Below are 72,089 nucleotides of genomic sequence, written 5' to 3'. Positions count from 1 at the left end.
CCACTCGACCCATATGCATAAACAAGTAATACATCATCAGAAATATAATAACCACTGGATCAACATGCTTTACCTCTTAATAGAAAACACTAATCATCACATAAAAAAGCATCAAACATGACACTTATTTTTCATGTGGAAACCCAACTAGGAAAAACCACGGTGGGGATGAATACCCACAAGTTGTTCTTTAGGAGCCTAGTCCGGTTAAGGACTTTACAACAGGTTCTGCTAGGGATCACCCGGTTAAGGGATGGCTAAATACCCAGTTAGAGGTTAAAACCCTGTTGTCAGAGGATTTAAAGAGATCAATGATTTTGAGTCACCCTGTTAAAGGATTTACAAAGAGCCCATTAAAGCTACCCGGTAAAGGGATTTTCCAACTACTGAAATGGTTAGAAGTCAACAGGTAATACACTGATCTAATAACAACACTCAATGCCAAGGCAGATCCACTTTAGTTCCTTTACATCTGCAATCACACTTTGCAGATCTCTACTCACTACACCAGTCTGGCAAGAATCAAGTATCTTTTCAATTGGATACACACAACATTTGCCAACAATCTCAAATGAGAATCATCATCGACCTTATAGACAATAATTAGGTCGGTAGCCAAAACCCTAAACCCTAAACATTTAGGTTATCAATACAGTCGGTCCAATCCTGATCGTTCAATCACATTGCATAGGGTAAAAAAATCTTGAACAAATCTCAAAACGCTCTCCATCGTTCGTTCTTTGCCGCTTCTGGAAGCTGATAACCCATCACGCTCTCTCCACCATTTACTAAGACTTCACACATTCCCGAGGTAGATAGAATCAATCTTCTTCATGCAAGATCCTCAACGAAATCCTTCACGCGCACAAGGCTGACGTGGCAACATGATCTGATCTTCGTTTTAATGCTAACTCATCACAGGATGTCATCGATAGAATCACACAGACTTGAAATGAATCAACAAGAAACCCTAAAGCTGAGACTACCAACCAGTAGTCATATCAAATGAAACCTCGATACAAACTTTGTGTATACCAGTTCACATTCCAACATACCGGTTCACCTTTTCGCATATACCTATTCACATCATCATACCGATTCACTTCACATCATCATACCGGTTCAGTTCATACCATCATACCGGTTCTCTTGCCAGTTTTCTTTCTTCAATATACCGGTTCATACTTCAACATATTAACATCAATGACAACATACAATATCATCATGTCATCAAACTCTGCACCTATGCGAACAATCTCCCCCTTTGGCATTGATGGCAATACACAAAGATATCTCTACATCTTCTTCCCAATCTCTTCCATATTATGTCTTCAAAACTCCAAATATCTTCTCTTCTTCACATCTTCTCCCCCTTTAACAATAATGCCAAAGTGGAGGCACAAACATCCATGTTCCATTATGTTGCTTCCCCTGAGGAGTAGCATCCTTCAACACACCAATCCTGAAAAGATTTGACAATGCAATACCTGACTGATGTGGAGCACATACCTTTAGTTCACCTCTTGAAGGGGCAACACCCCTAATTCACCTCTTAAATAAATAAATGTAGCCTTAGGTAGAGGCTTGGTGAATATATCTGCTAACTACTCTTTATTGAAAACATGTTCCAATACAACCTCTTTGTTCTGAACTTTCTCCCTCAAGAAATGATACTTGAGCTCAAAGTGCTTGGTTCTAGCATGCAAAACTGGACTCTTGGAAATATTAATTGCACTTGTGTTGTCACAAAATATACTCACCGGTTCAGATACAGGGACTTTGAAACCATTTAATACATGCTTCATCGAAATCGTCTGAGTGCAGTTCATAAATGCTGTTACATATTCTGCTTCTGCTGTAGACTGAGAGATACAACTCTGCTTCTTACTCATCCATGAGACTAGTCTACCACCAAGAAAGAATGCACCACTAATTGTGCTCTTCTGGTCATCCACATTTCCAGCCCAATTGGCATTTGTAAACACTTTGAGATTGAAATCATTACTGTATGGATACCACAATCCATAATCTATAGTTCCCTTTAGATATCTAAGAATCCGCTTGACTGCTACCAAGTGGGATTCTCTTGGACTTTTCTAAAAACGTGCAACAATGCCCACTGCATGTGCAATGTCCGGTCTACTATGTACTACATAGTGCAACTTACCAATCATTGATCAGTATTCCTTCTCATTCACCAATGCTGAGTCATTTTCTTTTGACAATTTACAATTGGTCATCATCGATGTACCAACTAGTTTGCTGTCTTCCATGCCAAAGGTCTTCAACACCTCTTTGACATACTTGGACTAAGTGATAAAGATACCATCTTTCATTTGCTGAATCCGTAGTCAAATGAAGAACTTAATCTCTCCAATTAGTGACATCTCAAATTCCTTCTTCATCTCATCTGCAAATGCATGGCTCATCTTGTCATCTCCACCAAAAATTATGTCATCAACAAACACTTCAGATAGATATTGCTATCTTCACTTGTCCTTTATAATTCAATCTTTACAAGATTGGAGTGTAAACGTTCATACCATTCTCTAGGTGCTTGTTTCAATCCATACAAGGCTTTATGTAGTCTACACACCACATCACTGTCTCCTGATAGGGCAAACCCATCTGGTTGCTCTATATACACTTCCTCTTCAAGTATTCCATCCAGAATTGCAGATTTCACATCCATCTGATACACTTTGAATCCCTTTAAGGCTGCATATGCAAGAAGCATTCAAACTCCTTCCAATCTAGCTACTGGAGCAAAGGTTTCTCCATAGTCTTCTCCTTCTTCTTGAGCATATCCCTTACATACCAATCTTGCTTTGTTTCTTACCACTATGCCATCTTCATTCAGCTTGTTTCTAAAAACCCATTTGGTGCCAATAACAATTTTATGATCAGGTCTAGGTACCAAAGACCATGTACCATTCTTTTCTATCTAGTCAAGTTCCTCTTCCATAGCCTTAATCCAGTCTTCATCTTTATGTGCCTCTTTAAATGTTTTGGGCTCAAATTATGAGATCATGCAAGAATTTTCTCTGACCTTTCTTCTTGTAAGAATTCCTGCATCCTTATCTCCTATGATCTGCTTTGGATCATGATGTAGCTTTACATACTGAGGAATGATCTTAACTGATTCCTCTTTCTTTTCTTCTTCATCCTCATCTTCATCTACATCAGCATCTACCAGTGTAGGAGCACTATTATTCGTACTTGGTTGTTTTGCAACCGGTTCCCAGAAGGTTACAACTGGTTCATGTACCGCTCACTCACTATCGGTTTCCTTAGGTTTCTTAGAGGTTTCATCAACTCTAACATTGATACTTTCAACAATTATCTGAGTCCTATTGTTAAAACACTTAAGAGCTTTGCTTTTGGTGGAATACCCTAGGAATATTCCCTCATCACATTTTGCATCAAACTTGCTCTGGTGTTCACTCCTCTTGATATAACATTTTCTACCAAACACTCTAAAGTAGCTTACTACAGGAGTCTTACCGGTCCAATACTCATAAGGAGTTTTATCCTTACCTTTCTTGATGAGTACCTGGTTCATAGTGTAGACTGCAGTTCTCACCGCTTCTCTCCAAAAAGTGTGAGCAACCTTCCCTTGAATCAACATTGTTCTGGTTGCTTCAACTACAGTCCGGTTGTTCCTTTTTGCTAGGCCATTCTGCTGTGGAGTCCCGGGGGCAGACAGTTGCCTCTTAATGCCATTTTCTTAATAGTACTTATTGAATTCTCCAGAGGTGAACTCACCTCCTTGATTGGTTCTAAGGCATTTGATCCTCTTACCGCTTTCCTTTTCAACTAGTGCTCTAAAGGCTTTGAAATTTCCAAAATCTTTAGACTTGTCTTTCAAGAATGTGACCCACATAATTCTTGAGCAATCATCAGTAAGAATCATAAAGTACCTATCTCCCTGAACACTCCTAGTTTTCATAGGACCACACAAATTAGTATGCACAAGATCAAGTAAATTATCTACTATGAAAGATTTACCTTTGAAGGTTGAGGAAGACATTTTCCCCAGTTGAAATTCTCTGAACAAAGGATTCTCTGGTTTGTTAAGCACAGGCAATCCTCTAACTGCCTTGATCTTACTAGCCTTCACAATATTATCAAAATTTACATGGCAGAGTCTCCTATGCCATATCCAACTATCATTAAACTTAGCCATTAGACATTGACTGATATTTGTATTTAACTAAAATAAGTTACCTTTCTACATACCGGTGGCCATCAGTTCACCACTCTTTCCCTTTATTTTGCATACTCCATCTTTGAATTCTAGAGTGAGTCCTTTATCATTCAGCTGAGCAACACTCAAAAGGTTATGCCTAAGACCTTCTACCCAATACACATTATCAACACTGCTTTTTCCATTTAAAGAGATGGACCCTTTTCCTTTTACCATACATGGTACATCATTACCAAATCAGACTACACCTCCATCATACTCTTCCAGAGACAAAAACTTTCTCCGGTCACCAATCATGTGATGAGAACAACCACTATCAATAATCCACTCATTAGAATTATCAAAGCGGGAGACAAGAGCCTTCTTGTCTGACACATCTTCCTTGATGACTACAAACATTATGCCTTCGATTTCTTCATCTTCTGATTCATCATCAGTGACACCTTCATCAACTGCAACAAGATGATTTCTCCTATTTCCTCCTTTGAATTTTTTGAACCTCTCTAGTTTTTCCTTATTATCACTATTAGGATAGTTGACAACAATGTGCCCTATCCTATTCCAAGAAAATCATTTCAAAGGAAGCTTACCTCTGTATTTTCTAGTTCTCTTAGGAAGTCTCTTGGCTAGAAGAGATTCAAATTCCATCAGGATCTCCTCATCATCCATATCTCTGCTTTGTCTAGGTTCACAGCTGGTACTAGCTTCTTTACCCTTTCTAGATAGTGCAACAGATGCTCTAAAGGCTGAATCAGTCTTCTGAACACTGCCATCATAATTGTTTAGCTCATATGCGGTCAACTTAGCAATGAAGGAATCAAGGGACACCTTTGTCTTGTCAATAGATTTCAACTCCTAAATAGCAGCAACCCTTATAGCATAGACCGGTAATAAGGATATCAAGACTTTGCTAACAATGGTGGAATCATCCATTGTACCTCCTGCACTCTTGATGTCTCCAACAACAGTTTTAATCCTTATCCCATATTGTTGAATGGTCTCTCCTTCAACCATCCACATGTCTTCAAACTTTCCTCTAAGGATTTCTTCCTTAGCTTGCTTCACATGATCATCATTGCCATAGATAGACTCCAAAGTATCCCATACATCTTTGGGATTGTCTTTTTCTTGAACATCTATAAACTCAACATTAGATAGACTGCTGATAAGAGCTTCCATGACTTGCCCATTCTCCTGAATTTCTCTTCTTTGATCATCAGTGAGAGTACCAGTAGGGACAACATAAGTATTCTCAACACAGTTCCAGTGTTGAGCACCCATGCTTTTAATGTATATCTTCATTCTATCCTTCCATATCTTAAAGTTATCTTTGTTGAACTTAGGACCTTCCCTCTTCATCATTAGAATAGGATCTTTTCCTCAAGCAGTTAAGCTTACAACATAGAGGACCTGGAGGACGCTCTAATACCAATTGATGAATAATGATGAATAATAAATACTCAACAGATACTGAGAGAGGGGGGGGGGGGTGAATCAGTATAGACTAAAACTTCCTTAAGCAACTTAAACTGCAAATAGTGCACTAACTGGTAAATAGTATCACTGATCTAAATCAGGGCACTACCGGTAAAACACAGCGAGACTGTGAAATACATAAATCGATAACACTTAGATCTTCACTAAACCTAATATCTCATTTCCACTCCACCCATATGCATAAACAAGTAATACATCATCAGAAATATAATAACCACTGGATCAACATGCTTTACCGCTTAACAAAAAACACTAATCATCACATGAAAAAGCATCACACATGACACGCTTATTTTTCATGTGGAAACCCAACTGGGAAAAACCACGGTGGGGATGAATACCCACAAGTTGTTCTTTAGGAGCTTAGTCCGGTTAAGGAATTTACAACAGGTTCTGCTAGGAACTGATCCTACTAGGGATCACCCGGTTAAGGGATGGCTAAATACCCGGTTAGAGGTTAAAACCCTGTTGTCAGAGGATTTAAAGAACTCATTGATTTTGAGTCATCCTGTTAAAGGTACCCGGTAAAGGGATTTTCCAACTACTGAAATGGTTAGAAGTAAATAGGTAATACATTGATCTGATAACAACACTCAATGCCAAGGCATATCCACTTTAGTTCCTTTACATCTGCAATCATACTTTGCAGATCTCTACTCACTGCACCGGTCTGGCAAGAATCAAGTATCTCTTCACTTGGATACACACATAACATTTGCCAATAATCTCAAATGAGAATCATCATCGACCTTATAGACAACAATTAGGTCAGTAGCCAAAACCCTAAACCCTAAACATTTAGGTTATCAATATAGTCGGTCCAATCCTGACCGTTCAATCACATTGCATAGGGTAAAACAATCTTGAACAAATCTCAAGACACTCTCCATCATTCATTCTTTGCTGCTTCTGGAAGTTGATAACCCATCATGCGCTCTCCACTATTTACTGAGACTTCACATATTCCTGAGGTAGATAGAATCAATCTTCTTCATGCAAAATCCTCAATGAAATCCTTCACGCGCACAAGGCTGACATGGCAAGATGATCTGATCTTGATTTCAATGCTAACTCATCATAGGATGTCGTCGGTCGAATCACAAAGACTTGAAATGCATCAATTGGAAACCATGAAGCTGAGACTACCAACCGGTAGTCATATCAAATGAAACCACGATACAAACTTTGCATATACCGATTCACATTCCAACATACCGGTTCACCTTTTCGCATATACCTGTTCACATCATCATACTGGTTCACTTTACATCATCATATTGGTTCACTTCATACCATCATATCAGTTGTCTTGCCAGTTTGCTTTCTTCAATATACCGGTTCATACTTCAGCATATTGACATCAATGACAACATACGATATCATCATGTCATCAAACTCTGCACCTATGCCAACATGATCTTTTATGGTTTGTCTAGCCATATGAATTCATCATGTACTCTGCTCATAATATATCTAACCCATTCAGGTTCATTGAAAACTGGAAAGTGCACAAACTGAATGAAACCCTTATCTTACAAACATTTTGAAATCAGGTTTGAGGTTACCCATACTGTCAATCATGTGCTTGGTGTAAAGTGACAATATTTTGACATTTCCAAGCTCCTCAATATTGCAGTGAATGTATGCCCTAATATCCTTGACATGTAATACGTCATACAGGAATAGTTGAGAATGCACCATTCAGATCGTCTTCCATTGATTTGTATGGGTGTTTCTTGAATTGAGGCCTTGCACTATCAGTTATCTCGACAACAAGTGGATTCACCACACCAGAACTAGAAGTTGCCAATAATGCAATCTAGGTTATAAACAGATAGCTTCTAACTTAGAAAATATCTTTTTAACTTCAACCGGACACTAGAAATCTCACTGAATCACAAGCTTTGTTTTCACTGCACAAATTTCTTTGTCAGATTCTCCTTCTCTTTCACTTCACTCTCAATGTGAAAAATGAATGTTAAAATACCCTTTTAACTTTCAAATACCTAACTTTAAGGTGCAATAAATGCTCAACCCTAAAATTCCTTCCAGATACCCTGCAACTCATGAACATTCTATCGGAGTATCAAATCAACATCAAATCTTTTGGATATCTCTCAAGATAATTTGCACAACCATCTATAGACATATGCAACCATAAGAAACCGGTTATAGATCTCAAAAAGGGGGTTTTTAAGAATCTGCATGAAGAGCTTCCCCCTAAGGCCAAATGCCTTAGTTACTAGATCAAGATCTAACACTGGAATCAGGTGTGGACCCATTAGCTGCATTTGAATCTTCCTTCTTAACCCACATCTTCTTTTGCTACTTTCTGATCTTTTCAACCTTTTCTTTTCCCTTATTATCTGCTTTGTTATTGTCTGCCAAAGCATTCTTGCTCACATTCTTGCTTCTACAATGTTTTTCTATATGATTGGATTTATTGCAAGCATAGAAAATAATATTGTTTCTTTGATTAGGCCTAAAATTTCCTTGATTTTCTTTTGATTTGCATTGGTTAGAAATACGTCCAGATATTCCACAAGCATAACATCTTATATTTCTCCTATTTACCATACTTCTGCATTCAACTGACCTATGACTATATTTATTGCAATTGAAACATTGACCATAGAATGATGTAGTTTTTTGATTAGCTCTATTTCTGCATTGACTTGCCATATGACCAAATTTATTGCAAACAAAACATTTACCATTGAATTTATAAGCATTAGGCTGTCTTATCAGAGGTCTCTTATTCTTCTAATGATTTCTTCAACTAGATCTAGAGCTTTCTCCTTTCTCAAATCGAAGTCCTCCCATATCACCTTTGTTGTTCTAACTTTTTAGCATCTCATCTAGCTTAGCCGAGCTAGCATTGAATTTATCTTTGTACTCATTAGTAGTGGTAAGTTCATCTCTCAAAATTATGATTTGTCTTTCAAGTTCTTGCTTAGTATTTTGGGACTATATTAGTTCAAGCTTCAGCAGGTCATTCTCATGATTAAATCTGCAACATTCATCAACTCTATCCTTCAATGATTGAGTCAGGCTTTCTTCATTCTTTTTCCTATCTTCAATCTCCTTTTTCATCTTCATCACAATGGATTTCATCTCATTCTTTAGAAATACATTATCTCTAGCAAGTTTCTCACATTCATCTATTTTGTCTTTCAGAACTTGATCATCAATGCATTTCTCTTCTTTCTCTTTAAGTTTGTCCATTGACTCCTTTCTCTTCTCTCTGGATGTGTTCACTTGTTCTTTCAATGACTCAATTAAAATTTCAGCATCACTCAAATTTCTTCTCATATCACTTGCTTCTTTCCTTGCTGCATCTAGGTCTTCAAGTGCCACAATGAGTTGTCTCTACAAACTAGAGTCCATTGATTCAATCTTCTGGATCTTCCTCAAGCTGTTAGTCTTACTAAGAGAAACTAGGCTCTGATACCAATTGATGGAATCAACGAATGATGAGAGGGGGGCGAATCAATGTTCTACAATTAAGAAATTTCTTAACCCGATTCTTAAACCACCAGATGCAAATGATAAAAAGTAAAGTACATAAACTTAAAGCAAACAAGCATAAAACCATAACACCAAAATTTTTACGTGGAAAGTGGAAAAGGGAAAAACCATGGTGGGATTGGAACCCACAATATTAGAATAGTGTGATTAAGAGTATAATAATATTACAAGAGGGGAATGCACATGCATTTAGGCACACTACCTAGAGCTCACTGATCAATTATAAAAGAGAGATACAACCCTAAGGAAGGCTCATCGCCTTACAAAGATTGCAAATGATTACAAGAGTGACTGAATTGAATAATAGCATCTACTAATGCCAAATAATAGTTCCGGTTAAGCTCAATTAGTCTTCTGCCACTATTTTGTCTCCCTACTATGTCATGTTGCTCTATCATATACTAGAGCACTACAACCTCCAATCACACTCCAAAACTTTGCACAATCACTCATACAATCTTTGCAAACTCATACCATAGCCAAAAATTCTCAAATGAATTGGTCTTATATATCCTCATCAACAAAATAAATTGATTTACATGTCGGCTTCCAAAAACTGCATAACACGCAACATGTAACCATAGGTTGGCTCAATCCGATTACCAATCCATATGCATACCTAAAAAAATTGATAATAAGCTTCCTAGATGTCGACTTAATCACCTCTAACACAAAGCAAATCACCAAAATCATCCCAAAGATTTTGCACCACACGTTACACCAAAATAACTCTGTTCTTCTCGAATTACCAGTTACTGAAACTTCTATCTTGCACGAGAATCAACACCAAAGACTAGAATTGTAAAATGAGATTCCTCAAACGTCCAAACAACTAATTATTTCACCACAACCAAAACTAAGTAACTAAAATGAAGATCTACACAATGTACTCATTCTTTGTCGGATACTATATTCAACCTTCCAGACTTAAGCATAAATGAATATCAAAACATCCCAAACTTCTAGCAGATCACTTTTGTAGCGTCATAAATTGTACACCTTTGCTAGGTTGGTACAATTTCACACTTAGTTTAGCACTCACCTTAGTGTGTTTGCATCTTGCATTATTATTTCCCTTTAAGAATTTAATTAATTTAATTAAATATAAAGTCATATTTTATCACTCCTCACATTATGAAATTGGGCCCTTTACTCTAAGTGTGCCCCTTTTTATTTTATTCCTCGAGTAAATCATTTAATCATAAACCCTAATTATGTCCTATTTTGACCTTTAAGGCTCGATTTCGCTTATCAAAACACCTCTAAATCAGTTGTGACTTTGGGATTCACTCTAATGTCATCATATCTAACGGCCCTAAAAATTTGGTGAAAAGTTGGTCGAACCATGGCGGGAGTGCACATGGTCCTCGATTTTTTTCTCAAAATTATGGGAGCATAATTATATGGTATTATAATTATTAACCCCAGAAGATTGGAAGGAAATTAAATTCCTAGGTTATCCTAAAGATGGAATTAAGTCGAAATTAAGATCTAGGGTTTCATACATAAGCGCTTTCTTTGTTCATTTGGAGGCATCTAAGATCTATCTAATCTAAGGGAGTTTTCAACAAAGCATGTATAAGGAGCCTTCTATGTAGTGAAAGAGAAGCATATGTGGAGTCTTCAACAACATTCAACAACATTCAACAAAATTTCATCAAGCATTCATTATCAATTAGGCGCCTTGAAGATATTAAAGAGTAATAGGAGATCTAGTGACAATATCTCTCCCTTGGGGAATGGTATGATTTCATGTTATTTTCACGTCTTTGTATGAGCTTATTTACATCAAATTGCATATTTATATTCATGATTTTGATCACTTTGCATCATTGTTTTAGAGCATTTACTTTGTCAATTACAAGCATTTAGGGTTTACTCTTTAGGGTTGCTCTAGATTGTTTACTTTCATCCCAGGGTCTGGCACACACACAAGACTCCTGCACACACTATTTTACTATACAAATCAGCTATTTGTGGAGGTGGAAATCACCAACACTGGGGTTTGACTAAGGCAAAACCCTATGTAGCCACCCAAACCCTATCTTTTCAGTTGCAGGTGCAGAAACAGGTACCCTAGAGGACTTTCAGCTCAGGAAAAGACACATGCACTACCCATAAACTTCATATTTTCCCTAATCTGCCTAGGAAAGGGGTGTGACCCCCTATTCCTACCCATGATAGTGGAGTGGCACCATGGTCCCCCTCAAAATTAGTGATTTTTGACAGGGTGCAGACTCAGGGTATCAAAATTGCATCCTCCCAGTTACAAATCTCAGTTAGATTCTCGGGATAGTGGCATGACACCCCAGTCTTGGTTAGTTTGGTTAAGTTTGTAGCATCAGGTACACATCCAAAATCCTCTTCATTTCATGCTTTCAATATCTCAGTTTTAGATATGCAAGTTTGTGTAATTTCAAGCTCATTTATGCTTCATTCTTCATCTCCTAGTCTAGTTGATCAATCAAACCCTAGTTTTTCTCATCATTTGAAACAAGAGGAATAGAAACCCTAAGAGATAGTCCTTGGCTCTCTCTTTCTCACAAGAAGTAGCTAAAGTGATCTATCTCCCTAGGCTCTTTCATATTCCCAATGTGTTGGCAAAAGTAGGATTAGGTCCTAGTCACTCGATCTCACTTTTCCCAACACCATATTTTGGTGAACCCGACGTGAATCCAATCTTCTTTAATTCTGATTTATGTGTCTTAGATCTGAGAATTTATTCTATTTAAAATTCAAATTTACATTTACAAGTTTCAATATCTTGCAAATTTAAAAAAATTTAGAGGTTAATTTTGTTAAAACCCTAATTTTCAATTCAAAATTGAACTTGTGGATTGCTTAATTTGGATCATTAATTTCAGATCTGATTTAAGAACTCATTTCATTCATAAATTTTATTTTTTGAAATCATCATTTAGAGTGCTTACATTGGTTAAAATTGAACATTTCCTTCTATTTTGTATATGTTACCATTTGAAAGAGGAAAATTGTTGTCATGATGCATTCATTTCATAGATGTGATAATGGGTTAGCTTCCCTTGTTTCAATTTTTCCTTCTCTTAGAGAAAATCCTCCTATTTATGAAAACATTTTAGTGCCTAAAATATTTGTTACCAACCCCTTCAAAACTCTCTTATGCTCTAAGGATGAAGATTTGAAGGGTGATCTTGACAATTCTCCTAAAATGTGCCCTTCTCATCTAGCCATCTTAGAGGAAGATAATGATATCATAAAGAACTTTCTTAATGTTACTTTACCTTCCTTACATTATTCCTCTCTAAGTGAAAATGTATTGATGGATATTGACTTATCTTCTCCTAAATTTGGTCTTAGCAATGGTGGCATGTTAGTGCAACAAGAGGTTATGAGCATTTATTTAAAAGATCTCCTTCATAAGCATGAATTTTTGGAGAAAGATGGTCATCTACCTCCTAAGGAGTACTCCCCTCATGAGGATCATTTTGTGCAAGACGATGGTATTTTCCCTACTTTTCCTAGTGATGACATTTCCTCTTTTGATTCCAAAAAAATTCCTACTAGAGATGATGCATTAATGAGAAATGCTTTCCCTTCTTCTAAAGTTTGTCTTACCCCTAAAGATGCCTTAGAGAAAGAATATTAAATCATAATAAATTTCCTTAATTCTCTCTCCCCTAAAGATCCCATTGAAGACATTTTGAGGCAAGAGGATGATTTAGACACATGTAATGATTCCCTCCCTCCTAAGGATGAAGAATTAATGAACAATGTTACCCCTTTTCCCAAAATTGGCAATAACAATAAGGAAATATTTGTGCAAGATATTTCTAATACTTTTCCTAATGACCTCATTAATTGGGATGAACCATTAGAAGAAGGTGTTGATTATTATCTACCCCATGAGAAAACCCTATCCTAAGGGGATGGAATCACGATTGATAACTCCCTTGATAGCATCACACCTTCCATGAATCTCAATCATTCTCCCTCTAAAAATAAAGTATCTCCCTCTCCTCAACTTGATTCAATTCACAAGGATACCCTAGTTCAAGAAGAGTTTGTTGACATCTCTTTCAAAGATCTCCCTCCCAAAGGTGAGACTTTAGAGAGTAATTTTGATCCTTTCCCTAGAGAGTCTATTCCTCATGTAGATAATTTGATTATAGAGGAGGATATGACCTTTCCTATTAATATTCTCCCTTCTAAAAAATTGATGCCTACTTCTAGTCTATCTCCTAAAATTGATCCTATCTGTGATAATATTTTAGTGCAAGAAGAGACTATCAACAATTCTTCCAACAATCTTGTTCATTCTTCTTCTAAGGACACCTTTGATATTCCTAAACCATCTTCAATTAATTTGATACATGTGAATGAAATACCTAATAAATCCCTCTTCACAGTTCAAGGTGCTTGTCCTTCACAAAATTCCCAACATAAGCCTATCTTAGTGGTTCAAGGTGGTTATGCCGATGATTCTTTTTGTGCTCCTAAGAAACCTGTTATTACTGTGCAAGGAGGTTATCCTACTAAGATCCCTTATAAGTATGCTAAGAAAATTACTGGAGAGAGTTATAATACGGTTGCTCATACCTACAACATAAGAAACAATAGGCAACCTAGTCCTCCTCCGGTTATCCCAACTTCACTTCCTCTCAACCTATTCTTCCACAAGAACCTCATATATCACAAAATCTTACCAAGGATTATGATCTCATTGAACAACTTAAAGCTACTCCTGCCAAGATTTCTATTTGGGATTTGGTTCAAACTTCACCCGCTTATCATGGGATGTTACAAGATGCTTTGAAAAACTTAAAAGTCCCACCTGTAGTGACACCTAATAACATGACTTCTTTGATTGATACTACAAACAAACCTAAAGATCAAATTGTATTCACGCAAGATGAGTTACCTTCTCGTGAAATTCAACATCAATATGATCCTGTTATGATTGTGGTTATTATCCACGATAGTGCTATAAAACCAACCCTTTTGGACAATGGATCTGGCCTTAATGTTTGTGGTGTATACTTATTGGCTAAGATTAATGTGGATCATTCTCTCATCGAACCTACATCTCTTACTATTCGAGGCTTTGATAATGTTGCTAAACAATGTCTAGGTATCATAACCTTTCCTATTAAGGTAGGTCCTGTTATTTTACCTACACCTATTCATGTTATGCCTGGTAATTTGACATATAACCTTCTATTAGGGAGACCTTGGATTCATAGCATGAAAGCTGTCCCCTCAACTTTGCATAGGCAGGTCAAATTCATTTATAACAATAAGACCTACACCTTGTTAGGTGATACCAAACTTCAAGAGCTATTAAAATCTGGATCTTCTTGTTGAACTACTTCCCATTCTTCTCTGAATCCTCCTACTTCTTCAAATACATCTACTTCCTTTAATGATCTTGTTCCGTCTAATACTCTTGATTCTTCTACTCAATCCGAATCTACTCCTAAGGATATCTTTTCTCCTGAAGGAGTGCTCTCAGATGATGATTGGGGATCTCTAGACTTTAACCCTAATTTTGTAGGAGAGTATAGAGTATCCTGGAAAGGATCTAAGTTTGAGAAGGAGAAATTTAAGGAGGAGCCTAAAGAGAAACCTACTTTCTCTAAACAACTAAGTAACCACTTTGTGGCTGCTTCTAACCCAAATGATTCTTCAAATCCTTCCTCTAATTCATATAGCACTGGGACCTATGAGGCACAAGCATCTCTTTTTGATTTGGCATCCCTTTATGGTCCTTATTTTCACATTTTAGCTAAGAGTGGCTATGATGGAAATGGTTGTGGCACAAATGAACAAGGAATTAAAGTTCCTAGCTTCATTTGGACTTGGATATAATCCTTCTAAGCCTATCAAAGCATCTAAAAGACCATCTCTCAATGTGAATGCTATATTTAGTAGTGATGATAACCTCACCTCAATTAAATCATATTTTACTTCTTTCAACACTCATCCCCCTCATAAGGAAATCTTGGAGATGAACAAATATCTTTATGAATCTCCTCAAGAGATTTCTAATCCCACTTATGAGACTTTATCTTATACTCATTCTAAAATCCCTCTTTCTATGAATAAGGCTCTAATGAATTACACTTATCCCTCTCCTAAGATTTCTTGTGTGCAAGAAAAGTATGACTTAGTGGCATATTCTTATTCTATAAACCTCTCTCTTTCTAAAGACTTTTTAACATTCATCATCTTATACATGTCTTTAATCTCACTTATAGTAGAGCATTTAACATGTCATATTCAAATACCTCATTCAATCTATCATGTCTTTAAATAACATTAATGGCTATTATGTTGCTCATCATTATGTGACATTGGTAGCTCACTTACTAGGGGCTCATTGTCATTCATGATGGTACAATTTCACATGCAATCATACTTTTTGAAGAAACATAATAGCCTATTTCTATCTCATCTCTTTTCCCTATATATATAGGGGGCAAGAGTGATTTCAAAAATCTCTCCTTCTTAAGATTAAAATTTCCCCTTTGTGAAGTAGTGTCTTCTATAAGGATTTCTTATTGATTATAGAGGTGTATTCATATTTGAATTCCTTCTCTCATATTGGAACAAGCATCCCTAATGGGGATCTTAAGTACATATCCTTAATTGGGACCTCCTCCTTGGTGTTGGAACTCTTTGATCATTCATCAATTTATTTTCTTCATTGAGTAGTATCTTTTATAATAAACCCTTCTATTTTGTGCATGTACATATCTCTAATGAGGATCTCTTTCCTTCTTTTAGAAGAGTGTTGCTATAAATAATCTCTCTTTTATGTCATCTCAATCCTCTACTCTTTTCAAAACTCTTGCATTCATTCATTCTAGAAGATGTCTAAAACAACTCCTCTTGAAGGTAGATGTCTTTTGAACAAAGATCTCTTCTCCTCCAAGGATCTCCTTTACACTTATATAGCAAGATATCTCCTTTCAATTATCTTATCCTTACTTGAAGAGTATTCCCTCTCTTGCTTAGATTTATGACATTGTTGCATGATGGATATCTTCTTGGTGTCGAAGGTAGGTATCCTTGTTCTGCTTTCCTTAAGATATCAACATTAAACTATGTTGACATCTTAAGGGGGGGGGACCCACACTGCTCCTTTTGTACTATATTTCTCTTATTCACTGTAACTCTTGAATAATGGGTCATTCTTGGAACCAGAGCACATAATCTTAGAGCAAGGTGATGTCACTTATGCAAGGTGATTATTCTTGAAACTTGAGCACAAACTCTTAGAGAGAGATGTCATGCCTTTCTTATACATCTTATACAGGTTGTAGCGTACTCAGGCATAGACTCCTATGAGGTAATTTGAACCTCACTTGCTCACACATGCACGAGGTTGAGTGGAACTAACGGTGTTCTCATTCTCCTCCCTTACATGGATCACCCAATTAGGCTCTGGGGCTAGTTTTCCATGTCCTTCTCTCCATGGATCACCTAGTTTTAGGGGCGAGACGTCCATGGTTCCTTTTACCTTCTCATGGATCACGGAAATGTGTATTCATTCTTTCTATCTCTTATTCCTTCTCTTTGCATTTGTTTCCATTTAAATCTTTAATCTTGTGTTAGAGGAACTCTCAAATCGTCACGTTCTTTTCTGTGTTGTAATTGAGGCTTAGCTCTCTTTCTTACCAAATGATTCTCCATTAGTTTTTGATCTTGTATCAAATCTTCTTGTGAGCATTTGTCATCAATCTTCTTTCACAATTCGATGTGGTAAACATGATACCCTGTTTCAACTAACTAAAATCAGAAAGCCGAAACAAGGGGGGGAATATAGCTACCCTCGAATTTTCATCACCTTCCTTAGCAAGAATTTAGGTGATTTTGCAATTTTATCTAACATGTGTTTTTGTAGGGTGTGGATCCTAACTGTGTACTGCAGATATCGCTGGGGGCTTTATCCGACAACTTGTGGATATATCCTTTTTCATGAATGTTTACTTTTCTTTACTTTAGCTTTCATATGCTCATAGTGTCATATGACCGCTAACATGGGGGCTAATTGTAGTGTCATAAATTGTACACCCTTGCTAGGGTGGTACAATTTCACACTTAGTTTAGCACCTGCCTTAGTGTGTTTGCATATTGCATTATTATTTCCTTTTGAGCATTTGGATGCTTTACCGACACCCTTCTGGTCCTGGTAGGTTGAGTGGTTTCTAGTTGGATCTGACATGATCTGGTAGGCTCCGGTATAGTTTGGTTATGGAATTGGCTTGTTCATGATACTCATGTTCATATTCAGTAAGTTGGTTTTGGTCTAATGATCAGATGCTATCCTGTTTGCTTAGAAGCTTGGTTTCTAGTTCCAATGAGGGTTTCACCGACAAAGCTTTTGATGAAGATCTTTGATGAATTTCATAAGTGGTGTTGGTGCAGCTTCTAGTGGAGTTTCAGGATGCTCTTGATGATCATGTTCGATATTTGGCAGATGGAGATCATTGCTGTAGCGTGTGGACCTATACTGGGTCCCGATTGATCTAGGTTATGGACCGACTTTAATGTAATGTGTGGATTGGACCTCTCAATGTGTTTCAAGGATGTTTTATGTGTTGGATTTTATTTGTTTGGTCTAAGACCGCCATGTTTTGTAATTATATAATTGGTTTATTATCTGGTGGTTGATCTAATTGTTTATGGTCGAGGGTTTGTATATATAGATGTAAGATCTCATTCTAAATCATATGGTAGAGATCGTAGGAACGGGAAATGGATATGTAATGTGAGAATAATGTAATATCATTCAGGCAGAGGATTTGGTTGATCATTGGAGGTCAAATTGGGTTTATGTAAGAGGATTTAGTCCTCTGACATTGAGCTTAATCGGAATTGTACTCAGGCATAAGAGATGCTATCTTTTGCAGTTCAAAACTTCTCTAGATTGTAGTTTGGATTTCTAGGTAGTCAGCGAGGCTCCTTTTGTGATGAGTAGTGTGCTCTAGGCTATTGGCCTTCCTACAAGTGTAGGCCCCTCAATTGTAATTCACATACTTACTATAGAAGTATTATGTGACTATGGGTAGGCTTCCCACCATGGTCTTTCCCTTTACTAGGTTTTCCACATATAAATCTTGGTGTCATGTGGATGGTATTTATTCTGTGATTATTGTTTATGTTTAATTGTTTTAACTTCTATTCCAATATTAATGTTTTGGGTTCCGGTATTAAAGTTTTAATTGCTAATGGTTCCAGTAATCTGTGACAACTCATTCATTCCCCCCTCTCAATTGTCTTTTGGTTATTTGAACTGTCTAACAATTGATATTAGAGCTTTGGTCCTCTCTGCAAGAAGCTTAATTTCTTGAGGAAGATCCTATGGCGACTAACAGTTCAAGTTCATCCAGTTCATCTAGAGCTATCTTTTGGAGGGATATTCTGAGGCTTGATGGAACAAATTACACAGTATGGAAGATTTAGATGGAAACTCATCTGAGATGTATTGGCAAGGAGATTTGGGAGATCACACAGAATGGTGTCACACTTCATAATTTGGCATCTAACAATCCTCCTCTGGCAAACCTGGATAAGGAGCTTGAGAATGATTGTAGAAAAAGAGAAGCCCTCTTGTGTGCACTTTCTGATAAAAAAATAATGGGATTAACTGACAAATCATCTGGAAAGGCTATATGGGATAAGTTGGAGACTCTTAATGAAGGTGAACCTACAGTGAATATTTCTAAAATTGATGGTTACCGGGTAAGATATGATAATCTAAAGATAGAAGAAGATGAAAGGAATATTGCATTTATGAAAAGGGTAAATGATATTGTTATGGGAATTCAATGTTGTGGTGGAACTCTGAGCGAAGATGAAATTATTTCTACAGTTCTGAGAGCCCTACCACTGGCTTACAAAATGAAGACTACTACTATTAATGAGTTGAGAAAAATAGCTAATACATCTGTCAACAAAGATACTTTAGTTAGGAAACTATCTGCTTTTGAGCTTGAAGAATTTGGACCTTCTGGAGTTGTGAAGTCTCAACCTGCTTTTCATGCATCTACATCGACAACTAGTAAGCAAGATTGGAAAACTTTATATGCAAAGGAATTGGAAGATATGAAGAGAGAAGATGATGAGTTTGAGCAACATGAAGCACTATTTGCTAGAAGAGTACCTAAAGGACCCATAGGAAGTAAGTATGAAGGAAAAGCACCTTTTAAATGTTTTGCATGTAATAAGATTGGTCATTTTGCATCTAGATGTCCTATAAGGAATTCAAGATTTGAAGAAAGAGTTAAAAGATCATTTAAGCCTAACCCTAGATATCAGAATAAGTATAAATACAAGAAAAAAAAGACAAATCATGCTACATAGCAGATGAGGAAGGAATTATTGATTGTGATGATGAACCAACAAAAGACTTTGCTAGTAGTTCCAACAATGGGTGTTCCTGGCTATCAAGGAAGATGTTCCGGAATTGGAATAGAATGTACCTAAAGAGAAGGCACTTGCTACTAAAATTGAAGACAAGGATAAATGGGTAATTGACAGTGGTTGTTCACATCATATGAATGGAGATAAAAGGAAGTTTCTATCTTTGCAAGAATTTGATGGCGGTCTAGTTAGATTTGGAGATGACAAAGCATGTATGATTAAAGGAAAATGAACTATATCATTGGATGGTAAGAACAATACTAACAATGTTTATTATGTTGAAGGTTTAAGGCATAATCTTTTCAGTGTAGGACAATTAGTGGATAAAGGATTTCAATTACAGTTCAAGGATGGAAAATGCAAAATCATTAACAGATCTGGTTTGGAGATTGCAACCGGTACACAAATCGAAGGTAACATATTTCATTTGAATTCTAGTGAGAAAACTTGTTTGATTACAAAGCTTGATGAGAGTTGGCTACCATAAAAGGTTGTGTCATTTGAATTTTGATTGTATTGGAAAGATCAGTTCAACTAAGGAAGTTAGGGATATACCTAAGATTATGAAGCCCTATAATCCGGTATGTAAAGAATGTCAAATGGGTAAATAGGTTAGAACCTCTTTTAGGAGTATACAAGATAAATCAAATAATGTTTTTGATCTTATTCATACTGATTTGTGTGGCCCTGCTAGAGTTAAAAGTTTTCAAGGTGATAGATATCTCTTGTTAAGCATTGATGATTATTCTAGAATGATGTGGATTACTTTTCTAAAGGAAAAATCTGAAGCATTTGAAAAGTTTAAAATCTTTAAGGCTAAAGTGGAAACTGAGACATGATTAAAGATTAAATGTTTGAAGTCAGATCATGGTGGAGAATTCACATCCGGTGAGTTTAATAACTTTTGTGAGAAGCATGGTATAAGAAGACAATTTTATGCTCCTCAGACACCTTAGCAGAATGGAGTTGTGGAAAGGAAGAACATAACTATCTTGGATGCTGCTAGAACAATGATGATGGAATCTAGTCTACCTAATACCTACTGGAGAGAAGTTGTGAGCAAAATGGTTTATAAATTCAACAAAGTATATATCAAAGGAGAAACTAGTAAGAAACCTTATGAATTATGGTTTGGAAATACACCTACAGTTAAATATTTCAGAAGTTTTGGTAGTAAATGTTATATTAGGAGAGATGATATCATTGGAAAATTTGATCCTAGATGTGATGATTGCATATTTCTTGGTCATTCTAATGAAAGCAAAGCATATAGATGTTATAACAAGATATTGCAGAGAATTGTGGAGAGTGCTAATGTCAAAGTAGATGAGCTAAACATAAGTCAAATAAGAGTTTATGAGAAGGAACCGACAGTGGAAATGATTATATCTGAACTAGTAGCACCTTTACCAGAACATAGTGTTGAACCAGTTACTCCAACAGTATCAGAAAATTGCATAGTGACTGAAGAATAGGGAAGAGGAACGGAGAGTCAGAGGACTCCTAGGTATGTGAGATTGAATCATTCAGAAGATCAGATCATTGGGGATAAGAACAATGGAGTAATGACAAGAAGAAGAATGGAAACTAATGAGGTATGTTTAATTTCACAAGTTGAACCGGTATCAGTAATTGAGGTATGTAAAGATGAATATTGGTTGAAAGCTATGGAAGAGGAATTAGATCAGATTGAGAAAAATAATACATGGACTTTGGTTCCCCGACCTAAAAATAAAAATGTTATTGGAAATAAATGGGTTTTTAGAAATAAATTGAATGAGGATGGACAAGTTATAAGGAATAAGGATAAATTGGTTTGTAAAGGATATTCTCAAAAGGAAGGAATTGATTATGGAGAGACTTTTGCACCTGTATCTAGGATTGAAGTTCAAAGATTATTTCTTGCATATGCTACTTATAAAAACTACAAGGTTTATCAGATGGATGTTAAATGTGCATTTTTGAATGGGGATCTTGATGAAGTTTATATTAAGAAACCTGATGGTTTTACACTATCAGATGATACAAACATGGTTTTCAGATTAAGGAAAGCTTTATATGGATTGAAACAAGCACGTAGAGCTTGGTATGCAAGGTTGGATAAATATCTTTTGAAGCTTGGTTTTACAAAGGGTAGTGCTGACAGTAATTTATATTATAAGATTACTGATGATGATATACTGATTATTGAAGTATTTATTGATGACATTATTTTTGGAGGTGAAGATAAGTTATGCATAGATTTTTCTAAGAATATGGAGAAAGAATTTGAGATGTCTATGATTGGTGAGATGAAATTTTTCTTAGGTTTGCAAATTACTCAGACTGACAAAGGTATTTTCATCTATCAAACTAAGTATGCTAAGGAACTGTTGAAGAAATTTGGTATGGGAGATTATAAACTGGTAAGTACTGCTATGGTTAAAAGTGAGAAATTGACAAGAAAAGATGATTCTACATCGGTAAATCCTACACGATACAAATCTATGATTGGAGGTCTGCTTTATTTGACTCAAACTAGGCCTAACATTATGAATGTTGTTTGTATTGTTTCAAGATTTCAGAGTGATCCTATAGAAAATCATGAGAGTGCAGTGAAAAGGATTTTTAGATACTTGCAAGGTACATCAGAATATGGTTTGTGGTACCCTAAGGATGATAACTTTACTTTATGTGCATATATAGATGCTGATTGGGCTGTAAATGTTGATGACCAAAAAGTACTTCTGGTGGAGCTTTCTTTCTTGGAAAGAAGTTGGTTTCATGGATCAATAAGAAACAATCACGTACTTCTTTATCTACTGTTGAAGCTGAGTATGTTGCTGCTACTACTAACTGTACACAAGTTTTATGGATGAAGCAAATGTTGAAGGATATAAAAGTAGATTGTGATACACCGGTAGTTATTCACTGTGATAACTCTTCTATTACTACTTATCAAGTTGCCATTAGTTTTATTTTCAAAGTTATTCTATATACTCTAGTCGGTTACTACTACCGAGATATTCAGTCGGTATGCACAGTCTAGTCGGTTACAGAAGAAAGTAGTCTCAAAACGTAGTATACACCGAGTTGTCTATCGAGTATCATTCCATGTCTACCGAGTAGAAAAGATGACACACGGAGTTGATATACACTGAGTGAAACGTGTTCTAGATTCATTGAGCCTAGACATACATATGAAAACGTGTTACAAGATTGATGAACATTTAACCATTATCACATTGGAAATTGCACTTAAAGATTGTGTATGATTTTGAGATCATTTATCCAATGAAATATCTTGCATGGTTATTCATTCAATAAATCATATTTGTAAGATCGAAGCAATGAATGGATCACCGACATACGAGATCTATTTATACAGCATAAGTTAAGAATTAAAAAGGTGTGTGCATGAGTGCAAGAAGACTGTTACAGAGACACAAAGGTCACAGATAAGGTTTTCAAAGAACAGTCAAAGAACAGAGTAAACATAAGGGTTTACTAAGTTACTATATGGGTTACCGAGGTAGGCTATAAGCAAGGTAATCTATTCTGAGCACATAGAATCTGCTATAACATTCCAGATGTAAAGTTGTAGATATTTGTAATGATTTTATTGTAATATTTTGAAGTTGTAAGAGAAACCTTTAACAGGGTAAAAGACTCTAATCAAGTCTATAAATTGTAAAGCCTCTAACCAAGTGCAACATTTAGATTAAGTGTTGTAAAATCCTTTAGCAAGGTAGATCTAACAGATCTTGTTACTCCTAACAAGGTAAGCTATCAAAAATAGCTAAACATGTAGCTCTAACCGAGCACTCTTTCTTATTGCAGTAGTGAAGTTGTGGGTGCCATCCCCACCATAGTTTTTCTCTCTAACCAAGAGTTTCTGCGTAACCAAAATATATGTGTTATGGAGTGAATCATGTATGATTGTTATCTATTTGTTTTAGCTTTATATTATATTACTGCACTATTCAATTTATGGATAATAGTAAAGTTCTTATTGAAGAAAAGTTTTGAAGTACTGATTCACCCCTCCCCTCTCAGTACATTAGCTTTCCATATTGGGCCTAACATTTGCTACTATTGATATATCAAAGAATCTGGTATTTCATTCTAAGACAAAGCACATATCTATCAAGTACAACTTTTTGAAGGAAAAGGTGGAAGCAAATGAAGTCAGATTGGTTGATGTGAACACTAAAGAGAAGATTGCAGATATTTTTGATATTTTCACTAAACCTTTGCCAAAGGAATCGTTTGAGTACCAGATAGACAGATTGTGAGTTTGTGCTGCTCTGGTAGAGACTTGATTGATGTGGTTTGGCATCAGTCTGGTATGCATTATTAGAGATACTATTCATTCCAACATTGATGTGGGGATGTTGCTGCTCAAGGGGAGTAGTGAGCTTTGTGATTCAGTGGTTTATGTTTATGTTTTGATATTTTTGTCAGATTTTTGGCATTGATGTCAAAGGGGGAGTGATATTGATGTGAAAAAGGAAGTGAAAAAGAAAAAGAAATGGGGAGAGATATTAATAAGAAAAAGGGAGAGATTCAGAGCATTATAGAGATATTATTCATAGGGAGAGTTTGGTCTTTGTTTCAGAATTTCATTGCTATATCTTTGAGCGTGAGATTGCTGGTTGTCATCCATTGGGGGAGACTTATTTGGCATTTCTTGGTACTTAGATGTTTTTCACATCTAGTGCTGCAATCAATGTCAAAGGGGGAGATTATTGTCCATTTGGTGGAATTGATTATGTGTTGCATTGATGTTTTGTCATTGATGCCAACACTAGTTGTTTGGATGCTTTACCGACACCCTTTTGGTCCCGGTAGGTTGAGTGGTTTCTGCTTGGATTCGACATGATCTGGTAGGTTCTGGTATAGTTTAGTTATGGAATTGGCTTGTTCATGATAATCATGTTCATATTCAGTAAGTTGGTTTTGGTCTGATGATCGGATGCTCTTTTGTTTGCTTAGAATCTTGGTTTCTGGTTCCGATGAGGGTTTCACCAGTAGAGCTTTTGATGAAGATCTTTGATGAATTTCATAAGTGGTGTTGGTGCAGCTTCTCTTGGAGTTTTGGGATGCTATTGATGATCATGTTCGGGACTTGGTGGATGGAGATCATTGTTGTAGCGCGTGGACCTATACTGGATCTTGGTTGATCTAGGTTATGGACCAACTTTAATGTAACGTGTGGATTGGACCTCTTGATGTGTTTTCTGGATGTCTTATGTGTTGGATATTATTTGTTTGATCTAAGGCCGACATGGTTTGTAATTATGTAATTGGTTTATTATCTAGTGGTCGACCTAATTGTTTATGGTCAAGGGTTTCTATATATAGATGTAAGATCTCATTGTAGATCATACGGTAGAGATCGTAGGAATGGTAAATGGATATGTAATGTGCGAATAATGTAATATTATTCAGGTAGAGGATTTGGTCGATCATTGGAGATCGAATTGGGTTTATGTAAGAGGCTTTAGTCCTCCAAAATTGAGCTTAACTAGAACTATACTTAGGCATAGGAGATGCTATCTTTTGTAGTTCAACACTTCTCCGGATTATAGTCTGGATTTCTATGTAGTCAGTGAGGCTTCTTTTGTGATGAGTAGTGCGCTGTAGGCTATTGGCCTTCCTACAAGTGCAGGCCCCTCAATTGTAATTCACACACTTACTGTAAAAGTATTATTTGACTATGGGTAGGCTTCCCACCATGGTTTTTCCCTTTACTGGGTTTTCCACGTATAAATCTTGGTGTCATGTGAATGGTATTTATTCTGTGATTATTATTTATGCTTAATTGGTTTAAGTACTATTCTGGTATTAATTTTTTGTTCTGGTATTAAATTTTTAATTGCTAATGATTCTGGTAATCTGTGACAACTGATTCACACCCCCTCTCAGTTGTCTTCCGGTTATTTGAATTGTCTAACATTTTTAGCAAAGCGAGCATACAGAGCCTTCTATGTAGTGAAAGAGAAGCCTATGTGGAGTCTTCAACAACATTCAACAACATTCAACAATATTTCATCAAGCATTCATCATCAATTAGGAGCCTTAAATACATTGAAGAGTAATAGGAGATCTAGTGGCAATATCTCTCCCTTGGGGATTGGTATGATTTCATGTTATTTTCATGTCTTTGTATGAGCTTCTTTACATCAACTTGCATATTTACTTTCATGATTTTGATCACTTTGAATCATTATTTTAGAGCATTTAATTTGTCAATTACAAGAATTTAGGGTTTACTCTTTAGGGTTACTCTAGATTGTTTACTTTCATCCTAGGGTCTTGCACATGCACAAGATTCCCACTCACACTATTTTACTATACAAATAGGCTATTTGTGGAGGTGGAAATAACAAACATAGGAGTTTGACTAAGGAAAAATCCTATATAGCCTCCAAACCCTATATTTTTAGTTGCAGGTGCAAAAACAGGTACCCTAGAGGACTTTCAGCTCAGGAAAAGACATAGGCACTGCCCAAAAACTTTAGATTTTCCCTAATCTATCTGGGTCAGGGGCGTGGCACCTTGGTCCTTCCCAGGACAGTGGTGTGGCACCATAGCCCCCCTCAAAACTAGTAATTTTTGATAGGGTGCAGACTCAAAGTCTCAGAATTGTCATTTCCCAAATAAATTCTAGATCTAATGTAAGTGCCCTATTATCTCACTTCCCTTAAATTTTAGGCCTATTTTGTTAGCACTACGACAATCACTGCATAGTGTTTGACACTTTTTGGTTGAAATTTTGGGAGCATAATGTATTGGCCTTGACATTTCTAGATCTATCCTTGAAGCTTGGATATGACCATTTTAAGTCAACCACCTTAAGAACCCTATATAAGACATCACCCTAATTCATTTCATCATCTCATTCTTAAAATTCAAGAGCTATCATTCTAATTCAAGAGAAAACTTGAGTATAAGGAGAAACAAGCTACAACAAGGCATCTTCAATTATGTTTTATGATGGATTTTGTGATGATTTATCATGTTATTACATCAACACATGGATGAATTTTCCTAAGAGATATGCACCATCATATCATTAATTTTGAGGTAATATCAATTCAGTTTAGTATTTTACTTCAGATTTCTATTTCTTTCCTAATCATCATTGCTATAGAGTTAATTGCAACTCGGGGTTTGATTGAGGAAAACCCCTATATGACCCAACACTATTTTCATCTCCTTTTGTACATTTGTAGGCTCAAAACAAATTTCAAGTTTAGAATGAGGGTACAAGAACATAGTGTAGATAGAGACAGAAGCAACCAAGAAAATTTCATCAAAAAAAGGAGAACTAGGATGCCTAGTGCCATAGTCCAAGTATTTGGACCTAGAAGTTGACTAGAGGTTATTTTTGGTGCTCTTGAGTTCAGTTGGATTCTTGTTTTGCACCTAGAGAGTTGTTTGGACTATGGTGCCTAGCCTTAATGCCCACCCAATTTTAATCTTAGATAGTTATCATAGGTCCCTCTCTACATTCCCTTCCTATTTTTGTGTATCTTAGTTCATTTCCAGATATGGATTTGTCTATTTATGTTGTTTATTGTCATTTTTGCACTATTTAGGCTAGTTATTTGCACCTATCTTATCCAATCAATCAAAAACAAAAGAGAACAATAAATCCACAAGTTCCCAACTTTCCCAAGGGTTTGTATTTGAGCATGTTGGTTGTTCCCCAATGCGATTGATGGGATTGTGCTTGATTCCTAGTTTGCATATTTAGACTAATGAACCCTATTTTACTACATTACAACTATCTATGACAATATGGATTTTTAGACCTTTTGAAGTCAACATCAGGGTCCATTTGGGTTGAAAGTGCTGCAATAAATTTTTTTTCACTAGATTTGAGCTTCAATCCAGAATTTGTTATCATGTCATATGATGGCCAAATTGAGTGAAACAAAAGTCGGATCTAACTTTCTCAAGCTTTCTAGATATGACATAATAATAAAAAATGCTACTATGTAGCCAGAATATCTACAATCACAAGATCTCACCAAAAATGGGCATGCAAATATATGATCAAGAGATCATCGCAATTCTTTTTCAATTCTCTGGTTTGTAAAATAATGCAAGAGAAGAGTATATGAAAATTTACAAGATAATACAAAAAATTCAATCTCTTAATTAGGAATCGATATACTCAAAACTCTCAAAAACAAATATCCGATATCATGTTAGAAATATGAAACAAATGGAAAGCCAAGATATTTCTATGAGAGAAATAAGCTATAAAACTACAAATAAAAAACAAAATTACATGCTTATGATTTCAAGAGATGTGCAAATGCTAAGTTGACAAGATTACATTAAGAGATTAAAGAAAAGTAGTAGAAGAATGAGTGCATACATTAATACACATGAATTCCAACCTATGCAAGAGCTTCAAAATGTATGCCAAAAAGTGAATTAATGCAAGTGTATGTAAATTACAAGCTAGGTAGTGAGTTTATAAAGAACTAGAGAGGGGATGAAGGTCGAAAATCCAGGTAATAGGGAGTAACCACCAAGTAGTATAAAAATAGGTTCATCTCTTTTAGGATGGTGACACCTCAACACTATATCACCTAGTTATTAATTATCTAAACTCACTTTATAAATCTAATCAAGCTTAATAATTTTTGTGTAGGAAAAACCTATGAGTAAGGAAAAATAAATATCCCACTATAAAAATAAAAATCTTACACTAACACAAGTCTTTTTTTTTTTTTTTGATTGGTAATTGGGCGAAGCCTAAATAGCTTTTGACTGGAGCTATGAACCAGTGGGGACACAGTAGGGGGCCCCATCCCCATTACATATCTTTGAATTATTATTATTATTATCATTATGTTTTGATTAGATTGACCCCTAGACCTTCCCCATCCTATGGAAGGCCAAGAGTCACAACTTAGAATTCTACTTCAGATGTCCCTATTGGTAATTGAAATTGGGTCTCCACAGTGAGAACCCAATGTTTTAACCAGTTAAGCTCAACCCCTTGGACTACACTAACACAAGTCTTATTAGGTACTTATATATAGAATTTAATTGGATCCCAAGGTAAAATAAAATAAAATAATAGTGTATCACCAATCAAAAAATAAATAAAATAATAGTGTACCCCCTAAGAGAGGAGAAAATAAGTAAAATCCCATCTCAAGGATGAAAGCAAAATGATTAGGTAGGCTCTCAAAAGTGATAGTATGTCACACCCCTATAAGAGCTCAAATATTAATGTATGTACTCTCTAGAAAGGGTTTGGTTAAAATATTTACAACTACTCTAATGTAGGATAGTATATTCAAAATCAATTATACATTCCTATATAAGATCTCTTAAGTGATACATATTGATCTTGATATGTTTTATTTGTTGATTATGAAAATGATTTCTTGATATTATAATAACACTTTGATTGTCATAGTAAATGATGTACATGGCAGTTAATAGGTGATGCCAAACTCTTTTAGGGTGTGATGAAGTTGAATCACCTTTGTAGTAGCATTCAAAACCTTCATATATTATGCCTCTATAGATGAGAGATAAATAATATGTTTTTTTTTTCTTGACCAACTTATAGGACTAGATCTAAGGTGAAAGTCAACGCTAGACATGGACTTACAATCCTCAAAATTAGTAGCCGAGTCAAAATCTATGTATCCTACTAGGTTTTTATCTTGACATATTGCATATTGTATCCCAATGGGTGTGTACCTTGTACATAATGTAGTATGCTCTTATTAGTTTTCCAATAAAGCCCATGATATTTTTACATAAAGTGAGATATTATGAAAATAGAATAAGAAATATCATGACAAGTATGTGTGAGGTATATAAGACTCTTCATAAGTTATCAATACAAGGTAGCACCAATGGTTCAGCTCCAAAAAAAATCCCCAAAAAGGAGAATGACGAGCGAAGGTGGCGAATTCGACAGAGGTAGCGGTAGTGGTAGGCTTCCAATCGACGAGCAGATTGAAGTGGTTTCTGATGAATACTAAGAGGGGGGGGGGGTGAATTAGTATACCAATAAATACTGAACTTTAACACTTAAACAGTTTAGTAGTAAACCGGTATAACATTTTTACTAATAAACCGGTTAACACAAATGCAAACCAAACAACAAATAAGGCATTCACCCATAGAAGCACAATCACCATAACACGAGATTTTAACATGGAAACCCAAATGGGAAAAACCACGGTGAGATGAAACTCACAAGTAACTATCTACAGATTAGTAACTAGACCGGTTAAGGTCAGACCGATTAATGTCATACAATGTTCTTCACCAGAACTAATCCTGTTAGGAATCTCAATCTCTGTTAGGAGATAAGTCTGATTAAAGCCTACCTTGTGAGAGGATTTCAGATCTACAGTTGTGAACCACCTTGTTAGAGGATTTACAAAGGCTTTGCCAGGCCTACCCGATTAAGGGTTACAAACTTGTCGAAGATGTAAGTAATCAACAAGTGAGTGATCTAAATACTAGCACAATATGCTTGGTTAGATCCTTGATAGCTCATTGTTAATGCATTCCAACATTACTTCAGTCTTCAATCTCTTCACACTCTTTTTATTCACATAGACCTAATTTTCTTCTGTGATCGTACATGCAAAAAATTCATCAACCACACAAAAAATCCTAACACCTAAAACCCTAGACATGATGTCCTTATAAAGGAATCTGATTTCATGTCGGTCCAATAGGATTACATTGCAAGTTCCTAGGTTCATTGCATCTAGACACATTTGGTAACACGACACAAAATCACCGTCAAAGTGTCGGTGGATGGTAACTCATCACAAAAATAATACCGGTTGGTAACTCATCACATAGTATTACCGGTTCATACAATTTTACCGATTACTGGTTGGTAACTCATCACAGAGTAATATTGGTTCAGATATTAAACCGATTACCGGTTGTCAAAATGAAGACTGGAAAAATGATAACTGTCGCTTTAGTTCCTTCGTTCCGCTTGAGATCCTCGAACCGCTTGAGGTCTTCATACTGCTTGGCTTTTCATTCCTCTTGAGATCGGTAAACACTTTCTGCTAAACACTGATAGTCTAAAGACAAAGCAAGTGTGTGTCCATCAATGACAATCACAACATAATCATAAACAATGCCAACAATCTGCCCCTTTGGCATTGATGGCAACACTTAGGAAAATTTTTGACATCTAAGTGTTTTACAACAAAAATATGCCGTAATCAAAATTACTCCCCCTAAGCATATACACTATCCCTTTTGTAGAAAATACAATGTATACTACTCCCTTATAGAGATAAACATGAAAGTATGCATAGCATGCATCAAAATTTTAAATATAGAATACTACTCCCCCTTTGCCAACAATGACAAAGTATAGCTGAATAACCCCTGTTTCCATTATCATTAAAATCATAAGAGTTTATGACAATAAAGAGGGAAACTTGTCAAAAACCAATTTAAAGTCCTGCATAAATGTCTTCATGGATAAAGACCATGATTAAAGCAATGAGGTAGCAACCTCACTTTCCGTTTGCATCTAGGATACCTGTTCTTCCATGGCATCCAAGGTACTCATCTCTTGAGTGACCATTAAGGCATCTAGATTGAGATAGCACTTCTAAAGTATTTGCAGTCTTGGTAGTAGAACTAATTGAAGTTCCTGCAAATCTCAGGTGTGGTTGCTAATCTCTAACTCTATTCTTGCAGTCTGAAGTTGAAACTGGTGAACGGTTTGCCCATATGCAGTGAAGAAATCGTAGGGTGTCTTGAAGGTGCTTATGTATGCCTGCAAGTCATATTGCAGTTTGTCTTTCTGAGAAAGCACATCATCATAGAATAGATGGGGTTGGCATATCTTACTTAGCAGTAGATTCCCCTCACCCAGAGCATCTTTTATGTTCTTTTGTGCTTTCTGTAGTTCGGACCGAAGCTCATTTAACTTCTTCACCAAGGCAGTGTTCAGAGCCTTTTGATACTTCTTTTGAGCATTGTCTTCAACAACATCTTCCAGGCATTGCACCTGGTCCTCTACAACTATGCATAAGAGTTTTAGTTGAGCTAGAGAGGAATCGGTACTTGGGAGGTTGGTACTGGGAATCAAACTGGTAAAAGTTTCTACCGTAGTTTGAATAACATCTTGTTCCTTCTTCCTCCTCAGTGCTTCCAATCACTCTTGGGCAAGCTTAATGCTTTGCAGCAGCTCCATTTCATTTGCAGATTGGAGGTCAATGGGACTGGTAATATCAGCCAATTTAGCTTGACTACTGGTTGCCTTTGGGGTCTCCACCTATGCGCTCTTTGCCGCTTCCTCCTTATCCTTGGCTTTTTGCTTTTCTTCTTCTGCCTTCTTTTGCTCCTCTGCTTCTTTCTTTCTTTTCTCTTCTCCCTCTTTCCTTTCTTCTTCTTTCCGCTTCTCTTCTTCTTTCTTCTCCTCTTCCTTCTTCTTCTTCTCCTCTTTCTCTTTCTTCTTCTCCTCTTCGTGCTTCCTCTTCTCCTCCTCTTTTCTGTTCTCCTCTTCCTCTTCCTATTTATTTTCTTCTTCTTTTCCGTTCTCCTCTTCCTCTTTTCTCTTTTTCTCCTCTTCTGTTTATTTCCTCTTCTCTTCCTATTTTCTCTTTTCCTCCTCTTGTTTCTTTTTCTCATTCTCTGCTTGCTCTTTGTCAGCCTTATCTTTGTTCTGTTTCTCCTTGTCCATTTTCTCTTTGTCAGCTTTTTCCTTTGGTGCATCAGGAGTGACATTTTCACTATCCAAGGCATCAACATCAATAGGGTCCATTTGATCAGTGACTTGTTCTCCTTCACTGTTATACACCTCATCCGGTTGTCTAATTTCCAGTTCTTTCTCAGCCTTCTTGTTGGCTTCGGACACTTGGTGCAACCTCAAAGTGGCTTTGGCATGAGAATGGGTATCTTTTACCACTTCAAGGATTTTTCCTTCTAGCAGCAAGAGTCTCCTTCATCTCATGAAGAAGAGGCCTTTATATTTTTCCATAACTTCATAGAGTTTTGAATTAGATACATCAGGAAAATATTGTGCAAATATTTTCTCTCTTATCTCCTGTTCCTTTTCTATGGCAATGCACCATTTGTTGTCTAAAGAATTGTATAAAGAATCCGGTGTCACAAATTTAATTTCTGATGGCGATTGGTCATTAATAAATAAATATTGAATGACTTCCTGTTCTACTTCCTCCTTCTCATTGTCATTGAAATCATCAAAATAATCTACTAAATTAGTCAACACTTTTCTTCTAATGTTCTTAATAGTTCTTTGACAATGTGTCAAAGGTTTGTAAGAGGAAATATCAATATTTACCGGTCCTGATGATGCCAGTTCATTGCTAGTTGTCTTTGTCTTCTTCCTTGTTTGCCTAGTCTTCTTAGGCTATTCTTCAGATTCTGTATCCTCTGAGTCCGGTGTGTTGCCTTTAGTCTTCTGCTTCCTCTTAAATACCTTGGTGGGTGCAACTTCTGGTTTCTTCTTTGCTGGTGACTGCTTGGTTACTTTAGGACTTGCTGAAGTAACTAGTGCTGATACAGATGGCACTACCTTTCCCTTCTTCACTGAGGGCTCTTCAACCAGTGTAACCCTTTCCAGATAGGTGTCAGTTCTCTTCTTCTTAGGATCAAGTGGTGAGGCAAGTAGGGTAGAAGCATACCCGTCTTGCATATCATACATTACCTCATATCCCATAGGTTCCACCACTTCTTTTCTAGGCTCAACCGCCTCCATTATGCACTCATCTACTCTGATGGTGAAGCAAATGTCCTCTTCATACTTCTTGACAATATCACCAGATGTTCTCACCCTTTGGCTCATCTTGCATTTGAACTCATTAAAGTATTTGTTCAAAACTTCAGGATAACCGGTTCCAACCGCTTGAAGACTTTCTCTAATTTGCTTGGTAACCGGTTGGTCAGTAGACCACTGAATATCCCTAACTCCTAGGAAATAGCCTTGGAAGTAGAAGAACAACCCGACCAATAGTTGTCCAAATTTAAATTTCAAGGCATTGTCATGTTTAATTGACTTCAGGTTCACCAAAAGTTGCCTTTGCATACAGGTGCATAAATCAAACGAGGCATCTTCCATGATCATCCTATAGGCGGCATTTACTACTGCAGCAGAGACAGTGTTAATTATGCTAGCATAGAATGTCTAGTAACCTATCACCATGCAGGCATATTTGACCAAGTCATCCTTAATGGTATTGACTGTCATTCCTCGCTGGTCACTCACAGAACCGGTGAGCTTGGTCATTTCGGTCTTGATGACCTTCTTCAGGGCTGGTACTTCTCCAACATTACAGAAACTGGTGACGACATGAATCACTTTCGGTGTGATGTCATGTGTCCGCTCTAAATACATTTTGTCACCGTGCACTCTGCTTAAAATGATGCAAATGTGATCATCTATAAATTCTTCAATGAAATAGACCGCATCGTGAAGCTTCTTATTTTCCAAGATGCTATATTCCGGTTTGATCTTCTTGTCCTTCCCACAAAATAAGCTTAACTAAGAATGGATCACTAGAGATCCTAGGTCTTCAATTTTACAGTCAATATAAACTAAAACACCTTCCTCAACTATAACACCAGCGTGTATTTGGGATAGGGCATTATATTTTGCCTTCCGTTGAATGAAATCTACTAAATAGATGGGTGCACTAGAACTAGAGTGCGATGCATAAGCCATGATAAACAGAGAGACTCAAAAAATACCTTCGCAAGTCGAGAATTAGGGCTTGCTAAATCTACTTCACCACACACTACTTCAGTTGTTGGATTACCGCTTTGAGTTCTCCACTTGACCGATTGATATTATCTTCAGATTCTTCTTCAAGGTTTTGAAATCTCTCCGAATCGCAAGACAAATTGCCTTTTGTCGCTTTGCACTTGAAAACTTCTTCGCTCGCAAATTGATAAGTGAAAATGACTTGAAAATTCCTTTTAAATAAATTCTTCACCTACCATAATAAATGCTCCACCATTAGGGCGTAAACCCTAATTTGCCTTTTACCATTTTTGGTCTTCTGCCAATTGACAGGTATCACATACCGGTTAAGGTCTTTTACCGGTGTAAACCAGGGGTTCGAAACATTTCACCAATTTGCTTCCCCCTAAGCTTTTCTGAAGCTTAGTTTGCCGGTTCAGCAACTTCCACACTAGGTGCAGAAATTGGTTCTTCTTGAGTTACTTCTTCAGGTTTCTTCTTCCATGTTGTCTTCATATCTATTTTAATAGTTTCAACATCAATATTTCCTTCCAGAGTGACCGGTATATCATCCGATATATTCTTTCTCATTCTGCATAATCTTGCTGTGTGACCCGATTTGTTGCAATGATAGCAAACCATTCCAGGTGCTCTCGAAGGTCCATTATTCATGTTTCCATTCTTCCTTTTGCATGTTGTAGTAGTGTGACCATTACCTTGATAGATCAAATAGGTTGCTCTCCATCCGGTTGCCGCTTGATAGCCACCGCTACCTTACTGACGATTATAGGTATTAAACCGGGTTGGATTCCGGTTCCTAGAGGGTTCAGGAAAAACTCCTTGACTCCTTTGAGGATACCTTCCGGTGTTGTGCATGACAGACCTACATTCAAATTCTCTATGCCCAAACTTGTTGCATGCATAACAATTTCCATTGAATCTATTGGATCTAGGCTTATTGTTTAGAAAGTAAGAAAAGTTATGTAAGCCTTATTTCTACATACATTAGCAGTATGTCCTTCCTTGAGACAATTAAAGCAAACAGGTTTGAACTTTTTCTTACCTTTATCCTTTGATGTTAGTTGCTTCTTTGATGCTACATCTTTTGTTCCAAAGGTCTCACCTTCCTCATAACTAGAGAAACCAAGTCCAGTGGTATTTTTCACCGGTTTTGCTTATTCAAGCTTTTGTTCTAGCTTAATAGTGTTCTTATTGAATTTGGAAAGTATTTCCTTTGACTCAGTGAGTTCTTTGGAAATAGCAACATTAGACTCCTTCAAGGTTGCATTTTCAGGAATAGCCAAGTTTAGTTCACCTTGCATTTCTTCTTTTTCCACTTTACTCTCTTGGAGATGAGCGGTAAGTCCACTCATTTCTTTCTTTATCTTGGAGATCTCATCATCTTTGTCTTTTACTAGATCTTCAGCTTTTCTTTGGTTCTCAAGATCTTGACACATCATGATAGTTAGTCTTCCAATTCCATTCTTAGGTTGGCATTAGACTCATTCAGTTTTTCAACTTCTTCAACTAGGGCTTCCATGTCCGCTTCTTCAGAGGAACTGTTTTTAGTAAGCTCCATTAGTTTCTCAGCATGCTCTCTTCTTTTTGCTAGAGAGGCCTTATACTTGACTTTGAGTTCATCATAGGCTTTCTCAGTTTGAGTGAGCTGATGAGTAAGGTACCTCAGAGTGTATTCCCCCATATCTCTTTCCAAGTGGTTAAACTTATAGAAAGGTTGGTTTTGATACCAATTGATGAATACTAAGAGGGGGGGTGAATTAGTATACCAATAAATACTAAACTTAAACACTTAAACAGTTTAGGAGTAAATCGGTATACCAGTTTTACTAACAAACCAGTTAACACAAATGCAAACCAAACATCAAATAAGACATTCACCCACAGAAGCACAATCACCATAACACAAGAGATTTTGACGTGGAAACCCAAATGGGAAAAATCATGGTGAGATGAAACTCACAAGTAACTATCTGTAGAATAGTAACTAGATTGGTTAAGGTCAGATCAGTTAAGGTCATACAATGTTCTTCACCAGAACTGATCCTGTTAGGAATCTCAATCTCTGTTAGGAGATAAGTTTGATTAAAGACTACCTTGTGAGAGGATTTCAGATCCATAGTTGTGAACCACCTTGTTAGAGGATTTACAAAGGCTTTGCCAGGCCTACCCGGTTAAGGGTTATAGACTTGTCAAAGATGTAAGTAATCAACAAGTGAGTGATCTAAATACTAGAATAGTATGCTTGGTTAGATCTTTGATAGCTCATTGTTAATGCATTTCAGCATTACTTCAGTCTTCAAACTCTTCACACTCTTTTTCTTCACACAGACCTAATCTTCTTCTGTGATCGCACATGCAAAAACTTCATCAACCACACAAAAAATTCTTAATAGCTAAAACCCTAGACATGATGTCCTTATAAAGGAATATGATTTCATGTCGGTCCAATAGGATTACATTGCAAGTTCCTAGGTTCATTGCATCTAGAAACATTTGGTAACATGGCACAAAATCACCATCAAAGTGTCGGTGGATGGTAACTCATCACAAAAATAATACCGGTTGGTAACTCATCACAGAGTATTACCGGTTCATACAATTTTACCAATTACTGGTTGGTAACTCATCATAGAGTAATACCAGTTCAAATATTAAACCGATTACTGGTTGTCAAAATGAAGTTTGGAAAAATGATAACTGCCACTTTAGTTCCTTCATTCCGCTTGAAATCCTGAAATTGCTTGAGGTCTTCATACTGCTTGGCTTTTCATTCCTCTTGAGATCGGTAAACACTTTATGCGAAACATCGATAGTCTAAAGACTAAAATACATAATACCGGTTTGGAACAAATACCGGTTAAGCATAACTCATTCATACAAAAAGTAATCTCAAAGAAAGTGTGTGTCGATCAATGACAATCACAACATAATCATAAAAAATTCCAACAGTTTGGGTCAATGGCAAGGGAGGTCAGGGGAAGATTAGATCATGGAGTGATGAAGTTGATGAAGATTTTCCAATTGAAGCAATAAGGAACCATACTACTAGCAAGTGACCAACTTTTAAATCGTCAGCATGGAATGCTCAAACCCCAGGCTGACCGTGGAAGGTGGATGCACCTAATCCTATGTGGAGAGGAAGGAGGGATCTTAGAACACAAGAAATTAGATGCTAGTCACCCCTACACAAATAGTAATCTCAGGCCAATAAATTCACAAGCATGGAAGAAGAATGACTTTTCTTGGAGCAATGATCATTGGTTTTAATCTGCAAAGCTTCCTACTTCTGATTTGGTGCATAATTGGAAGTCAATCTTAAAATCTAATCCCTTTGTATTGGAGACATGAACATCTAACATCCCTAATGGTCATAAGCAAGATTTCAACCATCCTCTGAGTTATGGCCCTAATAAGTTTCAGAATGGGTGGTTTAGGCAAGACAAAGCCTCATGAGCCAATCGGGTAGAGGCCTGACACTCCACTGCCCCAACTAGATATCAACAATCTAATCTAGATCGAGTTGGGAAAAATGAACTCAAGTGAAGATACCAATCAGTGGTTTATCCAGACATCCACAAACCGGTAAGGAAAATCTTGATACCCACTGTTATTTTGGATGATAACAAGATCAATTTGGCTAGGTCAAATCTTCAAGATTTCTTTTTTTTTACTAAATGGGGTTGAGGCAAATGGTTAAGGGGTAATTTTGAGAAATGGTGTAGATCACAATGAGGCAAGAGTATTAACATTAATGTCCTTTCGAATGATTATTATCTGATTGAGTTTATGAAAAATGAGGACATGTTTAAAGCTAAAAATAAAGGTCCATATACTTTGGACGGGAGTGGGGTGCACATCATTGATTGGGAACCAAATTTTGATCCCCGGTTCCATTCCTTACTGGAAAACATAGTCTGGTTAAGGTTATACAACTTCCCCTCAGACTATTGGCACATTGAGATTATTAAAGATATCTGCAAAGAGCTTGGCACCTTTGTATCTGTGGATGTTATTTTGGAGGATAGGGTTTGGGGTAGCTTTATCAGGATTTGCATTAACACCGGCCAAATTTCCAGTATCCCAGAGGAAGTCAAAATTTTTGGTGCTGGTAAGGTTTGGATTCAAAGGATTGACAGAGAAGATTAGTTGCTCCTTTGCCCCAAATTCTACTCAAGGGAGCACATAGGTCTTGATTGCAAAGTTTTGGCCTCCATCCTTAAAAGTTATGCTTGTGTGCAAACTAAGTCGACTGACATGAAGTTATATAAGGAAAATATAGAAAAATGGGAAAAAATGTTGTAGAACAATCCTCAGTTGCCAGTATGAAGGTGGGGGAAAAGAATAACCCTATTGTTAATTCTCCTCTTGTTGTGACTAGTCATCAACAAATCCTTACTGACAATAGTGAGAGTACTCAAACTCTTCTAAATCTCTTGGATGATGCTAAATCCCTTCAAAATGATATTGCAACAGAGCTTGCAACTTCTCTTTCCTCAGTACCCAATAAGGCTGATGATTTTAGTGTGATGGAGGATAAGATTATTTCCCCTTTGCCATCTGATCCAATCACCTTTGGTGATTTGGGCAAGAAAGGCCCCACCATTGACTTGGAAGAAGGAGAAATTGATTCAACCTCGGAATGGGAAGAAGATCTTGAACTGGTTGCCAACCTAATATTGGATAATACAACAAAAGGTTTTGGTAAGTTTGCATCACATATTAATTCTCCAAACTTCAATCCAAAGGGAATAAGGGGGCGGAAATCAAGGAAAATAATGCTGAAAATCGCAGGCGTAGCTAGTGGGCAGTCCAAACTTAATTTAGGGAAGGGGAACCCCCTTCCCCAGGATCCATGAGACTAATATCCTGGAATGTTAGGGGCCTTGATGCCCCTGACAAATGGCCCTTAATTAAGCACCAGATTGATGAGACTAAGGGAGATATTTGAGTATTTTTGGAGACTAAATGGAGTCAGTTTGAGATTATAATAAAAATGAAAGCATGAAAACAATGGAAAGGTCTATTGAGGCAATCTGAGGGGGCCTCAGGTGGCATGGGAATAATCTGGTCCCTCTAAATGTTCATGTCACTCTCCTTGGCAAAGATAAATATTGGTAGCATTGTTTGGTCACTAGTTTGTGCAAAAATGAGAGTTTCAACCTATTTAATGTCTACAAACCTTCTACTGCTAATGACAAATGTGAACTTTGGGCACTCCTATCAGACAGATTCCAAAATATTTCGTTGGGCACCTATGTGTTTGCAGGCGACTTTAATGCTATCTTGGCAGGTAATAAAAAGAAGGGTGGTATTCAAAGGATTGGTATGGATCCGAAAGATTTCTAGGAATTTGTTGATAAGAATCAGTAATTGGATATTATCCCAAAGAATGGGATCTTTACATGGACAAATAGGCGTACTGGTGTCACTGAAATTGTAGAACATCTAGACCGGTTTCTGGTTGCCGTTGATTGGCTAGCACAAAATCTTATTCTTGAACCATCTATTCTACCCCTTGTAGGGTTAAATCATTTCCCTATTTGCCTAAATGTGTCTTTAGGACAATCTGAGGGTGGCAGTCCTTTCTAGTTTGGGTTGATGCGGCTCAAAGTGCCAGACCTACATGATTTGATAGTAGCATGGGGGAATGAGCTGGCTCTCGAAAACATCTCGAGGCTATTCAAGCTAAATAAGAAGCTCAAGTATATTAAGATCAAAATCAAAGAGTGGAATTTGATTCAGCTCCAAAACATCCATAAGGAGAAACTTAGGATTATGACAGAGCTGGAGGTTTTAACCAATTCTGTTATAAATTTAGGCATGGATGATGAACTTTTCAAAAGGGAGAACTCTCTCAAGTCTGAACTAAATGAAATTCTTCGACATGAGGAAATTCACTGGAGGCAGAAATCTAGGGAACTTTGGCTTAAGGATGGCGATAGAAATACCAAGTTTTTTCACAGATCAGCTATTATCAACCGTAGCAGGACCAAAATTTTGGAGGTTGTGAGACCGGATGACAATATTGCCAGAGTTTATGAGGATATTGCCCAGGAAGCAATAAGACATTTTGAATCTTTGATGAATGGCAATTGCCAGAGTGTTTAGGAAGCAAGAAACAAAACTCTAGACTCAATCCCCTCTTTAATCACTGAAAGACACAATAAAGAGCTCTTTAAACCTATTAACTTAGAAGAAGTAAGGAAAGTTACCTTCTAGTTGAATCCTTATAAGACTCCAGGCCTTGATGGTTTTCCTATGGCCTTCTTTCAGCATTTTTGGGACATTATTACCCAGGATTTGCACCTAGCGGTAGAAGAATCCAGGAAAAAAATGACTATGCTGGGAGCCATCAATTACACCTTTCTAGCTTTAGTACCAAAAAAGAAGAACCCTCAGCAAATGGGTGATTTCAGACCAATTTCTTTATGCAATTGAGTATACAAAATAGTAACAAAGATCATTGCTCATAGACTAAAACCTCTTCTAAAATATATTATTTCAGATGAGCATAGTGGCATTGCCCTTGGTTGTTGTATTGTTGAAGGCATCATTACTACTCAAGAAACCCTCCACATTGCAAGGAAAACTAAAGCTTCTTGTATCATATTAAAGCTAGATATCATGAAAGACTATGATATGGTGGACAGGGAATTTCTTGTAGAAGTATTGAGGAAATTTGGCTTCTGCAATGAATGGATAACTTGGGTCAGAAATTGTATATCAACCCCCAAATTCTCAGTTTTGATTAATGGTTCATCTCATGGTTTCTTCCCTTCAACAAGAGGTATTAATCAAGGGAGTCCTATGTCACCATTTTTATTTATAATTATGGCTAAAGCCTTAGGTTGACTGATTAAATCTCTTCACCATGATGGTCGCTGGCTGGGAGTCAATGTGGCTACAGGAGGTGAACACTCAACCCACTTGCAATTTGTTGATGATACTATTATTTTTGGAGCCTCTAGTAGAAGGGAGGCAAGGACCATAAATACATGCCTGGAAGACTATTGCAAGGCATTAGGGCAAAAAATAATCGGGAACAAGTCGAAAGTTTTCTTTATCAATACGTTGCCAAATATGCAAGGTGCCCTTTCAAGGATTCTCAATTTAAGAGTGACAAACATTCCATGTAAATTCCTTGGGACTCCTCTTTTCAATGGTTGTAATAAGATTTGCTATTGGTCACATCTTATTGAGAAATGTAAAGATAGGCTCAAAAATTAGAAAGGGAAGTGGTTATCATCTATCGATAAACTTACTATGATAAAATCAATCCTCTCTGCCATACTGGTTTTCTCCATTGCTTGCATGAAGTTATCGGTTGCTATAGAAGATGACTTAATTAATTTAATGAGAAATTTCCTTTGGAATGGATCAGATGACAAAGGGAAGTTTCCCTTGATTGCATGGAAAAAAATAAGTCAACCAAAAAGTGTAGGGGGTACTAGTATTTGACAGATTTCTATTATGAATCTGGCTATGGTAGCTAAATTGGTGTGGGAAATTTGTAGAGGAGGTAATCAGAAGTGGGCAAGAATCCTAGAACACAAATATCTAGACTCACTTGAGCCCAAAAGGATTCTCACAGTTATCAACCCTCCTAGGGGCTTGACTATTTGGAATTTTATTCTAGAATGCAGAGATATCATAAGCGACTAGGTCACTTGGGATGTAAGAAATGGGAGGAATGCATCCTTCTGGCTGGATTCTTGGAGTGGCAAAGAATCCTTGTGTCATAACCTAACCCTCCAATATATAATGAGAGAAACGTGTCAGCTTTGGGGACACAAGGTCTGTGATTATGGTCATTCAATTAAGGAAGATGGTATTGATAAATGGGTGTGGAATTCTCTGGACCCCTTTGGCTTAACCCAAAATCAAAAAGATCTTTTTTTCGGTATTCTGAAGGATCGAATCATTCACCCATCCCCAGATGAGGACATCATTAGATGGTGTGGCTCCTTTGATGGTAAGTATAAGGTATGTTTTGGCTATAAATTGAAAGAAGTTACAGTAAATAAGAAGGATTGGCTGGTTAGTTTGTTCTAGCACAAACATCTTCTTCTTAAAGCAGGTTCCTTTGCTTGGATGGCTTTTCAGAAGAAAACCTTAACCAGTGAAAGACTCCTTCAACTGGGTATTAATGAACCTAGTAGAAGTGTATTATGTCAGAATCAAGAGGAAACAATTGACCACCTTTTGCTTCACTGCAAATTCTCCAACAACTGTTGGTGGCATTTTATGGGGAAGCTAAATCTGGTATGCCCTTTTCCAAAAGGTTTGAATGTTTGGTTTCTACTATGGCCTAAATCAAAATACAAGGCATTATTTGGGGTCTTATTTTTTATCCTACCCTCATTGATGATTTGGGAAATTTGGAAAGAAAGGAACCGAAGAATTTTCCAGGATAAAGAAATGGGCCAATTAGCCCTTTGTGGGAAAATTGAGAACCACCTGGTTGAGCTCCTGAATGAATCGACCAAGTCCAAATCGTTGAAAAAGAATCTATATACTGATTGGGATTGGAAGCTAAAGCTAGTATTCCCAAATTTGACCATCCCCTCGCTTTTTGGAAATGGAAATCTTGAACTACCGGCTAATCCAAGGTTGGATGTTAAATGGGTAGTCCCAGAACCAAGGTGCAATAAGATTAAATTTGATGGTGCCTCTGTAGGGAATCCAGGGCGGAGTGGTATTGGCTGTATTGTTAGAGATTCTGAAGGCATCTATATTAAGGAAATTTTTGAAGTCATTGGTTTGGCCACTAACAATGAGGCTGAATTCCAAGCAACATTAAGAGGTTTGCATTTAGGGTCTGAGTTGGGGATTAAAAGAATCCATTTGGAGGGGGATTCATTAAATATTGTCAATGTTGTTCGTAGTAACCATACCCCCAGTTGAGATCTCAACCTATGGCTTTGACATATAGTGGGGTTGCTTGAGACCTTGGAAGGTATTCAGATTAACCATATCTATAGAGAAGGCAATATAGAAGTAGACAAACTATCTAAGATGACAATTGTAGATGGAGGCCTTGATCCGGGTATTCGGCTAGGGCATAGATAAATTTGATTACAACGATTATTAGGGTTAAATGTTGCATCTTTTGGTAGATGAATAAACTGCTTTGGTCCCTCGATGTCTTGGCTCCTACCGATCGGTCATTTTTACCGGGAGCTGAACTCTTATAGGTTATGGGTCTCTCTTGATTGTGGTATTCGGGCCTGTACCGGTAAGAGTATCCATCCCGACTGCTCGACCTCTTCTGGTTGGTGATACTGTCACTCACATAAGTCTATTGTACCTGTCCCCAACCAATACTTAATACATTCTGGAACAAGATCTCATCGAGGTTACTACAGTCCTGTTGCAGATGCTTCCAGAACGATAATCTAGCAAATCTCTGACAAGCGACAACAATCATTTCTTTCCTCAGATACCCTGTTTGGATTGAGGCACATCTTTAATTTGTTTATGGTGTTTTATAAGGCTTAAGTGATGTAACTGATCCTATTCTAAGAATGAAATATTTGTTTCCTCGATGTATTGGCCCCTACGGGTGGTAGTACTTACCGGGAGACGTATTCTTATTGGGTCTCTTGCTTAGACTCCTACCGGTATTATTTATGGTTTCGGTAATTTGATCTTATCAGGGCCACTAACTCCAGCTCTGGTTGAGTTTCTATTAGAAGATAATCTAATTTTCATCATTACTGTTAGATATCATAAAGTCGGACTGCGGCTGACATCAAAGAGGCAATTAATAGCAATTAAAGGTGGCATGCTTGATATGTGCCTTAATTGTGCAAAATAATTTGGCTCGATTAGCTAAGTCTTCGAGCTCCTCAACCTTTATGAGATTGCCGATATAAATAAAGAATGACCAGTGTATTTTTAACATATCAAGCCCTCCCTCTTTCTTGCTCTGTTGTCCTTACAATGGAAACACCGATATTGCTAGAAGCAACCTACCGTCAGATAGCATTCCTAGGAAAAATCTCTGATAAGCGTCTGCAATCGGTTCTTTCATCAAGCTACCCTGATTCTATACTGTGTTAAAAGAATTTTGGGGGAGGAATTCCTTAATGCATACCACAGATACAGAGCCAATGTAGACATCCCGACCTTCTTCTTGGCTATGCTGCTCTATATGAGGATTAGCAAACAAAGGGTGAAGCTTATCACCCAAATGGTATTCAAGCACCATTTTCTTGGGGAAATTGACATAGTGTTGGACAATGTTGATGACAATCTCCAATTTCCCTTCCCCCATAATTATTATATGAACTTGGGAAATGGTGTGGAGGTGCAGAAAAAGGTGATTGTAAACTCTCCTGACTTCAATGCCCTAGAGGCCTCCTGGCCTGTTATTAACAAAAATAGTGAGTTCCTCTGCAAGATTGCCGGTATACTGCCAGGCTTCACGGCTGTCGGGAGGAGCACCTTTATCCACGAGGAATGTCTTTCAGGTAGAGAAGACATTGGCATTATGGCCAACATTGACATAGTTGAAGGCAACTCTTGGGGCCTTGGCCGCGACGAAGAATGGATTCCGGATGATGTCCTCCACCCCTGGGAAAAAGCATAATCATTGGTTCATGCTACTTGTGGGAGTGATTGCCCAGTTATTTTGGATGTAGCCGCTGCTCCTGCCCCCGGTGACGAGGACCCAGACTCAAACTATGAAGGATCTTGAACGCATCGTCCTCCTTGGCCCTGTGCTATGGCCCTCATTGGTTTTCCACATCTCATTTTCTTGCACTGTTTAGATAATTGTAGGTTTTTGGTTTCAACTGACATTTGTTCTCCTCTGGTTGTTTTTTCTAGCCTTTTAGGATCTTTGCCAGCTTGGCTGGCCCTTTTACTGTTGGAGCAATGGTGGGGGGTTTTCTTCCTGGTTCTTTCCCCCCACAACTCTTTCTGAACCAGGTATGTATTTTTCAATTTTGATTAATACAAGGGTGTTGCCCCTCTACAACTATTAATCTATTAAAAAAAAAAAAATACAAGGCAGCACCAACAAGTGAAGTCAAATAATGAGCCTCTAGTTTGGTGCCTGATGGAAAGAGAGTTAGGGTGGGCTTACAAGAAAGTGTCTAGGATTATGAATTAGATCAAGATTACAATTGGGTTGACACATAATTATCCTTGTATTATTCTAAGTGATCTCAATCCCAATGAAATAATGTAACAGTCTCACATTTGTTGCTTAGAAACTATCACGTAGAGTAGAATATGTGGAGTTAATAATGGATGAACCCTTGGTGAGGATAAATTTATTAGCATACAACATAAGAGGATCTTATCATGCTACCATAGATTGCAAAAATTAGGGCTAGAGTGACATCTAATGGAACCAAGAGAAATAAAGAAGGAAACTATTTTGGCATACCAAGCCCTAGTGGATAATTTGAGGCCATAGAGGAACTTTGAAGTTTACATACCAAGGAAGAATCATGAATGAATCCATACATTTGTGTTATATATATTTCATTTTATATATTTCGATGAAGAAATGCACTCTTAACATCCATCTAATATATGAACCAATGATAAGACACAAAAATAGTTGGAGTATAGTGAATGGAATTTATTTTGGAAACAAGTGCAAAGGTCTTAGTATAAACTATGTGAGCTATTTGTTTTGGAGAGAATTAATTAAATAAAAGTTATTTAATTAATGGATCCTTAACTCTTCTACTTATAAATAAATTGAATAATTTATTTATATAGTTCATTTTTCTAAAATTCTTCCCATCATAAATTATTTTCTCCGTTTGCCTAATTAAATGAGCAAATTTAATTAATTTATCTTATTTAATTATCCTCTCCCACTCAATTTGAATTTTTAAATTTAAAATTTCCTCCTAACCTAAACTACCCTCCTAACCCTCCAACCTACCATCTAACCTTGGGTTGAACCAACCTTATCCCTTCAAACTACCCATATCCTAACCTCCTATGGAGCTATCTCTCCTCTCACAAGGATACATAGCCTCCTTGCCACATGTTATCCCCCTCCATTCCACTTGCCCTCTTGTAGGACATATGTGGCATTTGTTGGAGATTCCCTTGTCACTTTTCCTTCCAAGAATTTTCATATCTCCTTAATCTTGCATTCTGAAACTTTGCATACGTGTAGAGCATAGCATCATCCATAGTTTTTACATTGAGCATAGTGTTTATTTGATTATAGCATAGCCACTATGTTAGTCTAGAATCATGATCAATCATCTCATTTTCATTTAGATCATAGGATTATAGTATATCATACTCATTCTTCAAGTTGTCATCTAAAGGTCAATGTTGTTGAGAGTCAATCAATAGACCGACAAGGTTCTTGGAGATAGAGGACAATGAGATGCCATTGGGGAGTGCTCTTTTACTTTATTTGTTGATTAATTCCTTAATATAATGTTTCATTGGTGTGTTAGGTGTTTTACTTGATTATTTCACATTCCTAACATACATTTTTTGGTGCCCACCATGGGGTAATGCCTCACTTTTAATATCTTTTTTCAAGTTTATTGACAGTTTAGCTCAGAGAAGCAGTTCAACACCTTTGCTACAAATATTGACGTATCGGTCTTAAATATTAGCACATAAGAGTTCTGTTTTGGCGCATCTAGTGCCTAGATTAGCACATCCACCTAACATTTCTGCGCATCCACAAGATTTGATCGCATTTTCCATTTTTCATATTTTTAGCGCATATAATTGATAGAGTAGTGCATAGGAAGTTTCTTTTAATGCATTGCCTACTTTTATTAGCGCATATAATAAATTTTTTATTGCATATAGTCTCTGTTTTAGTGCACCTGCTTCTATTTGCACATTTTTAAATTTTTGAGTCTGAACTGTATCTTTCTGTTTTGCAGGCACATCATACACTATCAAAGAACAAAATTTGAAAGTACTAACAATGTTGGCAGGGGTTGGAGCTATTTCTATTTGTTAGATGATACCTTCATTGAGTGATCAAAAAACCAGACTCATCACTTTTTTATTTGTAGTAGTGCAATCCCTTTAGAAGGTTTGCTCTCCTGAGAAGCCCATAAGACTAGGTGAGAGGGGAATGACCCAAGTGGGAATGGCTAAATCCAAGTTCTTCCAACCCACTATAAAATAAATGTACTTTCGATGAAAATTGAGATCAATGAAAGTGCTCGGGAATAGCTCTCCTCCATACCTTCAGGTATATAAAACCTTGGTTCTCAAGGCTAGGAGACCTCTTCATGGAGTTTATATCTTGATGCTCTGAATGGATGCTTGTACTAAAGCTGTTAGAGTAGAAGCCACCCTGTTAGCCTTGGTGCGATAATTATCAATGCAAGGGGATATAAGGTTTTTTCCCCAAGACACTCACCATCAAGCTCCTTGGAGGAAAGGCAAAAATCCTTGGCTTTGTATAGGCTATTTGTAGCCTTCCGGAGAGAGGGTGATTGGGTCATCCTTCTAGTCCTAGAGGCCACCTCTCGATAAGGACAATAGTGTTTACCCCATCTTAGGGTGCTTATACTTGTGTCATGGAGTTTCCAAGCTGTGGGCTAAGTTATTGCATTGCATTTAATCCTTTAGGCTAGAACTATTTGAATTGTCTTCTATGTGTTATACCCATGGAAATTTTGGCTTTCTTTGAGCCTCGAGCATACACTTAATGTTTAGATCATAGGGTAAAGAAACTGTTTCACTACTTGCTTCTATGTTTGCAATCATTATTTAGAAAATCATCCATTGAAACACGTAGAACTTTTAATTTGAAACAAGATCAAACTATCAAAACATCAAACACTTGAGCTATTTAGTGCATACAAACTACTAGTGCATCCAAGTTACAGATTAGCGCATAGACCAAATAGAGTAGCACATAGATCAATCAGTTTAGCACATACACAATCTGATTTAGTGCATATATTCATATATAATACAAAGAGCAAAATCCAAAATTTGATTAAAAAAAGTCAGATTCGAATACCCTCTTCAGAGTTGAGGTCATTTTCATCATCACCAGATCAATTTTAAAATTAGGAAATTTTGGTTTTACAAGTGAAACCTTTTTAATGCATCTTAGATCAAAATTTTATAAGTGCATAGTCATCATTTTTTATCTCTGATTTTTTAGCACAGTTTCAATATCAAGATCTATCATCCTTAATCATGAAACAAGGGATTTAAATTAAATCAACTTAGTCTAATCAATAGGATATTTCCTATTTGACTTGGTTAAAAAACATCAAATTAGCACTTGAAACAAAGATCAAAGCTTAAAAACCTTAGCCACTTGTATGCCAGTTTTGACTAGAAATTAGAAGAGAAGACTAAAACAACAAAAACAAAAACAAAAATCTACAATGGAAGAAGAAAATCGTTTCCTTCATCAAAATAGACCACATGATCATAATGATGACGAGGAGGAAATATTTGAGGAAACAATCAAAGAAGAATAACAAGATCATAGGTTTGGAAAATTCATGGAAAAAGGTGTCAAAAAATTACAAAGAGAAATACTTTCTAATGTTGGCAAACTTGGGTGTCAAAGTACCTCATGACTTTGATGTCACACAATTGAGACAAATCGAAGGGACAAGGGAAGCTTGAAAAAATACCCATCTAACTCATACTCATGATGATGGGATCAAGGACGAGAGAAACAAGACATAATATAGATAATCCCCTCTTAGCACTCACATAATAAATACAAACACTTCAACAACAAATCCAAGATATGCAAAGGGGAACAACACAAAGATACTCATTGAAGATATTTGCCCATATCCATTCGACAAAAGTTTAAACATGATACCTTTTCCACCAAATTGTGAAATTCCTAAATATAATAAATACAATGGTAAAATGGATCCACAAGATCATGTGAGAGAATTTTTCATAATGAGTATAGAATTTGTACATAATGAGACCTATCTAATGAGATTATTTCTAAGGAGCTTGGGTGGACAAGCCATGGAATGGTTTTTGAAACTTCCACCAGGTTTCAAATCATTTGAAGAACTGGTAGATAAATTTGTCTCTTAGTATTCATATAACATTGAACATGAAATAACCATGCTTGATCTATGTAACATGAAACAGAAAAATGGAGAATCTTTCACTGCATTCTTGTAAAGATGGAGGCGATTGTCTACTAGGTATCCTTGTGTTATACCCAAGAAGGAAAAGATGGACATTATCATTGATAATCTAAATAGTGAAATGCATTATAGACTCAAATTACAATATCCACCAAGTTGTGAAAAGCTAATAAAAAATGGAATCAAGATTGAAGAAGCTTTGGTTAAAAGAGGAGTATTGAAATTCAATAAAGAGGGAGATAATTATTCCAACAATAATAATGTAGTGTCATAAAATTTTTACCCTAGCAATTTTCGACCGCATTAGGGTCCTCACGCACGCGAGATCGAATCCTCTAGCCTGATCGGAGATCAGAGACTGCTCAACCCTTTGAATTTGCTTCTCCCTTGGCCTCTGCACCACCCTGTCTACACTCTGCCCTAGAGAAAGGGGTACACCCCTGTCCTTGCCTTATTTTGGGGCAGGTCCTTTCCTAAGAATGCATTGTAGGTTTTGTTGTGAGCGGGAAAACTACCCCGATGTCAGCCTGTGATGAAAATCAAATTCATTGACATGTATTTAAGGGGCATTTGTCTATTGACAATTTGGAGGAATGGATTATGTGTTGCATTGATGTTTTATCATTGATGCCAATAGTAGCTATTTGGATGCTTTACCGACACCCTTCTGGTCCTGGTAGGTTGAGTAGTTTCTGGTTGATTTGGATCTGACATGATCCGGTAGGCTCTGATGTAGTTTGGTTATGGAATTGGCTTATTCATGATACTCATGCTCATATTCAGTGAGTTGGTTTTGGTCTGGTGATTAGATGCTATCCTATTTTCTTAGAAGCTTGGCTACTGGTTCCGACGAGGGTTTCACCGATAGAGCTTTTGATGAAGATATTTTATGAATTGCATAAGTGGTATTGGTGCAACTTCTGGTGGAGTTTCAGGACCAACATGCACTACATCGACATCGACATCGACAGATAGAAGGATTTCTTTGGTTACTGGCAATGCAGGCCAACATGGTTTAGAATATGATTATCGGTATTGGAGGCCGACATCTCTTGGATCCAGCATCGACAATTATTTTTGATATTCATGTATTTATGTTATCTAGCCGACATATAATTTGATATTGTAATAATCTTTGTAAGCCAACATAAGCCATGATAAGTTGTATAGGGTATATAGGTCAGTTGGATTAGATCATTTTGATATAGATATGTTGATGCAAGTATGGATGTAATATGATGTGAAATATATCAGAGAGATTATGTATGTGATGATATTTATGTAAGGGTTATTCCGGTAAAGGGTTTAGGGTTTAAGATCGGAACAAACATAGCTTAAATCGAAATTGTATTCTAGCATAGAAGATGCTATCTTAGCAGTTCAAAACTTCTTCAGAGTGTAGTTGGGATTTATATGTAGTCAATGAGGCTCCTTTTGTGATTGAGCAGTGTGCTCTAGGCTGCAAGCTTTCTTGCAAGTGTAGGCCCCTTATATTTTGTAATATCTCTTCATATGGGAAATGGATTGATTTTGTGGGTCACAAATCCCATTGTGGTTTTTCCTCCTTGAGGTTTTCCATGTATAATTCTATGTGTTATGGTTTTCATTTATGTGATTGGCTTATTGGTTGCTTTACTTCTTTCAATTCTATATGTACTGGTATACCGGTTGGTGTATGCATGTTTTAATAAGGTTAAAATTGGACTTCCCGATATAGCATTGATTCACCCCCCTCTCAGTGTTATTAGATTACAACAATTGGTATCAGATCTTTGTACCTCAGAGGAAGTTTGACAGCTTGAGGGAGATCTTGAATTCAAAATCCATGAACATGGGTTTGGAGAAGCAACTTGAGAAGACACTTTAAGATTATGATGCTGAAAGGTTGAAAAACTTAAAGCTACAAGATGAATTTAATTCTGCTAAGGAATTCATTCTTGTCCTACAAGAGAGGCTATCATCTGTTCAAGCTAGGAGGAAGGAACTTTTGCAAACTTAGGATGATGAAGAGAAAGATGCACTTAAGGAACAATGTCAAAAGATGAGTCAGGAGAATATGGTCATGAGAAATGAAATTCAAGCTATAACTATAAGAATGTCTAAAGAGATTGAGGACCTGAAGAAAAAAGAAGAAAATCTTGTTGTATCATTGAAGAGGAAATTTGAAGAATGTGGTAGGTTGTCTCATGAGAATGATATGTTGAGAACTGATTTAGTACAATCCCATAGTAATGAACAAGATCTTGAGAGACAAATGATAATTCTGAAAAATGATCTAACTACCGCAAGTGAGTACAAAGATAAATTCAAGATTAGATCAACACAACTAGATGAATTATTGAAGAGACAAAGGCAGATTGGAGATTCTAGTGGACTTGGATTTGAGAAAGGACAGAGTTCTTGTACTGCTAATGAATATCAAAACCATAAGGCATCGATAAGGTAGTTTAATGCTTATAAATTTAATGGTAGATGTTTTTTTTGTAATAGATTTGGTCACATGGCTAGGCAATGTAGAAACAGAGCAAATCAGAACCCTAATTCTGCTCCCGATAAATGTTGTAAATGCAATAAGTATGGTCATAAGATAGAATACTGCATAATGAATGTTAAATGCTATGCGTGTGGAAAATTCGGACATATGGCTAATTAGTGCAGGTCAAGAAATTATACCGGTTTTAGCAAAGTAATTCAAGGGAACAATGTTACATGTTATGCATGCAATGAGGTTGGACATATTGCTAAATTCTGTAAAAGAAGAAATCCATCGGTTGGTAATGGAAGATCAAATGAGAAAGGGAAAGAAAAGGTTAGTGAAATCCAGCAAGATCATACTCAGAGATGGGTCAGAAAGACTGTAGAACATTTAGAAGATGGAAATGCACCGGTTACTTATCCGATAGAGGAGGTTTCTCCTGCACTAGCAAGTAGCTCAATCGATAACTAAGGTAGATGCCTTAGGGGTAGGAAAAATTCATGAAGATACTGCATATACCCCGGGAAGAGGTTCTGGAAGATATTCTAGACATTGGAGATGCTTATCCGGCATGGAGGTGTTTTGTTCAAGATCCAGTAACTTTCACCAGCAATCATTGATGTCAATGAAAGATTAGGGTTTTTCTTGGAGGATAAAAGGTCGATTTCACTTCATTTTTAATCACCTTCCATTTAGAGTGATTCCAGTGTGATTAAGAGAGACTAAGAGAGATCAAAGGAATTTTAAAGCATTCAGATTTCTTCTTAAGTGATTTCACTGGTGACTGGAAGAGTTTGTTAAGGGTTTTCACCGGAAGTGATCAACAGGTATTCACATGTGGCTACCCTAGAAGATTCGGTTGGAGTATTTTCCCATGTTCTGGAGGGAGTTGTCTATGTTGAAGATGTTAGGGCATACATACATTGTCACATTGAGGATTTGGGGACATCTGATATAAAGAGCATGTACATGAACAAGCTTATGGGAGATTCTGGAAAGATCAAACCAACATATAAGCACATTGAAGACTTAGGGTTTATTGACATTCTGGATATTCTGGAATTCGAAGATAAAATCATAAGGTATGTTTTGAGCAGAGTACATGGGGAGTTTATCTAGTTAGATAGGCCTTACAAGATCACCAAGGAAGCCATTAGGGCAATCATTGGTTTACCACAGATTGGACAACATCCAGACAAGAAGGTTTTGAATGATTATGTCAACAAAATCACCGACGCAACATCTGATAGAAGATCTATGAGAATAAGCACTATTACCGACACAGACATCAGATTCAGTAGCATGATCATCGGTTATAAGGCAACTCAGTCAAATCGACTGAATTCTATTTCCAGTTCCTGCATTTTCGTAGCTTACAAAATGATGAGAGAAAATGATAAATTGGATCTATGCGGTTGGATGTTAGATGAACTGTTAATAAACTTAGGAAAGCTTAAAGGTGAAAAGAAAGAGACTTTCCGGTATGACAACTTAATTGTCTGCGTAATGTTATTTTTCATGAATGACACTCCCAGTTTTGGGAAGAGGCAATGGGCATTTGATATCCCAATAGGAAGACAATTGAAACAATCAATTTCTACTTTAGGCAATCAGAGAGATGATAAAGTATGGGGATATTTTAAGGGATTCCAAAAGTATAAAATCTAGGGAAAGGGTTCCTAAGCATATTGTTGAGAAATACTCAACTGACATATGATTCATGGTGAAGAAGGATGAAACAGTTATGGAAGCGGTTAAGCCCCAGAAGATTTGGATTGAAGAAATGGGCTATGAAGTGGATGCACAGATCCTTGAGGCTTATGCAAAAATGTTGATTGATGCACCTATTGATGAGGCTGAGAAGCCCTGTGGTATTGCAAAAGAGAAAACACAAGAGGTTGAAATAAAGCTCAAATGGAAGAAGAGAGAGAAGCAGGAAGGATTGGCTAGCAAATCTGTTGAGAACACAAGACATCAAAGAATTAATTGATGCTGTCTCAGAGAAAGGCAGGAAGAGGAAGGATCTAGAAGCACACATCGAGCCTGTTATAACTGAGTCTGAATCTGAGGATGATACACCCTTGGCTTTCAAGAGGGTTGTAAGGAAGAAAATGAAGGAAACAAAAGTAGAGGCTAAAAAGCAACCGGTTAGGAAGGTTACATTCAAGTTACCGGTATAGAAGAAAGCACCAAAAGTAACCACTTCAACTCCATCCAGTACTGTAAAAAGGATGAAGAAGAATGACATTGACATGGCTATTCAAATTGGTAATGTAACTATCATACCACAAAAAACTTGTGTAGAGTTAGTAGATGAAATCACTAAGGATGGCATATTAAAGAATGTACAATTTTACTATAATCATTTACATAATGTTGAACAAAGAGAGATAGAGGAGGTTGTTTTGTTATATTTAGACATTTATAAGAAAGCCTTGATAGAAATTGAAAACCAAATACTGACAGAACTGTATGATATGTTAGATGCTAGGAGGCTATCAACAATACAGGAAGACAGACACATAAAAATTCAATAATTGTTATCTATTTGTGTTTCTATTACTCCAGAGGAAATGGATAAGACACTTGAGGTTGCAGATAGAAAAGTCTTTAACAACAAACATAGAATAACCAGTCTAATGCTAGGAAGGGTAAATGAGATAATAAAGGAGACCCAAAAGGCATATGCTAAGTTCTTTGAGGAAAACAAAGGTTTCTTTACTTCATCGGAATCAAAGACAGACACTGCAGACACCTCGGTTGAAGGGAAAGGAAAGGTTATTATGGGTACTTCACCCTCAATTTTGAAGAACATTAAGATAGTGGAACTTAAGCCCCCAGTAGATACAAGTGTACAATCAAATATTGAGACACCGGGTAATACAGAGAGTGAAAAGATTAATATTGTACATGATACAAATGCACAGGTTTAGGTTACAGTTCCTAGAGAGGAACCGACAATTACAAAGACTGTACCAAGTGGCGAAGCCACCAGTGCAAGTGAGGAAGCTATTAAGGATAAATCATCAAAGAAGAAGAAAGGAGAATCTGACAGGGAATTGGTAGTAGGTCCATCATTGTTGTCAATTGACACCTCGCAGGTTGTAAAGAAAAACATAACCGAGATGAGTCCTACTGAACTCATGATGATGGCAGCACAAAAATTAATGGAGGGATTTATAGATAAAGGGATTATTGATCAGTCTATCACTGTTTTACATAGACTAGTCCCAGAGTGCAATATTTATAGGGAAGCGAGCCCATATGACAAACTTAGGACAATTAATGAGCATATTTCAAAGGATTTTCAATCCTTGCAACAAATCTCAAACTAGCAAGCACTGGAGAGATTCACTCAGGCTAAAAGAGCTACATTTGATCAGGTGATTGAATCTGAGAAGAAGATTGATGAAAAATTGAAACTGATAGATAATTCTTTGAAGCAATGTACAAACATTTATATGGTATGTTGTAACATAGATATACTTACAGTTAATGTGGATACGAAGATTAAGGAATTTCAGGAGAAAATTGCAAGCATAGCTAATTCTTTTGATGAATTGAATTCATTGACTACATCCATTAATGGTGAAATTTTGGTTTTGGAAGCCCAAATTTCTGTTCTTGAGAAAGAAAAAGACAAAATCATGTCTTAGAGGCTTGGTGAGTCCCCGGTTGGATTCACTCAGTGTACATAAGAAGGAATGTATGGATATGGTTGGGGAGCCCACACCGACATAGCTAAATGAGAAAGAGTCCTTTGCACATATACTGAATGGATTTGTATCTATTTACGACACTTTCAAATCTAGTTGGGATACTTATCTTGAGCTATTGGAGAAGGCATATCCATAAATTTTCAAATTTGTTAAGCTCCGGTAAGATATTATTGAGATATTCATTGTATAGTTTTGGATCTTTGACATTCTTTTGAAATTTTGATGACATTGATGTCAAAGGGGGAGTGATATAGATGTGAAAAAGAAAAGAGGAGTTTTATACATTAGGGGGAGACATGGAGTATTTTGCATTGATGAATATTTAGCTCAGGGGGTGCAAGCAGGATGACACCAACAGATGAAACCTTGACCATTTTTCACATGAGTGTTGCCATCAAAGCCAAAAGGGTAGATTGTTGGCAATTGACACTCAATTGGTTGGTTCCACTATGTTGTCATTAATGGCAACATGATATTTTGTCCGGGCTTCATGTTTTGGTTGTTGAAGGTTTAAGGCATAATCTTTTCAGTGTAGGACAATTAGTGGATAAGGGATTTCAATTACAGTTCAAGGATGGAAAATGCAAAATCATTAACAGATCTGGTTTGGAGATTGCAAATGGTACACAAACAAAAGGTAACATATTTCATTTGAATTCCAGTGAGAAAACATGTTTGATTACACAAATTGATGAGAGTTAGCTATGGCATAAAAGACTGTGTCATGTGAATTTTGATTGCATTATAAAGATCAATTCAACTAAGGCAGTTAGGGATATACCGATGATTATGAAGACCTATAATCCGATATGTAAAGAATGTCAAATAGGTAAATAGGTCAGAACCTCTTTTAGGATTATACAAGATAAATCTAATGATGTTCTTGATCTTATTCATACTGATTTGTGTGGCCTTGCTAGAGTTAAAAGTTTTTAAGGTGATAGATATTTCATGCTAATCATTGATGACTATTCTAGAATGATGTGGGTTAGTTTTCTAAAGGAAAAATCTGAGGCATTTGAAAAGTTTAAAATCTTTAAGGCTAAAGTGGAAACTGAGACAAGATTGAAGGTTAAATGTTTGAGGTTAGATCATGGTGGAGAATTCACATCCGATGAGTTTAATAACTTTTGTGAGAAGCATGGTATAAGAAGACAATTTTCTGCTCCCTGGACACCTCAGCAAAATGGAGTTGTGGAAAGGAAGAATGTAACTATCTTGGATGCTACTAAAATAATGATGATGGAAGTTAGTCTACCTCATATCTACTGGAGAGAAGCAGTGAGCACAATGATTTATACATTCAATGATACATATCAAAGGACAAACCGGTAAGACACCTTATGAATTATGGTTTGGCAATACACATACATATAAGTATTTCAGAATATTTGGTAGTAAATATTATATTAGGAGAGATGATATCATTGGAAAATTTGATTCTAGATGTGATGAAGGCATATAGATGTTATACCAAGAGATTGTAGAGAATTGTGGAGAGTGCTAATGTCAAAGTGGATGAGCTAAACATAAGTCAAATAAGAGTTTATGAGAAGGAACCGGTAGCACCTTTACCGGAACAGAGTGTTGAACTAGTTACTCCGACAATATCAGAAAATTCTACAGTAACTGAAGATCAAGGAAGAGGAACAGAGAGTCAGAGGACTCCTAGGTATGTGAGATTTAATCATTCAGAAGATCAAATCATTGGGGATAAGAACAATGGAGTAATGACAAAAATAAGACTGGCAACTAATGAGGTATGTTTAATTTCACAAGTTGAACCGGTATCAATATTTGAGGCATGTAAAGATGAATATTGGTTGAAAGCTATGGAAGAAGAATTAGATCAGATTGAGAAAAATAATACATGGACTTTGGTTCCCCGACCTAAAAATAAGAATGTTATTGGAACTAAATGGATTTTTAGGAATAAATTGAATGAGGATGGTCAAGTTATAAGGAATAAGGATAGATTTGTTTATAAAGGATATTCTCAGAAAGAAGGAATTTATTATGAAGAGACTTTTAGACCTGTAGCTAGGATTGAAGTTGTAAGACTATTTCTTGCCTATGCTGCTTATAAAAACTACAAGGTTTATCAGATGGATGTTACATGTGCATTTTTGAATGGGGATCTTGATGAGGAAATTTATATTGAGCAACCTAATGGTTTTTTACTATCAGACGATATAAACATGGTTTGCAGGTTAAGGAAATCTTTATATGGATTGAAACAAGCACCTAGAGCTTGGTATGCAAGGTTGGATATATATCTTTTGAAGCTTGGTTTTACTAAGGGCAATGCTGACAGTAATTTATATTATAAGATCACTAATGATGATATACTGATTATTGAAGTATTTGTTGGTGATATTATTTCTGGAGGTGAAGATAAGTTATGCTTAGAATTTTTTAAGAATATGGAGAAGGAATTGAGATGTCTATGATTTGTGAGATGAAATTTTTCTTAGGTTTGCAGATTACTCAGATTGATAAAGGTATTTTTATTTGTCAAACTAAGTATGGTAAGGAATTATTGAAGAAATTTGGTATGTGAGATTCTAAACCTGTAAGTACTCCTATGGTTACAAATGAGAAATTGACAAGAAAAGATGTTTCCACACCAGTAAATCCTACAAGATACAAAACTATGATTGGAGGTCTTCTTTATTTGACTCAGACTAGGCCTGGCATTATGAATATTGTTTGTATTGTTTCAAGATTTCAGAGTGATCCTAGAGAAAATCATGAGAGTGCGGTGAAAAATATTTTTAGATACTTGCAAGGTACATCAGAATATGGTTTGTGGCACCCTAAGGTTGATAACTTTACTTTATGTGCATATACAGATGCCGATTGGGCTGGAGATGTTGATGACCGAAAAATTACTTCTAGTGGAGCTTTCCTTTCTGGAAAGAAACTTGTTTCATGGATCAACAAGAAACAGTCATGTACTTCTTTATCTACTGCTGAAGCTAAGTATGTTGTTGCTGCTACTAACTATACACATGTTTTATGAATGAAGCAAATGTTGAAGGATATAAAGGTGGATTGTGATGCACCGGTAGTTATTCACTATGATAACTCTGCTGCTATTGATATATCAAAGAATCCGGTATTTCATTCTAAGACAAAGCACATATCTATCAAGTATAAATTTTTGAAGGAAAAGGTGGAAGCAAATGAAGTTAAATTGGTTTATGTGAACACTAAAGAGATGATTGCATACATTTTAACTAAACCTTTGCCCAAGGAATCATTTGAGTACCTGAGAGACAGATTGTGAGTTTCTGCCCCTCTGGAAGAGACTTGATTGATGCGGTTTGGCATCAGTCCGGTATGCATTATCAAAGATACTATTCATTTCGGTACTGATGTAGGGATGTTACTGCTCAGGGGGAGTAATCAGCTTTATGATTCAGTGGTTTATGTTTTTGCTTTAATATTTTTGTTAGATTTATGGCATTGATGTCAAAGGGGGAGTGGTATTGATGTGAAAAAGAAAAAGTAAAGGGGGGAGATATTGATAGAGAGATATATATGTATAATTCAGAGCTTTATAGAGATATTATTCATAGGGGGAGTTTGGTCTTTGTTTCAGAACCTCATTGCTATATCTTGGAGTGGGAGTTTGTTGGTTGTCTTCTATTGGGGGAGACTTGTTTGGTATTTCTTGGTACTTAGATGTTTTTCACATCTAGTGTTGCCATCAATTCCAAAGGGGGGAATTGTTGACCATTTGGAGGAATTGATGATGTGTTGCATTGTTGTTTTGTCATTGTTGCCAACACTAGCTGTTTGGATGTTTTACTGGCACCCTTTTGGTCCCGATAGGTTGAGTAGTTTTTGGTTGATTTGGATCTGACATGATCCGGTAGGCTCTAGTATAGTTTGGTTATGGAATTGGCTTATTCATGACACTCATGCTCATATTCAGTAAGTTGGTTTTGGTCTGGTGTTTGGATGCTATCCTATTTTCTTAGAAGCTTGGCTACTGGTTCCGGTGAGGGTTTCACCAACAGATCTTTTTGATGAAGATCTTTTATGAATTGCATAAGTGGCGTTGGTGCAGCTTTTGGTGGAGTTTTAGGATACTGATGGTGATCATGTTCAAGACTTGGTGGATGGAGATCATTTCTTTAGCATGTGGACCTATACTAGGTCCCGGTTGATCTATGTTATGGACCGACTTTAATGTAATTGTTGGCAATTGACACTCAATTGGTTGGTTTCACTATGTTGTCATTGATGGCAATGCGATATTTCATTTCGGCTTCATGTTTTGGTTCAGTTGTGTATCGACAGGCACTACATCAACATCGACACTGATAGATAGAAAGATTTCTTTGGTTACCAACAATGTAGGCCGACATGGTTTAAAATATGATTATCGGTATTGGAGGCCAGCATCTCTTGGATCTGGCATCGACAATTATTTTTGATATTCATGTATTTGTCCTCTCATTTGCATAAGTTGAAGTTGTAAGTTGGTCAAGTTGGATAAAATTGCGATCAAGCGTTCAAGAGAATTCAAGCATTCCTTTTCCAGCATTGAGCATTCTCAAGTCTCCCTTCAAGGCTAGGTATTGCATTCAAGTAAAGGATTCAACTATTGAAGAGGAGATTGATTCTAACCTTCAATTCCACACAAGCATTTCTACCAACATTTCTATCAGAACCTCCCTTGAGGTGATTTACATTTCACTCTTTCATTTACATCTACTTGCAAGTAATTTCTTTCATTGCTTGGTTAATTCCAAAACTGGGGTTTGACCTAAAGGAAAACCCCCAATCCCAACCCATTTTCCTCTCTTTTTTGTGTGTAGGTTGCAGGTGTGCAACTATACTTTTGGATTTGGGCTCCATTTGCAGAGGTGGAAAAACCCTTTTCTTTTCATGGATTTTTTGGAGGACCGTGTACATTCCCGCCACAGTCTTGATAACTTTTCCTCAAATTCATAGGGTGGCTTCATCTTGACATATTACTGCCAGATCCAGGTGCACAACTTCATCCCATATTCCAATCTCAATTTATAATCAGTTCTTCGTCACTTTTGCACTACATAATTGAATCAATTCCTTTCCATTTCAAATTGGAAGAGAGGATTAGCTTATCATTTCCATTTCACTGAGAATTATATCTTCTTCTTTAAAGGTTGAATTTAGTGAATTCTCCTCTCCTCTTAAAATGTAATTAGGTGGAAAGTGTTTGAAGGGAAATCCGTAGTGAAACTATCATCTCTCCTTGAAGAGAAGGGGTAGTTTTCCTCTTGATCTCTCATTCACACATTGGTCCCATTAAATTTTGGCGAACCCAATGTCTTTCATGCTTTCATTTGAACAAAATTGCATATTTTTCATTTGCAAGTTTCAAATTTTTGCAAACTTAGTGGTTAAATCATTAAAAACCTTAGTTTTAAAATTAAAATTGAACTTGTGATTTGTAAAAATTGCTTGTGGTTATCTTAGATCTGAAAATTATTTTGTTTATCAAATTCAATTTCCTCATTGTCTTGTTCAATTTGCAAATCAGATTTACAAAATTAAGAGGTTACTTGTTAAAACCCTAATTTTCAAAATTCATTTTGAACTTGTGCAAAAATTGGATTTCCATTTAATTTTCAGATTTTTGATTGTTCTGAGAATTGTTTTCATTTTTACAATTCAAATTTTCAATTTCCCTCCTTTTTCCCAAAATTAAAATTTCAAATTTAAGTGGTTAGGTCATAAAACCCTAATTTTCAAATCTAATTGGATTTTGTACCAATTTCAATCAATTTCATTCCAATTCAGATTTCTAAACATTTTCCAAGGTGTCCTTATCCATTAGGTTTGACATTCTTTCAAATTTGCAATTCAATTCCTCTTTTTCTTAAAAACCCTAATAGGGTCCTATTTTTACATTTGAACCTTCATTTTTCCCATCTATAGGTTGTAAAATTTGTCAATTTTTTAGGGTTAGCTTTGAAATCATTGTAATATTCATCCCTGAAAATTCAAAAAAAGTTGGTCAGACCATGTGCGTTCCCGCCACGGTCCTCGACTTTTTTCCTGAAATTTTGGGAGGCTGTTATGACTGTATTTAATAGCACAAATCCAGAAGATTGGCTAATTTTGTTGATTTTTGATCCCTCTAGAATCAAAAATACCTCCAAAATTCAACATTTCAAATTTCAAGAATTTTTTTAAAATTAAGAGGTTAATTATAGTCTGCCCTGATTTTAAAATTAAGTGGTATTCCCTTGCGCCCTAATTTTAAAATTCCAATTTGCTTTCATTTTTAAAAAATTGTGTCATCCTCTTCCTCCAACAAAGTTCAAATTGCGTAATCATTATTTTCTTAAATTTTGCATTACGTAATTTTGTAAGCTTTGTTCCATAATTCAAAATTCAAATTTTCCCTCTAGTGCATGAGTTTTACCACTATTAGTCCTACCTATACAATCCTCGTTAGATGAAGCATTAGAATTAAGGCTTCCCACGGTTTAATTACCGAGGAGATGGAGCCTAATTTAGGTGACTTCTTTAATGAGGATCATGCTAATTATTCCCATCCTAATCATGTGCCTATTCACCACATTGATGAATCCCAAGATGAAGAAGAAGTTTTAACTAGGGTTTCTATAGATCAACTTTCCACATTGGACAATCAATTTGATAACTTTCAACAATGGATGTCCCAAGAATACTTTAATAGTGAAGCTCTTCCATTAATTGAAGGGCATAAACGCATGATTCAAAGAGATAAGAATGAAATTGATATATTGCGTGGCATTGCACATATTGTTGATTCTAATGTCATGCCTATCAAGAGTTGTGTCGAAACCCTAGGTTATTCACAACCTTCAACTCAAGAGTTGTGTCGAAACCCTAGGTTATTCACAACCTTCAACACAAGTAAATCCTTCACTTCCTTTGACTACTCTTATGACTAGTATTTCTACTTTTACCTCCAACATCATGGCTACTTCAACTCAAAATTTCCTTCCTACAACCATTGGTCATGGGCGCAATCCCTCTTCTACATTTAATCCTCCATATTTACCTATGTCTTCCATAAGTATTCTTATTATTCCTCAACCAATCAATGTGACACAAGGGGGAAATTCCTTCAACAACTTTGTTCCTCCTTTAAGTGTCCCTTTTCCTACCCAATCATCACCTATGCCTACTTATCATAATTTCCCACCACCTCATTCTCAGTCAATGCCTTTTTTCAATAAAATCACACCACCTTCTCCATCAACTATGTCTAACATCAATTCTTGTACCGAAGTGACAATTAACAATCTTATTCAAACCGTGTCTTCCTTACAACTACAAATTACTTCTATGAGTCAATCCAAGTTTAGTGTGCCCACCTTTGATGTTGTGAGTCCACTTTCTCTTGATATTGTTAAATTCGTGCCACCTAAACATGTTGAGATCCCTCAATTATAACTCTATAATGGAAAAGGTGATCCTCTCACGCATGTCAAAACATTTCAAACCTTGTGTACCGATTTTGCCTATGATCACAGATTGCTTGCAAAATTGTTTACAAGAACACTAAGAGATAAGGCTTTACAATGGTATTGCTCTTTGCCTTCTTATTCTATCACTTCCATTCAACAATTGGTAAATGCTTTCATCCAACAGTTTCAAAACAATATTGGTCCTAAAATCACTTGGATCGATTTAATGCATTGTAAACAAGGTGTTAAAGAAAAAATGTATGATTTCATTGGTAGATATAAGAATTTGTGTGCTCAAATTTCTTTTCATGTACGTGATAATGATATTCAAAGAATTTTATTTCTAATTTACAAAAAGATATCAGGGAAAAACTTCTTTTGTGTGAGTTTACTTCCTTTCTGCAGTTGTGCACACCACTCCACAATTATCAACTGGCTATCAGTCAAATGGAGCAATCCACTCCTATGGCTCCAAGTGATAAGGGGGAGAGTGTTCAACAACCATTTGCAAACTTCAAACCAACAAAAAGCTTCATCAAGTTCAATGATACAATCAACAACCACAATGTGAATGCTACAATAGGTGTGCCTTCTATTTCTAAATTTTTCCAGAGAGAAAGACAATTTAGCTCTTTGAATGAATCTTTACATAGTATTATGTCTCAATTGTTGCACAAAAATGTTATCAAACTTCCTCCTATAAAACTAGTTGATCCTTCTAAACTTGCATCCCCTTATTTTGATAACAATTCATTTTGTCAATTTCATCATCAGCCTGGTCATGATACTGAGAAATTTTTTACATTGAAGAATAAGATTCAAGATTTAATTGATAACAATACTATATCTATGGCAGGTGTGAATGATAAAGGGAATAAATCAGTAGCTCCTCCTAATCAAAATCTTAAGATTTTCACTGATCCCTTGCCTTCTCATACCTCTAACGTTATTGAGATTATGCCTAATTATTTCTCTTCTGAGGAATTCACCTCTATGGCTCCGAACTTGGTAAATAGTTTTGTTTGATTTAGCTGAATGTGCCAGTCCTTTCCAGCTTCATTGACTATTTTCTTCAAGATTTTCAAGATAGTTTTGTTTGATGCCTCAGCTTGACCATTACCTTGTGGATAGTATGGAGTAGAGAACCTATGTTGGATATGGAACTGTTCACATAGCTCTTTCACATCTTGATTTTTGAATGGTCTTCCATTATCAGTGATAATGGTCATAGGAACTCCATAGCGATAGATTATATAATTCAAGATGAATGATGATATTTGTTTTCCTGTTACTGTTGTTAAAGGAATTGCTTCAATCCACTTAGTAAAATATTCAGTAGAAATCAGAATAAACTTATGTTCGTTAGAAGATGAGGGATTGATCTTTCCTACCAAATCAAGGCCCCATTGTGAAAATGGCCATGATCCCGTCATAGGATATAACTCTTGTGCTAGAGCATGAATGAGATTTCCATGGATCTGACATTGTTTACATTTTCTAGCATAGGTGAATGAATCTCTTTCCATATTAGGGCAAAAGTAACCCATACGAATAAGTTTCTTAGCCAATGTTAAACCACTTGAGTGTGTACCACAAATACTTGCATGAATGTCATTAAGAACTCTCTCAGATTCATCTTTCACAAGACATCTCAACAATGTACCATCTAGACTATGCCTATATAGTATATCAGCAATAATGGTATAGCGAGAGGACTGAAGCATAAAGTTTCTTCTTTGATTACAAGATAATTCAAGAGGAAGGATATGATCTTTCAAATATTGGTAGGTATGACCGTATAAGGATTGATTAGTTCCTGATATATGGAAAATTCGATAGGTATGCTAGGATTAGAAGGTAGGGGTTAAGATATCTTCCATGAGAAATTTGTAACACTGTTGATTCTCTTTATTTTGTAAGAGAGATGCTATTGTAGCCATTGCATCTGCTTCTTTATTCTCATTTCTGGGAATCTGGGTGAATGTGATTTCTTTAAAGTGTCCTTTAGACTCCTCCACTAGTTGTTTGTATGGCATAAGCTTATCATCCTTTGTTTGATATTCATAATTTATTTGATTAATGATAAGTTGTGAATCACCATAGACATGTAGTTCTTTGACATTCCATTCAATGGCCATTTTAAGCCCTATAGCCAATGCTTCATACTCTACAGTATTATTGGTGCATGGAAATCGCAGTTTATATGATTTTAGAATTGTGTGTCCTTGACGTGTGATGAAAAATATTCATGTGCCTGATCCATATTGAGTATAAGAACCATCAAAGTACAATTCCCAAAATTTTGTACTCACTGTCAAGATATCTCCATCAGGAAATTCAATGTGCAAAAGGCATGTCATTTTGTAAAGGTGTATGACTTGTCCCTTGATAGCTTTCCGGTCAACATATTCTATGTCAAATTCACTCAGTATCATAACCCATTTGGCTAGTCTCCCTGTCAATGTTGACTTGCTCAACAAATATTTGAGAGGATATATCTTTGCTATTAGTTTCACAGAATGAATCAACATATAATTTCATAGCTTCTGAGTTGCAAATACAACTGCTAGACATATCTGTTCAATTGAGGAATAATTTAATTCATAGCCAACAAGTATTCTGCTGATATAATAAACTACTCTTTCTTTTCCTTCATCATCATGTTGAGCTAGGAGAGCGCCTAATGATACACTTGTTGTAGAGACATAGAGTACCAATGGTTTCCCTTTGGCTGGCGATATCAGTACTGGAAGACTCATAAGATATTCTCTTATTTGCAAAAAAGCTTCTTCACATTTTAGATCCCATTTGAATGGAACATTTTTATGTAGAAAATGGGTAAATGGAAGACATCTATCGACCAACTGAGAAACAAATCTCCTGATTGATTGCAACCTTCCTTGGAAAGATCATAATTGACTTATGTTCCTGGGTGACTCCATCTCCATGATAGGTTTTGATGAATACTAAGAGGGGGGGGGGGGGTGAATTAGTATACCAAAAAATACTATACTTAAACACTTTAATAGTCTAGCAGTAAACCGGTAAAATAGTTTAGCAAACAAACCAGTTAACACACATGCAAACCAAATAGAAAATAATGCATTCACCCATAGAAGTACAATCACCATAACACAAGAGATTTTGACATGGAAACCCAAATGAGAAAAACAACGGTGAGATGAAACTCACAAGTAACTATTTGCAGAATAGTAACTAGACCGGTTAAGGTCATACAATGTTCTTTACCAGAACAGATCTTGTTAGGAATCTCAATCTCTGTTAGGAGATAAGTCCGATTAAAGACTACCTTGTGAGAGGATTTCAGATCCATAGATGTGAACCACCTTGTTAGAGGATTTACAAAGGCTTTTCTGGGCCTACCCGGTTAAGGGTTTCTAACTTGTCAAAGATGTGAGTAATCAACAAGTGAATGATCTAGCAAATGGCATAGTCTGCTTGATTAGATCCATTGTAGCTCATAGCTAATTCATTTCAGCATTACTTCAATCTTCAATAACTCCTTACTCTGTTTACAACTCACAGACTTGATCTTCTCAGTTAAGATCGCACATTCAAAAGGTTTTCTTTCAACCACTACAAAACCTAACAGCTATACTCACATGCTCTCTTTTTCAAAACCCTATACATGATGTCCTTAAAAGGAATCTGAATTCATGTCGGTCCAATAGGATTTCATTACAAGTTCTTAGGTTCATTGTATCTAGACACATTTGATAACACAACACAAAAACACCGTCAAAGTGTCGGTGGATGGTAACTCATCACAAAAATATACCAGTTGGTAACTCATCATAGAGTATTACCAGTTTGTCCAACTTTCCAATTACCGGTTGGTGACTTAGAGTAATACCGGTTTAATGGATTACCGGTTGACAAAAATTGAAGACTGGAAAAAAGATAACTGCTGCTTATGGCTCCTTTGCTCTGCTTCACTTGAGATCCTTAAACCGCTTGATCTCTCCATGCCACTTGGGTCTTTATACCGCTTGAGATCGGTAAACACTTTCTGCATAACAACAGTAGTCTAAAGACTACAACATGATACCAGTTTGGAACAATTACCGGTTTAGCATAATTCATACATTCTCAAAGTGATCTCATAGCAAGTGTGTGTCCATCAATGACAATCACAACATAATCATCAAAATGCAAACAATCTCCCCCTTTGGCATTGATGGCAACACTTAGGAAAAAATTTGACATCTAAGTGTTTTACAACAAAATTATGCGATAAGTAAAATTACTCCCCCTAAGCATATACACTATCCCTTTTGCAGAAAATACAATGTATACTACTTCCTTACTGAGATAAATATGAAAGTATGCAAAGCATGCATCAAAATTTTAAATACAAAATACTAATCCCCCTTTGCCAACAATGACAAAGTACAGTTGAAAAAACAAACTCTTGTTCCATTAGCATTAAAAACTGATTTAAAAAGTTTATGACAATAAAGAGTGAAACTTGTCAAAAATTGATTTAAAATCCTACATAAATGTCTTCATGGATAAATACCATGATTCAAGCAATGAGTTAGCAACTTCATTCTCTGTTTGCATCTGATAAACCTGCTCCTCCATGGCATCCATGGTACTAATCTCTTGAGTAACTGTTAGGGCATCTATATTGAGGTAGCATTTCTGGAGAATTTGCAGTCTTGGCAGTAGGACCAATTGAAGTTCTTGCAAATTATGTGTCTGGTTGCTTATCTCTGCCTCTAGTCTTGAAACTGAAGTTGAAACCGGTGAGCAGTTTGTCCATACGTGGAGAAGGAATCATATGGCATCTTGAAGGTGCTAATAAATGACTGCATATCAGACTGCAGTTTGTCCTTCTGAGTGAGCACATCATCATAGAATAAATGAGGTTGACAAATCTTGCTGAGTAGTAGATTACCCTCATCCATTGCATCTCTGATGTCCTTTTGTGCCTTCTAAAGTTCTGATCAAAGCTCATTCAACTTCTTCACCAAGGCAATGTTCAGAGCCTTTTCATGCTCCTTTTTGGCATTTGTTTCTACAACTTCTTCTAGGATTTGGACCTAGTCTTCCACAACTGTACATAGAAGCTTTAATTGGGCAAGTGAGGAATTGGTACTGGGGAGGTTTGTACCGGGTATCAAATTGGTGAGTGTTTCCACCGTAGTTTGGATAACATCTTCCTCCTTTTCCTCCTTAGAGCATCCTTTTTCCTCCTTAGAGCAGTTTGGATGACATAATGATCATAACTTGGCGTAGAATAGGTACTGTCATAGATTAAATGTTTTTGAGAATTGTCTTTCTCAAGCGTTTCCAAATTAGTCTTAACAAAATTAATATTAGCATTTTGTAGTTCACACTCAAGTGGTTCTTCAACTGACGTTTGTCCCTTAAATGAATGGATTATATCCACGCGCACATCTTTGATACTACAAATTCCTTCTTGATTGATCTCATTTGTATTTAGAAGTTGACATATTTGTGCACATGGTAAAGTGGATTCTTCTAATAGATTTTGTCTCCTTTCAAACTCAACTTCTTCTGGACTAATAGTCAATCCAACTTGACTATCTCTTAGTTCTTCTATGGTTTTTCCATTTCTGACTTTTGTTTGCACTTCTTGTGGCATTGCTTCTCTGTCTTTGTCATTCCCTTTTCTTTTTGCATACGCCTTTTTTCTCTGAATTCTGAGTTTCTCTTGTCTTATTTCTAACTTCGTCTTTTGTTTTGCAATAGACAAGTCTTCTTTCGTGATAGCTGCTTGATCTTCATTGTGTTCCTTACTTGATGTAGTGGATAAGGCATCTAGACTCCATTCATATTCATTAGAATCTGTCTCTGAATCCTAATCTAAGATTACTCCACTATACCATACTGGAATGTCATATGGTGCAAAAAGTTCTCTAATTTCTGTCATCTCTATATTTACTGCTTTTGGAATATCTTGTTCAGATTTTGCCTTTGTTTGTATTTTTAGAACTTATTGACAAGATTTTTCTTCACCTTGGATGATAATCTCCTCCTCTTTCTTTTCATGTTCTTCTTGCTTCTTTTGTTTATTGGTTACTGTTTCGGCCGCTTAATGTAGCTTTTCTTGCCAATTTTCTTCTTTAGAAACTGATTTCTTTCTCCATTTTCGTTGTTGATGATTATGTTGCTTTTGATTAGACTTTAGATATCCCAGCCCAGATTTATCTTATGTGGATTGTGAGTGCAGACAAATAGGTTTTGAAATACCTTGATGTTGCTTACCAATTGGTCCTTTCCCTCCATATCCCATCTTTTGCATGATTTCATATCCTTTGCCATATTGTTTTATGGGAATATTGACTTCTTCTGCTGTTGCTATAGTTTTATCTTCATCCTTGTACAACCAACTGAGAATGTCTTTGTCTTCATTTTCCTCTGCAAGAGTTCCAACACTAACAAATGTTCCTTTAAACATATGTTTTGATCTTTCTGATGGCTTTGATTGAATACCATAGGTTTTCTATATGACTTAGGGGAAAGTGGAAAATTATGCAAAGAATATTTTCCCATTCCTTCATCAATTAACTTGAGCTTTTCTTCAAAAGTTTCCCATAACTTTGCTTGAATTTCTTTGGTAGGATATATTGATTCTCTATTATGTGTAACTCTTGTATCTTGTGTTGGTTTCAAATTATTGCAATATTGACTAGAATCTGCAATTATAGTGATTTCTTTTCCTTCATGAGGAAATTTCACACATTGATGATATGTAGAAGGAACTGCTTGCATCTTGTGAAACCATGGCCTTCCTAGAAGAATGTTGTAAGAGAGGTTCAAATCTAAAACCTGACACAATGTATCCTTTTCCACAGGTCCTATCCTTATTGGTAGTACAATAGTTTCTTTAGAAGAACATTCTGCTTCATCATAAGCCTTGATGGTTATTTTCTTTTTTGGGTCTACTGCATTCTCTGAATATCCCAAAGCTTTTATCAAACTTAATGCACAAATGTTTAAGCCAACTTCTCCATCTATGAGCACATATTTGACCCGAGTTTTATTTATGGAGACTTAAACATGTAAAGGAGCGTTGTGAGGATGTTATAAGGATGCCTCATCATTTTCAAAAAATGATAAGCAATGAGGAGCTATAAGGTGTCCTACCATGTTTTGGAGCTGATGTACATCCAAATCTTTTGAAACTGTTGTTTCCACTAAAGATTTTTCCAAAATTTCTTTATGCATAGGTGAAACCTTGAGAAGTTATAGAATTGATATTTGAGCAGGTATTCTTTGTAATTGCTCTACTAAATTATATTGTTGTGGATTGGGTGTTGGGTCTTTTTCTATACCTGGAAAGGTGACCTTTTCTTTGCTTCTCATGATAACATTGATTGGTTCTGAAGATGAATTTTTGTTAACAATGATCACATTTACCACATCATCGTATGTATAAGTATAATTGACTTTGGCTTTTCCTTTATCATCTTTTAATTGGGAGGATTCACCTTTGTCATAATTTGGAAGTGGAGTTTTGAAAGCCAAGTGTGATTCGTTTGTCTTATGGCTATCCACTGTAATGGTTCCATTATCGATTAGATCTTGGATAAGGTGTTTCAATCTCTGACAATCATTTGTTAGGTGTCCTTTATTCTAATGATAATTGCAAAAATGATTGTCATCCCACCAATTGGGCTTGACTGGTGGGTCATAACTTCTTGCTTCTGGCAAAACAATCAATTTGTTAGCAAGCAAAGTTTTTAGAGCTGATTCCAAAGATTCTCCAATGTTTGTGAATTTCCTCCATGGATTGGAGAAAAAGGACTTGGTTTTATTGTTTTCTGGATTGTTATTGCTTGGGATTTGACTTGATAGATTGAAAATTGGTTGTTGTTTTGTAGTACTATTATCGTCATTCCCTTCATTTCTGACATTCCTATTCTTTGACCAAAACTTGGGTTTGTCATTGCTGTTGTTGTTGTTGTTGTTGTTGTTGTATGAATTATTGTAAATTTTTAGCTCTCCTTTCTTTACCATTGCATTTTCTATTTTCAGACCATTCTCAATCATTTTGGCAAAAGAGGGAGGACATTGCATCCTTAGTCGATAACTCATTTCACTGATAAGAATATCAATGAATATGTCCATTTTTTCTTGATCAGGTACATCTCGGGGATACCTATTAAACATGCGTTTCCATCATTGTAAGAAAATCATAAAGGATTCACCATTCTTTTGCTTAACATTGCAAAGATCCAGCATTGTTATTTCATTCCTTATATTGTAGGAGTATTGTGAAATAAACCTATTCACAAGTTCTTCAAAGGATTTGATTCCAGATGGTAATCTTGAAAACCACTCCATTGATTGTCCATTTAAACTCCTAGAAAAAAGACGCATAAGGTAAGTTTCATCATGAGAAAATTCCATGCTCATAGTACAAAATTCCCTAATGTGATCTTGAGGATCTGATTTTCCATCGTATTTGTCATATTTAGGAATCTCGCTGTGTTGCAGAAATAGTATCATACTCAGATTTTTATCAAAAGGATATGGGCATATATCTTCTAATGAATATTTCTTGGATCTTGTCCCATTTTGCATGTCTTGTATCTGTTGTTGTAGAGTTTGTATTTGTTGAGTAAGATTTGACAATGGATTATCCACATAGTTTCTCCTTGTATCTTCATGAGTTCTCTTATCACTATGCTCTTTTCTTTTGTCATCCCTCTCTTTCCTTTCTTCTTCATTGCTTTCTTTGTTCACATCTTCGTTATTTGGCTCATCTGTGTTTTGGGTGTTACTTTCCTCTGCATCTTGTTTCAAGTTTTCTATGTTAAAGTCTTGTGGTAGTTTAGCTCCAGATTTTGCCAACATCAAGAGATATTTTTCTTTTTGTTTTGCGAACAATTTTTCCATTAGCCTATCAAATTTGAAATCTTGCTCAAGGTCTCTAATGGTGCTATTAACTGCTTCTTCGTCAACAACGGTAAATCCAAAAG

The 72,089-nt window shown here is 36.4% G+C and overlaps 1 protein-coding gene across 1 annotated transcript; it reads left to right on the top strand.

Annotated features, from left to right (window-relative positions):
• Positions 1-42,788: 42,788 nt before the first annotated feature.
• Positions 42,789-47,331, top strand: LOC131078209 (uncharacterized). Its single transcript, XM_058015870.2, has 2 exons — positions 42,789-43,173; positions 47,252-47,331. The coding sequence occupies exons 1-2, from the start codon at positions 42,789-42,791 to the stop codon at positions 47,329-47,331; spliced, it is 465 nt and encodes a 154-aa protein (XP_057871853.2).
• Positions 47,332-72,089: the final 24,758 nt, after the last annotated feature.

This window comes from Cryptomeria japonica, chromosome 10 (genome assembly GCF_030272615.1).
Source record: "Cryptomeria japonica chromosome 10, Sugi_1.0, whole genome shotgun sequence".
NCBI lineage: Eukaryota > Viridiplantae > Streptophyta > Pinopsida > Cupressales > Cupressaceae > Cryptomeria > Cryptomeria japonica.
The sequence above is the reverse complement of the archived record's forward strand: the minus strand, read 5'-3'. Positions and strand labels throughout refer to the sequence as shown.

Bases quoted from the DNA above. Each gene is read 5' to 3' on its own strand.
- LOC131078209 (XM_058015870.2), top strand. From the start codon at position 42,789: ATGGGCCAATTAGCCCTTTGTGGGAAAATTGAGAACCACCTGGTTGAG. The intron at 43,174-47,251 runs GTTTGCATTTAG...TCTGTTTTGCAG, and splicing joins ATTCCAAGCAACATTAAGAG to GCACATCATACACTATCAAA.